Source organism: Brassica napus, chromosome C9, assembly GCF_020379485.1.
Source record: "Brassica napus cultivar Da-Ae chromosome C9, Da-Ae, whole genome shotgun sequence".
Taxonomy (NCBI): domain Eukaryota; kingdom Viridiplantae; phylum Streptophyta; class Magnoliopsida; order Brassicales; family Brassicaceae; genus Brassica; species Brassica napus.
Genome location: NC_063452.1, coordinates 3,639,067 through 3,711,155, shown reverse-complemented (window position 1 = coordinate 3,711,155; position 72,089 = coordinate 3,639,067). Strand labels below are relative to the sequence as shown.

At 35.9% G+C, this 72,089-nt stretch overlaps 6 protein-coding genes, 1 long non-coding RNA gene and 1 other non-coding gene across 9 annotated transcripts; 2 read left to right on the top strand and 6 right to left on the bottom strand.

The window, feature by feature from the left end:
• Positions 1–4,323: 4,323 nt before the first annotated feature.
• On the bottom strand, positions 4,324–4,430 carry LOC125593555. The gene has a single exon (XR_007329458.1). It is a non-coding gene; the product is annotated as a small nucleolar RNA R71 (small nucleolar RNA).
• A 6,828-nt stretch (positions 4,431–11,258) lies between these two features.
• LOC106444461 (ethylene-responsive transcription factor TINY) lies at positions 11,259–12,402 on the bottom strand. The gene has a single exon (XM_013885931.3). It carries the CDS (start codon positions 12,166–12,168, stop codon positions 11,512–11,514), a length of 657 nt encoding a protein of 218 aa, XP_013741385.1. The 5' UTR covers positions 12,169–12,402; the 3' UTR covers positions 11,259–11,511.
• Positions 12,403–31,356: 18,954 nt separating this feature from the next.
• Positions 31,357–34,991, bottom strand: LOC106440368 (probable glycosyltransferase At5g03795). The gene is made up of 5 exons (XM_013882013.2): positions 34,728–34,991; positions 33,544–34,228; positions 33,336–33,466; positions 32,670–33,018; positions 31,357–32,117 (listed from the first exon to the last, which is right to left on the bottom strand). Exons 2-5 carry the CDS (start codon positions 34,222–34,224, stop codon positions 31,449–31,451), a joined length of 1,830 nt encoding a protein of 609 aa, XP_013737467.2. The 5' UTR covers positions 34,225–34,228; positions 34,728–34,991; the 3' UTR covers positions 31,357–31,448.
• Positions 34,992–39,804: 4,813 nt separating this feature from the next.
• On the top strand, positions 39,805–41,990 carry LOC106440367. Its single transcript, XR_001287667.3, has 2 exons — positions 39,805–40,104; positions 40,222–41,990. It is a non-coding gene; the product is annotated as an uncharacterized LOC106440367 (long non-coding RNA).
• Positions 41,991–42,586: 596 nt separating this feature from the next.
• LOC106444459 (GATA transcription factor 12) lies at positions 42,587–44,303 on the bottom strand. The gene is made up of 2 exons (XM_013885929.3): positions 43,687–44,303; positions 42,587–43,441 (listed from the first exon to the last, which is right to left on the bottom strand). Exons 1-2 carry the CDS (start codon positions 43,927–43,929, stop codon positions 42,722–42,724), a joined length of 963 nt encoding a protein of 320 aa, XP_013741383.1. The 5' UTR covers positions 43,930–44,303; the 3' UTR covers positions 42,587–42,721.
• A 6,206-nt stretch (positions 44,304–50,509) lies between these two features.
• BNAC09G03890D lies at positions 50,510–51,226 on the bottom strand. The gene has a single exon (XM_013885928.3). The coding sequence runs from the start codon at positions 51,120–51,122 to the stop codon at positions 50,592–50,594; it is 531 nt and encodes a 176-aa protein (XP_013741382.1). The 5' UTR covers positions 51,123–51,226; the 3' UTR covers positions 50,510–50,591.
• Positions 51,227–62,144: 10,918 nt separating this feature from the next.
• LOC106442584 lies at positions 62,145–62,825 on the bottom strand. The gene has a single exon (XM_013884251.1). The coding sequence runs from the start codon at positions 62,823–62,825 to the stop codon at positions 62,145–62,147; it is 681 nt and encodes a 226-aa protein (XP_013739705.1).
• Positions 62,826–68,064: 5,239 nt separating this feature from the next.
• On the top strand, positions 68,065–69,605 carry LOC106444457 (auxin-responsive protein IAA28). 2 transcript variants are annotated; one of them, XM_048769735.1, is made up of 4 exons: positions 68,065–68,420; positions 68,642–68,953; positions 69,199–69,263; positions 69,378–69,605. In XM_048769735.1, exons 1-4 carry the CDS (start codon positions 68,293–68,295, stop codon positions 69,434–69,436), a joined length of 564 nt encoding a protein of 187 aa, XP_048625692.1. In that variant the 5' UTR covers positions 68,065–68,292; the 3' UTR covers positions 69,437–69,605. The 2 variants fall into 2 exon arrangements, with proteins under 2 accessions (XP_048625692.1, XP_013741381.1); XM_013885927.3 differs by having other exon boundaries at positions 69,374–69,605.
• The last annotated feature ends 2,484 nt before the right edge of the window (positions 69,606–72,089 follow it).

The window sequence follows — 72,089 nt, the reverse complement described above, 5'->3', positions numbered from 1 at the left end:
AAAAAAGGAGGAAACATGTATCAAGGTACAAGTGGGGAAGATATAACTTGTATTTTTCCTAGTGAACTGACACTTGCCTATAGTCTCATTTGTACATTTCGTATGTGTCAATGAAATGGTGTTCGAGGTGATGATTCTTCATTTTTTTATGTCTTGTTTCTATCACTACAAGTGTTAAATGAATAATGATGTCGACGTAAGCACGTAAACATGACGAAACATTAGAAAGCGTAAGTCGCATTTACTTTTAACTTTTGTACTTAATTCACTAAGACAGACGATCTTAGTGACGAGTTTAGTGGCTCCACTTATTGGTTTTACTTATCCAGTTAACTTTTTTTTTTCAAAAGACTATAATTTTGGCTTTTGACTTTTTGAAACCGTTTTATCATGTTAAAAGTGTTATAAGAAGCCGTTGGTTTTGTATTACTTGTTTTTTTTTTTCGCCCGGTTGTTCTATTGCTCAACTTTGAGGTGGTCTAGAAAACCAGACCAGAACAAAACAACCAATTAATGTAGTACAAGTTCCTATAGAAGGTTCTCGTTATCTTAGGTAAAGAATCAGATGATACATTTTTTGAACGAGGAACAAAAACAATCAAGAACTCCGTGTATCTGGTTTTCAGCTTCGTAAACTCCTCCAGCTCAGTAGAGAAGTTCGGCCATGCTCTGGTGTTTTTGATCATCGAGATTAGATCCTTACAGTCCGTTCCAAAGGATTGAATGTCGATATCTCAAGCATACACTCCATTACCTAGGATAGAGCCTCCAGTTCTGAATGTAATGGTGAGATTCGTCTGCGTTGGATCCTTGCTCCCAATAGTTACGTCACTCCTCTAGAATTTATTCATGTTCATCCATAACCACTAAAAAATGCGTCATGTGTCCATGATCCATCTATCATGCAGTTTTCAGAAATTGGAGTCCGTTCTAAATTTTGTGCTCCCCCCTCTTCCTCCAGTCTTTGATTTGCTTCAAACCAGGCATGACATTCTGATTCAGCGTGTCTGACAGTTTCCAAAGGGTTCATGTCTATTCCCCTGAATAGTTTATCGTTTCTCGCTTTCCAAATATACCACATGATCCAAGGATATGAGTTTTTATCCAGCTCTAAGTATTCAATATCATTCTTGCACCAGAAAAGGTAATCTATATTTGTGAAATGGCTTCCACTTGGAAATAATATTGGTGGTGTTGGGGTTGCCGCGTGTGCTCAAGTCTGTATAGCTGGAGGACATTCAAAGATGGGGTGATTTATAGTTTCATCCTCTGCACCACAACGAGGGCAATGGTTGTCGCATCTCACATGAAGATGATTCAGATTACTTGTCACTGCTAACTGTCCAGATATCATCTGCCAAGTGAAATGTCTGATTTTGGGAGGAGCCTTTATTTTCCAAGCAAAGACATGGAGCTTCGTTATGCTGGGTTCTTGCGCCTCCAATTCCTCCTCCTTAAACAAGTTAGTTGCCACCCAGTAACCTAATTTTACTGTGCACATCTCATTCTTCGTATAACTCCAACAATATCCATCCCAATGGTAATCTTGGCTCATGGCCAGCGATTGAATCATTGGGATGTCATCGTGGTGGACATAGTTTTCTAGCATCTCAGTATTTCATCTCTTCGGGTTCCCAATCATCAGATCACTTACATGCATCATTGGATGAAGTACCGGTGCAATCGGCCTAGCTGGTGGTCTTGCTGGTATTACTTGTTTTAGAATGCTATAAACACAATGATGTATTATTGTTGAAAATGTGTATAATCATGTGTATATATACAGGAGCATGCATAAAAATTAAAGACAGAAGTAAATTCATTTTTTCGAAGAATATAAATGATATTTTTTTTTGCCAATGGATATAGAAAAATTAATCAACGATGTGTTGACACAATAGAAGTAAGCCTAAATTGATCAATTTCATTTTTCACAGATTCATCATGAAAATATAATAATAATATATTTTATGTATGTATATTCTATTATAATGATGCTACAGTGCCATTATATCAATCAACCACCGTTGCAATGTCATTTCGAAAATAAAATATTCTAATTAAATGTAATAAATTTTAGTTTGCTGATATCTTGCATATTTCCATTGTTTTATCCATTCACCCATGTGCATTTTGATCATATAGACTAGGATTTAGCCATGTTTAGGTTTCATTTTGCATACATAAGTCTTTATCAGGTATTGGAGTACCACATGAAGTTCTCGGAGACATTTGGGTGTGTTTGGAGCTCGAAAGAGGTGTAAAGATGATCATTGGATGAGCAGAGCGTTGTGAGCGACTTCTCGGAGCGACACCAGCAAGTCGCTCTGACCTGCCTTATCAGAGCGACCTTACCAGAGCGATGCGGAGAAGTCGCTCGCCATTTCATCCCGGTGGAAGTCGAAAACTGACCCGGAGCGACCTATCAGAGAGACCACTCCAGGTCGCTCCCGAAGCCCAGAGCGACTTGGCCAGAGTGACACCCCGAGGTCGCTCGTGTTTCTATCGCGTGACGATAACACAATGGAGCCGGAGCGACCTCTCAGAGCGACCCACTGAGGTCGCTCCCGAAACCTGGAGCGACCTTACCAAAGCAACGCGGAGAAGTCGCTCGCGTTTTCATCGCTCGGAGACACGAAAATGGGCCCGGAGCGACGTCTCGCAGCGACCCCTCCAGGTCGCTCCCGAAGCCTGGAGCGACCTCTCGGAGCGACTATTGGAGGTCGCTGTGCGCCTATTGTTTGCTCGAATTCAGTTTACTCAAGGGCCTTTTGGTCATTTCATTATGCACGTTTTTACTTTTCAAAACCTATGTTTTAAGTACCTTTTGTAGTACCAGAGGCCAAATCTCTTTTTCTAGAGAACAACTAGTAAAACTTCTTTTGATTGAGATTTCGATTGCTTTCATCTTGTGTTCTTGTTGATTTCTTGTCTATTTCTCTACATGATTAATTTGAAATCCAATATGGGTTTAAGAGGAATCATGGAGATTAGTGAGTAATCACTTTTTGAATTCATGGGTTAGGGAGATTAAGGGTGATTAGGTTAGTTCTAGGATGTTTTAGTGTATATCATTCTTGTTCCTTGCTATTAGAGTATTCATAATGCATCTTCTGAGTTGGCCACTCAAAAGTTGATCAATAGGCATTTCCCACCCAAAAGTTGTTTCATGAAATGCCTGAGACAACTCTCCTAAGCTTTTAACATACTATACCAAAGACATTTGTTGTTAAAGGTGTTAAGATAGCCAATAGACTTTTTAGTAATGATTGCTTTCATATTATTCAACCAAAGACATTTAATGTTTGAAATATGTTAGTAAATGAGCATTCATCTAGACATAGAGTTTGTTTAAGATTGTGTCTAAGCTTAAGGTTGATAGTTTGATTGATCCTTTGCCATCCTTAGTTTGATACTTGATCACCCAAGGTCTAATCCCTATGCCCATGAGTTCTCTTTTCCCTTAGTCAAGAAAGTATCATTCTGTAATTGCTTTCTAGTATTAGTAGTAGTTTAAAACCCCTTTAAATCATCGGTTGCACTTAGATTAAGTAAGTACTTGCATTCTCGGTGCTTTGATATCCCTCAGAACTGGTTCGACAATCACTTATACTACAACATTTGTCTTAGGAGACTTAAAACTCCTAATATCAAATTGGCGCCGTTGCCAAATTCTGAGTAGATTGAAACATTGAGATTTAGTCACTTGCTTGAGACTAAATCATTTTAAATTTTGTTTTGTTACTGATTCTTCTTCTTCACCTACCTTTAGCTTTCAGGTATATGAACTTGAGGAGCAGGGGTCAATCGAAACTAGTTCCAATAGTAGCAGACATCAGAGCTTTAGAGAGAGAGAGTGCTAGAGCTAGAAGAGAAGAAGAGCAACAAGCCCACTTGCAGGAATTGGACGTTGATATGGCAGATCCACAACAAGGGGCAGAACACCAACCGCGGGCAGCTCGACCCATTGGTACTTATGACCGGCCCAACATTCATGGTCATAGACTGGGAATCCGAGCACCGGCTGTGGCAGCCAACAACTTTGAGGTCAAGTCAGGACTTCTCAACGTGATCGAGAACAACAAGTATCATGGCTTGGCTCTAGAGGACCCATATGATCACTTGGACAGGTTCGACAACTACTGTGGGTTGTCAAAAACCAATGGTGTGTCAGAGGATGCCTTAAAGCTGAAGTTATTCCCTTTCTCTTTGGGAGATAAGGCGCGTCAGTGGGAGAAGCCCCTACCCAGCGACTCTATCATCACTTGGGATGACTGCAAGAAAGCATTCTTGGAGAAGTTCTTCTCTACTTCAAGAACTGCTAAGCTGAGAAATGAGATCTCCAGCTTTCAACAGAAGGGCTTGGAAGGATTCAGTGAAGCCTGGGAGAGATTCAAGGGCTACCAAGCTCAATGCCCTCACCATGGTTTCTCAAAAGAAAGCTTGCTGAGCACATTATACCGTGGTGCTCTTCCTAAGTACAGAGCCAGACTGGATACAGCTAGCAATGGGTTCTTCTTGGGGAGAACTGAGGAAGATATAGAAGAGCTGGTTCACAACATGGTAAAGAGTGATGCAGTCTACAGTGGAGACCACGACAGAGGCAGTAGAACAGATGAAAAGCAGATGAGGAAGGAGTTGAAGGCTCTACAGGATAAGATAGACATCCTCATTGCGGATAAAACCACCCAAGGGCAGCTGCACTTTGTTGGTAACCCAAACCAAGAAGCAACACCTGTTGTCCATGAAGTTGAGGGTTTGGAAGGGCAAGAAGAGTTGTGTTTCATCAACAACAATGGTAGCTGGTACAAAAAAAGAGCCCAACTTTCAGTACAACAACTACCAACAGAAATCATATTCTAACAACCAGCAGAGTGGTTATCAGCCTAGGAACAACCAGCAAGGCAACTATCAGCCTCAGCAAAACCCTCCTCCTTGTTTCTCCAACAAAGAGAACTAGTCTTCTCAACAACAAGCTAATCCTTCTACCTCTATTCCTCAGGATAGCAGCATTGATGTTCTACTGAAACAGATCTTGGAGTCTCAGACTAGAAGTGAGAAGCAGGTTGGATATGAGTTGAAGAACCTTCACTCCAAGATTGATGGAAGTTACAATGAGCTCAACAACAAGTTCAGGGCTTTGGAAAACCAGTTTGTATCCATGACCACTCACCAGAATCGCCAGCAAGGGTCTCTACCTGGAAAATCTGACCAAAAACCCAAGGAGTATTGCAATGTTGTCCTCTCTACCACTTCTTCAAGGATTGAATTGAGTAACCACAGGAAAGAGGTAGATGAAATTGAAAGATTGGTGTTTGGAACTGAGATTGAACAGGTTGAGCATCTTATTGTAGCAACAACTAAAGCAAAGATTGTGGAGGAAGCTGACAAAATGGTTGAAGCAAAGATTTTGAAGGGAGATGAACCCAGGGCTGAGAAACCAGTTGCAAAGAGAGCTGACCAGAAGCTAAAAGAGGTCAATCTAGAGGACACCACTGAGGTTGAGCAGTCACCCTATGACACAAAGGATTCTCACCAAAGCTCAAAAGAAGGTGATTTCCAAGTTCAAAAAAGACCTTAGTGATATTGGAGTTAAGCTTCCAGAGATTTCGGGTATGCGTGAGGCTCATGACCAAATGATGCTCATCAAGGACATTGTAGACCACCAAGCAGAAGTAGCAGAGCTTCTCAACATTTCAACTTTGAAACTTGATCCAGCCATCACACCAAAGTCTCTCCCTAAACTAAAATCCCAAGGGAAGTTCACCTTGTCTTGCTCCCTTGGTAAGCTCACCTTTGATGATGCTTTTTTTGATTCTGGTGCAAGTGTGAATGTGATCTCAATGGAGATGGTGAAGAGTCTTGAGATTGAACACATGGAGCCAGATACTTCCTCTCTCACGTTTGGGGATTCTTCTTCTACTGCTCCTATTGGTCTCATCAAGGATTTCCCTTTGAAGATTGGATCTTGCACCATCCCTATAGACCTCACTGTCTTGAAGATGGCAACTGAGAAGAGAGTTCCATTGATCCTGGGCACACCATTCCTTACTACTGTGGGTGCTTGCATCGATTTCGCCAACAAGAAGGTCACACTCCTCAATATCAACAAAGTTGTCTCTTACCCAATTCAGTCTCCACTGGATGTTGAGTATTGTGGAACCATCACTTGTGGAGACCCCTACATTGAGAAGGATCCTCCTTCTCCACTTTCCACTTGAGGTACTTCTCTACTTTTCCTTGTATATACCATTTCATTTTTGCATATTAGCTTTCTCTTTTGGGTATCTCTCTACTTGACAACACAGAGACTGTGTCATTTAAGTTTGGGGGAGGTACCAAGTATTTGATCATGTTTGCTTTGATGATTTTTCATTGAGTCTTGCATACATACCTTTTAGCATAAAAAAAAAACAAATCATATAGATTGCATCACTTGCATTTTTAGGAGAGTCTAGAGCATATAGGTTGCATTCACTTACATTGGGAGCAATGATTTAAAATGCCTTGTAAAGAACACTATTTCACACTCGAGTAGCTATTGCATCTCTCAAAAAAACCTTGTACGTTTCGAGCCTTGAAAACTCTTTCTGAATCTCATTAGTTGCTGAAACTCAATCTTTGAAGCCAACTACAACCTTGTTTGAACTGAACAAACTTAATGCTTCTTGATTATGGTCCTTTGTGTACTGAGTCATGGATATACACACTTGAGTTGTCACATCCTTTACGCCAATCTTTTTGACAAACTCGAGTGGTACACCATTCCGAAAACCCTTCCCTCCTTTTGAGCTTTCATTATTTGATGAGTGAGGCCTTTTTCGGAAAGCCTTACATGTGCATAATGTCGAGAGTATCGGGAACGACAATGCTTGATCTTCATTCCTGCTAGATTAGGCACTCTATTGTCTAGCTATAGGTGGGGGTGAGTGTTGTGACTATGATTTGGAAGCATGAAAAATTCGAAGGAAAAGAATAGACTCTTTGTGTTTAAATGGATAATCTTATTGGAATTAGTAGATAAGTGTCTAGCTCGAGTTTATGAAAAGTCTTGGCCCCCGAAAAAAAAAGGAATATAAAAGAGAAAAAAAAAAAAAAAAAAGAGGGCTACCAAAGTTGTTTAGAGCTAAGATTTGTTTTGAAGTTGAGAAAATCCTTTATAGATTTCAAAGAAAAAGAGTTTTATGTGCAAAGTGTTCTTGGGATCTTTTGGTGAGAGATGGGAGTTGAGTTTGACATTATGAAGTGATTGTGTAACTTGTATGTTTGGGAAAAGGGTAGAACAATGGAGATTGAGCATTGTATGCATGAGTTGGTCCCTTTCTTAGATATATTATGTGCAATGTCAAGGCTACTTGTCTTGAGAGTAAACCACCTTTAAAGATCATTTGTTTTGAACCTCTTGACTCACTTGAATAAAAGTCTTCCCTTTACTCAACCAAATGATTTGGACCAATTGACCATTTGCAAGAATTCACTTGATGTTTTATGCTTAATGAATGTGAGAATTGGTTGATTTGAATGTGTGGATGCTTGATGATGAGTATAAGGGCAAAAGGAGTTGAGATAGGCCTAGAGAAGCTAGAGTGTGATAAGAGAGTGTGCTCATGTTGGATTAGATGTTGAATTGAGTGCTAGTTGTGTTTATTTTGGCTATGAGCTCCCACCTTCAAACCTCTCTCCCTTTGAGTTCTAGAAAGTTCACTTGTGGACAAGTAAAAGAACAAGTTTGGAGGAGTTGATATCTTGCATATTTCCATTGTTTTATCCATTCACCCATGTGCATTTTGATCATATAGACTAGGATTTAGCCATGTATAGGTTGCATTTTGCATACATAAGTCTTTATCAGGTATTGGAGTACCACATGAAGTTCTCGGAGACATTTGGGTGTGTTTTGAGCTCGAAAGAGGTGTAAAGATGATCATTGGACGAGCAGAGTGTTGGGAGCGACTTCCCGGAGTGACACCAGCAAGTCGCTCTGACCTGCCTTATCAGAGCGACCTTACCAGAGCGATGCGGAGAAGTCGCTCGCCATTTCATCCCAGTGGAAGTTGAAAACTGACCCGGAGTGACCTATCAGAGCGACCACTCCAGGTCGCTCCCGAAGCCCAGAGCGACTTGGCCAGAGTGACACCCCGAGGTCGCTCGCGTTTCTATCTCGTGACGACAACACAATGGAGCCGGAGCGACCTCTCAGAGCGACCCACTGAGGTCGCTCTCGAAGCCTGGAGCGACCTTACCAGAGCGACGCGGAGAAGTCGCTCGCATTTTCATCGCTCGGAGACACGAAAACGGGCCCGGAGCGACGTCTCGCAGCGACCCCTCCAGGTCGCTCCCGAAGCCTGGAGCGACCTCTCGGAGCGACTATTAGAGGTTGCTGCGCGCCTATTGTTTTAGTGTAGATCATTCTTGTTCCTTGCTAGTAGAGTATTCATAATGCATCTTTTGAGTTGGCCACTCAAAAGTTGATCAATAGGCATTTTCCACCTAAAAGGTGTTTGATGAAATGTCTGAGACAACTCTCCTAAGCTTTTAACATACTTTGCCAAAGATATTTGTTGTTAAAGGTGTTAAGATAGCCAATAGACTTGTTAGTAATGATTGCTTTCATATTATTCAACCAAAGACATTTGATGTTTGAAATATGTTAGTAAATGAGCATTCATCTAGACATAGAGTTTGTTTAAGATTGTGTCTAAGCTTAAGGTTGATAGTTTGATTGATCATTTGTCATCCTTAGTTTGATACTTGATCACCCAAGGTCTAATCCCTATGCCCATGAGTTATATTTTCCCTTAGTCAAGAAAGTATCATTCTGTAATTGCTTTCTAGTATTAGTAGTAGTTTAAAACTCCTTTAAATCATTGGTTGCACTTAGATTAAATAAGTACTTGCATTCTCAGTGCTTTGATATCCCTCAGAACTGGTTCGACAATCACTTATACTACAACATTTGTCTTAGGAGACTTGAAACTCCTAATATCATTTGCCACTTTGCAATAATAGATGCACGAATTATTCATGGTTGACATAAAAAAGATGCATGAAATGTTTCTTGATATTGAGTATTGAACAACTTTATTTTCCAAACTGCCATTGACCATTTCTATTCCTCGTTATAGTATTTCTTAAAATGATCCTCTCCTTGGAGTTAAGAGTGGACCGTTAAATTTTAAATCATCCCAATAATCCATAATTTATCTCGATTTATTTTTCTCTTAAATCATATGGGATTTTGCATGTATGCATCTTCTTTGAAAGTTTTAGGGTCTACCTGAGATCGATGACCGGTATGTTAAACCAAATTAATGATAATTGATTGGAAAACATGGCTTAACATCTTAGATTTTACGTTAGATAATAGTAAGAGATGTTAGAATGCATAACGGACTAGAACCCTGCTAAGTGGGATCACCATATTTCCAATGCAAGCATAAAAGACTATACGTATGATCTTTATAGATGCCAAACCTGATACATGATGGCAAAGCTTTCAGAACTGCTCAAGATACAGCACAATCGAATATGAGTCATAGGAGATTCCTCTAATACACATTTTACGTTCAATATAATATTGAGTACGTATATATATATATATATATTGACACTGAACGATTTATATAAAATTATACAAGAAATCATATCTAATTATAAATGTATTGATGAATTTTTTTTATAAATGTATTAAAAGATGGCTGGAATACCTGATAAATCATAGTTTTCTTTTTAAACAAAAGAAAAACTAAAGCACCAATACAAATAAACGGCTTTGAAGGTTGCATTATGCTAAAGTAGTTATTCTTTTAATCAATTATTATTACCTGGACGTTGATTACAAAATCTCCAAACAATCAAAATGTCAGCTTTTTATAACTTATTTGGTAAAGCTAACAATTAAATATTGTATTGTCGGGACTAAGCATACTATTAAATTATGGTTTTCACATAGTATATACTTTTCCTTACTATATCGGCCTCCACTATCCAATATCTTTCACAAAGACAATTATTGAGAGAATCCTTGAAATGGCAAGCAAGAAAAAAGGTTAAGTTAATTTTTAATTAAAAGTTTGTCCAAAAAGTTCATTCTGTTTTTCAAAGGTTATTACTCAATTACATTATAGTTTTCATTGTTCGCATAGTTTGTTTCTGTAGTGTTTGCATGACTATGATAGGAGAAAAATAGCATAGTTTCAAACATACTACTACTTTGTAAAAAAGAACTCAAAATATTCACAAAAGTCAGATTTATCAACAAATGTTTTTTTCAATATATGTAGATTTTAGTTCGGTTGTGATACAATAACACTATAACAGACCATTACGCAAACATTTTACGGCTGTCTATATACAAGTTTTAGTTCTAAACATACCAACTTTTAATAAAAATTCCAAAAAAGGTTACAAGATTTAGGTTTATGGAGCATGAACATATATATTGCAATTATTAGTTACGTTAAACTTAATTATAGGGAAGTCACTTCAATAGATTTTTCTTTCGAATTATGTCTACTCAAGAAAATTAGTGGACAGTGACGGACTCTAATTACAGTGTGATCATTAAAGTCTGTAGCCTTTTTTCAACAGCAAAACGAAAAAGACGTAGGTAGTGACGAAAAAAGAAGAACAAAGAAAATGGAATCCATTTCGAACCATTCATTACAGTTGTTATTACACAAATATTCCAATCAAGCTAGCTACTTGTATTACAATATTACACTTGGAGCATCCTTATCCCAGCAGCCCACTAGGTGTGTTTTTTTTTTATCCGATTAAAAAAAAATTAAAACAAAAACAATCGCGGATCGCCACGTGTTGATAGGGCCCGCGAATAGTAGAAGCAACAAACAAAATGCGGTGCTTATTTTGCAGCTAAAAGCATCGTTGCTTGCCATTTTTGTGGGGTCCATAGGACTAAGCACCCTATTTTTTTTGTGCAATAATGCTGCTCTTAGTGCTAGAAGAAGAGATTCTTTTGTATTGAGTCGCAAAAGAAATGCAATGAGTTAAAGTCCTATTGATTAATACAATAACACTCGAACCATTCAAGTGTTGGTTATCTTAATTAATATATATATATATCAAAATTTATATCCAACAAGTACTGATAGTGGAGAAAAGGCAACAACAACGATTGGTCATATTAATTTTTGGTTAACCGGGCGAAAGTCTTAATTTGCACTATAAAAAAGGAATATTGGTTATCTCAAATCAACAACTAACATTCAACATCATTCAACATATGGTACGTGGCCTTACATTGGCTACTAGTCCAATATTATTTATTTTCAGAAATTTCCACACTGATTTTAGAAAGAAAAAAAGCGAGAACTATTTACAAGTATTGATATATGGAGCTCACACACACACACAAACACACATTGAGAAAAGATGACCAGAGACAAATAACCCTAACTCAACCCACCAAAAAATTAAGGGTTCACTAAAACAAAGTTAAAACATCATTACTAGTAGCCATATATAGAGTATTTTTTATATGATTATAACTTAATAATTAAACAGTCCTGGAAGATCCCAATCTTGTGATAATGACCCAGGAATCATCTCATAATCACGTTCTGACAACTGATGTGGTGGATAAACCCAAAAGTCTGCCGAGTCAAAGAAAATGAACTCGTTACTAAGCTGAGTCGTACCATCATAGTTAGACCCTAAACTCGGCAGCTCAACAATCTCCTCTAGCTCCTCCGAGCCAGTCGCAGAGGAAGACACACGAGACTCCAGCGAAGAAGAAGACGTTAAAGACGAAGAAAAAGAAGACTGTGAGGTCGTCATAATGATCTCCATGTGTGCAGCTTTGAGAGCTGCGGCTTGGATGTCTCGAGGGCTTAGAGAGCTTGGCCGTGGGAAAGAGCCCACGAGTTCAGGAAAGTTGAGTGTCGCGGAGGTTCCTTTGATGCTCAAAGCAGCTACGTCGTGTGCACGCGCCGCCATCTCCGGTGAAGGAAACGTTCCAAGCCATATACGAGATTTCTTCCTCGGCTCTCTTATCTCCGACACCCATTTTCCCCAGCTCCTCTTTCGCACACCCCTGTAAACCGGATGCTTACCGGAATCTCTAACCGGTTTGGTCTTCTCTCCCTTGCTCTCTTGACTAACTGAGTTAGTCGCAGAGTTCTTGGACGTACTCTCTAAACCTATCATTGGTGATCTTTCTTGTAAGAAGAGCTTTATAACAAAGACACCAATGACACATTAACCATTGTTTTTTTTCGAATTTGGAGGTTTTGGGTGGTAAAAAGGAATGATGATAAAAATGTGTTGTTTTGGGGACTGAGTTAATGAAGGAAACTGAGAGGCAGAGTTTAATGGGCATTTGTCTACATTTCTCGATCACTCCCTTATTTATACAAGAATTGTTTTGGAGGTGTGGTATTGGGTATAGGGGAGATATGGGACAAATATTTCACTAATAGCGAGTAAAAGCAAAAAAGGACCCACATGCCAAATTTGATTTCTGATATGCTTGCTCTTAAAAGACCCGTACATATTTTATTAATCATGACAAAAACATAAATCCATATATGCCTTTACCCCAAAAAATATTATTTTAACAGAAAATAAGTCCATATTTTTGCTTGTTTTTTCTTCCATGAGTCATGTTTTCTTGGGGTTTCTTTTTGTTTACTATTGAGCAAAATAAAGATGCGTGTTCTAAGGATGATAGGATATTTTTTTTTTATAAATGATAATATTTTTACATCTTCATGCTGCTACTTTAGTCATTATTTATATGTTATTTGAAAGTAAATTTGAATGCTAACTTGTAGTATTATTTATAGTATTCTCGAGTAGGTTTAAACTTTAAAAGGGTTCTCAGACTGAAAACAAATGTTATTAAATAATAGTAAAAATCAAGGTCATTTTTTGTCATGTGCAAGTGGAACTGTTAAAGAACATTCTGATTTTAAAAGAAAAAAAACTTAATTTTTTTAAATAGATATGTACAGTGGAATGTACATTTTTAATTATACTTTTAAATTTAAAGTATATAATTATAAAATAATTAAACATATAGATATTAATTTTCAAAATTATATAGTTACTCATTTAAATATATTGTTAATATTTTTTAAGCATGGTTTAAAAATAATTTAAACCAGCATTGTTGAGAATCATGAAATAATGAGGAGATTGTTCTCTTAATAATTATCTGAGTATCTGACGTTTAAGTTAGAATAAGTTATAAGTATATAAGACTAAACGAAAGATTAACGTGATAGACGAAGTTTAGAGTGAATGGAGTGGTTTCAGACGATTTAATCTTGAATGTGAGTTTACTGGCTGATAACAAATGAAATTTAGAGATCGACCTCTGTTTCTCCAAGTTCTTTTTTTCCTTTTGTCAAATGTTTAAAGAGTACTATATTCATATGCTTACTTGTTAGCCGAGTTGAATTTTTCTGATTGTCGTGAATTGGTTCGTCATGTTTTTTTTTTTTTTTTTTTAATATATGTGGGGATCCCAAACGGTAAGCTCAGACTAATCTCCACGAAGCCTTCCATCTAGGCACACACGGTCATAGGCGGGAAGGTGACCAAAGTGACTCGAACCTAGGACGGATATTCTAATTGGAGTTCCATTACCGTTAGACTAAGAGCTATTATCCATTCCATTCTGATTATCCATAAAATCTATTATCCATCACACGTTAATAAGTTATCATCAGATTTGACATAATAGTTATAATCTGTTGGTTCTGGCCATCATTAATGATATGATGTTATATATGTAGGTTCGATGCATTAAATACCTTCTACTTTACTACAACAGGTTTTAATCCATCTTTAGACCTTGGAAAATCATGGTCCAATATTTGTCTGCGACTTACGTACTGACTTAAAAAAAAAAAAAAACTAACTTACGTACCCGACTTTAGAAAATCAACAAACTTTGGAAAACAAATGAACCATTTTAAGTTTTTTTTTTTAAATCCAAGTTTTAAAAGATTTCTAATAATTAAATCTCTACATTAAACCCAAACTGAATTATTGATTGGATCGCTGGATTTATCAATCTGACTGCAGGTCTGGGTCAAATCTAAAACACACAGTAGAATAGTCGAACAATTTGGTTATCAAATAACAAAAATACTTTATTTAATAAAATATCCTCAAATTTATAATATAAAAATAAAAATAGCTTTAGTAAATTGATGACATTTATTTCTAATTATAGTTCTGAAATGACAATATTAGCAAAATCAATCTTCAGCACTTGAAAATTGGATAAATGTTGCAAATAGTGTTTAATATTTTATGATTATTCATTTATAAATCATGTTTATTAGTTAATGCGGTAATGATGTTATAATGCTATTTACTCTATCCATTTCAGAATGATCCATGTTTTAGAAATTTTTTTTTTAAAAGATTCATATTTTAAATTTTCAATGTATGTAATAATAACAAATTGTAAATTTCAAATACATTAATTATATTTACTGAACTTTAATTGGTTAAAAAAGCATACGAAATAGCTAAACACGAAAACAATGTATTTATTGTCAAAATTTTACGTGTTTCTTAATAAGTGTGAAAACTCTAGAATGTACATTATTTTGAAATGGATGGAGTATTACTTTCTGATTCTCTTCAGAGAAATATATATATATATATATAAATAAAATTTTCTTTTAAAATCCAAGACAAACGATATAAGATCATTTCCAATGTATTGTGTCATATGTTTTTTGTAAAATAAAATATTTCTATAATAGAGATGAATTTTGTTCCATCATAAAGAAATATAATAGCAATTTTTTTAAACATGAAGTAAAAAAAATGTCCGGAATAGGTAGTCCAAGTAGCAGGACGGACCTATGGTGGCAATCACTATCCGGGTTCGATTCCCTCCCCATGCTGAAACTACCCTGCCTCTTCTGGACACCAAAGCGGTACTGTGTTCGATCCAGCCCAGGTATAGCCCTTCCGGGTGAAGTGGACCGCTGCTTGACCGGGCCCAGGGGAATGACTCGCGAAGCGGGGAACCCCTAGATTATCAAAAAAAAAAAAAAAAAAAAAAGATAGTAACCTCTAAAAAATAAATAACAATGAAATTGAGTGAAATTAATTCTAAATGCTATTAAAAAGATAAAAATAACAATAGGTAAGAGATGCTCTAACGAGATAAAGTTATTTTGTAGTGCCCAGTGCCGACTGAATAAATCTTTTATTATGTAATACATGATCGTGATTTTTCATCAGGTTTTTATGAATTTTCTTCTTCACGTTGAAAATGGTGTGTCAACTGTTTTTAATTATTTTAAGTTTTCAACTCAAATGCACTGTACAATTATCCTGGTCGTTATCTCAATCATCATCATGTTTGTCACTACAGAAACATTATCTACTTATTAAATAAAATAAATTTATTTTGTATGTTTAACTTTTTATACGTAATTATGTATATAAGTTTCTTCTAATATCAATAAAGAAGATTCATATGAGTTTAAGCTGACAAATTAGATTCTAGATTGTTAAGCTGCAAAGTCTTAAAAGATTCTCTGGATGCACATTTTTATTCAAGATCCTTGCCTCTTTTATTCATTTAGCCGAACTACTTAAAGAGACAAAATATATTAAGCTTTATCAGTCTTAAAAACGTAATGCATTGGAATATTGTAAGTGTGTTAAACATAAAAAATGGTAAATAATAGTTAGTATATTGTAGTAAATTGGTTGACTATGTTATTTTATGATTTTGACGGTTCGATTGTGGTGTCTAGCATTAGCCTCCATGTAAAATTAAATTACAAATAATATTGAATTATAGAATCTCCGCTCACCAAAACCTTGTTATGCTAATTGGTGTCTTAAAAGGAGGGTGAGAGCCCAAAAAGAAATGGTTCAAGATAAACCGGTTTTCACACATGTGAAATCGAACAACTAAAATTTGTTGGTGGGTCGTAGCAGGGGTGCATTAGCTTTGAGAATGATTCACATATGACAACTTTATTCGATTTTTCAATAACACTTGTTTATAGTATATATATATATTTTATATTTTATTCTATATAACGTTTATATGTTTTGGAACTAGTCTAACATAAACATCCAAGTTAAAGACATATTCTAGAGAAAAAAAGAAGAAGTTGGTTACAATTTTGAATATAACATATATACTAATTCAAGTCGCAACAATGAACGACGTTTTGCGTTTCTTAACCGCATGTTCAGTATGCATACATGCATTATAAAATTAGTAATTCTATTTAAAACTAAAGATTTATATGGCTGTGGCAACCGGCAATCAGAGGTTCATTTGGTGGAAGATAGCGATTATATAGGATCTTAAATCAGAATGTTTTTGCGATAGTTATTAGAGATCGATAACACAAAAATAATTACCAAACACTAAAGTTGGTCAGCGTATATAATAAGGTAAACCATAACGGTAGGTGGGTGTGAGAGGAAAGGACCAAAACAGGGAATATGAATTTTCAGATAATTAACAGACAACAAAACTTAGGTTCACTTTTTTTATTACCAAACAAAATGCCACGTAGATTAATAATAAAATATATTATTTTAAAAAAAAATTAAAAAAATTAAAAAAAAATAATGACGCTCATTTTAATGACGCTAACGCTGTTAACTAAACTCTAAATCTTAAATTCTAAACCCTAAACCTTAAATCTAAACCCTAAACCCTAAATTCTAAACCCAAACTCTAAACCCAAACTCTATATCTTAAACCTAAATCCTAAACCCAAACTGTAAACTCTAAACCCAAACTATAGATTTTAAACTCAAACCCTAGATCATAAACCCAAACCTAGACTCTAAACCCAAACCTTAAACCCTAAAGAAACAACATCAACATTAACCCAAACTTTTAGGATATAAGATTTGGGTTTAGGGTTTACGATTTAATTTTAGGGTCTAGGGATTAGGTTTGGGTATATGGTTTGAGTTTAGAGTCTAAGATTTGCGTTTAGGATATAGGTTTTGGGTTTAGGGTTTACGGTTTGGATTTAGGGTTTAGGATATAGGACTTGGGTTTAGGGTTTACGGTTTGGGTTTAGGGTTTAGGGTTTAGAGTTTTAGTTTAGAATTTAGGGTTTAGGTTTAGATTTAAGGTTTAGTTAGTGGCGTTAGCATCATTAAAATCAGCGTTATTTTTTTTCAATTATTTCAGATTTTTTTTAAAATAAAATAAATATATTTTATTATTAATCTAGGTAGCATTTTGATTGGTAACAAGAGGAGAAGTGAATTTAACAGTTAATTCTTGTTCCTTAACAAAACATGTCTAAAATCATGATTTTTCAACACCATGAAACCAAATAAAAAGAAATTTAAACTCTTATTAACCATAATAACCAAATCTAGACTCATTCGATAGCTCATTACACTCATTTACGTGCGCTAGGTACTCAAGAAACTAAACTAAAAAATACAAGTTCATAATGTATCAACCCAAGTTTCAAGTCGAATAAAAAAATCATATCGAATCATTCTAACTCGTAATTATCATTAGTGATTAGAAAATAGACAAGCATTGTTGTGGATTAATTTGTAGGTTCTGGATAAGACAAATCACATATCGATATAAGGACGCGTCAAACCGGGGCGTCTAGCTCTGGTGGTAAAGGACTCACAGCTGTGAGCACCGCCACCTGGGTTCGATTCTCGGCCACTGCGGATTTAACATTCGGGCGACACAGATTAGTCTCTTAGGCCTGGGAAGCCGTTGAGAAAACTGTGTTTAATCAAAAAAAAAAAGGACGCGTCATCATCAAAAGGATTATCGAATAACCTACAGCGTAGCCATCTCTCCAGCATGCAACGCTTCCTATACACGGGAATCGAGCTTTCTAAACTCTCAAATTTTAACCATTGACTCGAGCATGCATGTTCATTAAAATGTAAATCCGACAAAACGTCGATTGCAAACATACCGAATCTAAGTACCTTACACGGTTTTGGTTCAAAAAAATGTCTAAAATTTGCAAAATAAAGTTGTGTATCTCATTGCTAAAAATTGCATATAATTGTTGTTTGGTTCTTTAAAGTCATGATGTGTCTTTTTATCATTGTCACATTAAGTATACTAGGGATCGTTATCCGCGCCAAGGTGCAAAGTTTTTGCATTTTAATTTCTTTTTGTCTCTTGCTTACTAATCTAGCATTCAGTTTTTCAATGTATTTTATCTTCACCCTCTCATCTTGTCCTGTTTACATTTGTTTTCACGTTCTGTCGTTTAATTTGTCTTAGTTTTGGCTTGTGTAATAACTTAACCCTGCCCATTCCTCTTTCATTCTTTATTGATTGATATTTTTATCTCACTTACCTCTGTGTTGCCACAAATTTACTCGAATCATTCTGCTTCGTATTCTTTTCATATTTATTAACTATTGTCTCCAATCTCTTTAAATCCTAAAAATCCTACATGTTCTTTTGTTTATTAGATCACATATTAAACACTACAGGAAAATCAGTAATTTCTGACCGTCATATCCGTTGGAAAACGGTCGGAAATGGCCTGCTCTGACGGATTTCCGACGGATCTGACCGTCAGATCTATATGGTCAGAATTTTTTTAGCGGTCAGAAACGGTCAGATATGTCTGACCGAAAACCGACGAATTATTACGGTCGGAAATTTCCGACGGAATGTCCGTCAGAAATATCGGTCAGAAACTTCTGACCGTAGTAGCGGTCGGAAACTTTTGACGGGTGTTTCGGTCAGAAAAAATTGACGGAAATTGCGGTCGGAAAGTTTTGACAGAATTTACGGTCAGAAATATTTGACGGAAAGTACGGTCAGAAAGTTTTGACGGGTAGTTCGGTCGGATATTTCTGACAGGTTCATCGGTGAGAAACGCTTATTTCGGCTCAAAATATAAAATATTGAAATGGTAGTTCGATTGTGAATTTTAAAAGTCGAATTTTTATAAATAAATTTGCAAAGTTAAACTAACATACATCGATAAAGTAATTAATTTACATGGTCATAGATTGTACAAACATACCAAAATGATTAATCACACCAAAACAAGTAAAAAAAAACATACCAAAACGGTTGGCAAAGTTCCAGCAAGTAAAAAAAAAAAAACCAAAGTTCCTTACTAGAAACATCGATCGTCGGGGCTTTGGGTTGGAGAGTCCGGCTGGGTTTGAGTTGCAGAGAACTGCTCGGGGCAAAGGTTGGAAATGAAAACGGTCACGCGACGAAGCTCTTCCTCAATAGCTTGACGTTTTGTCCGCTCTTCATCAAGCTCCGTCTTCATCCGCTCCATGTACTGAACAATACTCGAGGAAGAAACAGAGAGATGAGATGATGAGGTTGAGATAGCTTCGGAGGTACGACCGATACCATACCGACGACCCTTCTTAATAGGAACATTCTACAAAAGAAGAGTAGAAAGATTTTAAAATTTTATAAGAACAATAAATATAACATGTTAAGCAGAATAAACTGGCTCGGTTTCTGTTTTTCTATATACAAAGTCACACAACCCTTAACTGAATTCAAACTGACAGTTCTACCGAAGTGAAACCAAACCTATATTAGAAGCTTGAGAAAGAATCCTAAAATTCTAAGTTATTGGCTGGAGAAAAAAAATAACAACTGATCACATAAAGTAGACATACCTCGAGAACCAGTTGGTTGATCTCTTTGCGGGACAGCATGTTAGAAGCTGTAGATCCATCATTCGCAGACAACTGAGACTGCTGAAGTTGTGCTTCTTTGTCCTCCTTCAGCTTACTCAGAGTTGCCAACAGCTCTCTCGCAACAGGATCTTGCACCTCACCGGTTTGTTTATTGGTGTGCATATCCCTCATCAATTCTAACCAATCTGGTGGCACACCACCCCTTTCAGCAGTCTTCCAATACACACACAAATGATATAAGAGTATCAGTTCAATGTATATGATGAAATTAATAAAATTGAAAAAAATAAGATACCGCTTACCATTTCTATCTCATGTTCCTCTCGTGTCTTAGCACCACCATTGTGTACTGCTTCACCTTTTCCACCACGCTTGCTTCTTCTATTACCAGAATTGGTAGCTGCAATATGTGCAGTAGCATCGAGTTGCCAATAGGCTTTAAACCCATCCCACACATCTTGATTCAGACATATGGGTTTATCCTTCTTTAGCCTCCACTTTTTCTTCCACTCAGTCACGTTGCTCGTGCACTGCTTTCTAGCCTGCAAATTAAAGGCTGTCCGCACAGCATTGGTGTAAGCAGGGTCCCAGTTCCAATCTTTCTGCAATGAACATGCAAACACAACAAACATATGCATAAGTCGAAATTAATCTGTAACCAAGCGGACATTTACATTACAAAAAGACATTACCGCAAATGAACGGAGCCACATCTTCTGAATTTCTAATGGAACATGTGCATACGTCGGATAAGGCAACTCAAGGAGACTGTGAAAGCACTTCAAAATCGACTTGCAAATTGCATTGCGATTGCTTCGCCTAAACCTATAACAATGAATACATAAGCACATAGCAAAATAGAAATGATTAGATGAAGAATTAAAAATTTACCAGCTAGTATTTGGTTCTCCATTTGGGCTCAGCTTAGGAAGCAACTCTCGTCCTGGTGCCACCAACAACTCGTTCAGTAACCTATCCTCGATGATTGATGCTGGCTGTGGCTGAGGGACACATGTTCCTTGTGTAGCTGGGGAACCCAGACCAGCAGATGAGGAAGATGGAAAAGAACCGGCGAAAAAATCCGCATAAGACCTCGAGTAAAAAAAAAATTAACACTTAGAACAAGAATTGAAATGTTTTTGACAGAGAGTTAACAACATAACCGATCAATATCTATGTACTTTTACAGTTTTAATTCCCACAACCTATAAGAAGCTATCAACATCATACATGGAAAATCATTTGACAAAATCAAAATCGATGATTCATTCGCACGAAGCAGACCAAGAATCTATCAAAATCATAGACTGGAATTTTTGCCATAATCAAAACCGATAATCAAGCATTCAGACGAAGCAGGACAAGAAGCTATCTATCATCATCATAACGAGAAATCATTTGCCCTAAAACCTAAACTAAACAAACGAAAGTCATAAAACTTACATCGACTGAGATTTTCGAGAGAGAGAGAGAGGGAGAGAGATCGGAATGCAGGGACGGCGAGATCGACAGAGAACGGATGGGGAGAGCGACGCAGAACGAGGTGGGGAGATCGACGGAGATGGGGATGAAACAAGGAGGCGATTTCGTCTAGAGGGGGAGGATACGGATTAGGGTTAATGCGTTTCTGGATATATAAAACCCTTCCGACCGCAATAATGGTTGGAAACCGGTCAGAAAATTCCGACCGAAACCGGTCAGAAATCCGTCGGAAATTGAATATTTTTTTTTAAAACAAAATTCCGCTTTGAAACATTCATTAAAATACAATAAAACATATGAAAAATATTTTATTTAAAAGTAGTCAGACTTACTAAAAAAGATTTTCTCTTAAACATTACAAAATATATAATATCTTTCTAACTTATAAAATTTTTTAAAAAATATTGAATATTTTTTTTAAAAAAAATTTCGCTTTGACACATTCATTAAAATAAAATAAAACATATGACAAAATATTTTATTTAAAAGTACTCAGACTTACTAAAAAATATTTTCTCTTAAACATTACAAAATATATAATATCTTTCTGACTTATAAAAGTTTTAATTAATCCGAATTAGACGAATATTTTGACGAAACCGAGTCTTCGTTGAATTCTCCGTTCTCCGACTCCGAATCTGAGAATACTTCGTTGTCACCTACACCAGTAAAATCAACAACAAGATCGATTTCGGAGCCATCAACATGAAGATCACCTATGGCATTGCTCGAGGATTGTTGCATCGCAGCCGTATCCAAAACTCCTTGCAATTTCCCCCGTGGAGTTATATGGGACACGGTGACCCAAGGGTCTTGTTTATTCCTCACACGAGGATACCGAATATAAGTTACTTGATCAGCTTGTGAAGCCAGAATGAACGGATCATAGTTTGCAAGACTTCTTCTGGAATGAACTGATGTTACTCCGAACTCGTCAATTCGTACACCATATCCAACGATCGGGTTGTACCAATCAGCAAAGAAGGCAACACACCTCAAATTAAGGATACCCGGATAGTGAATCTCCAATATCTCACGCAAAATACCATAGTAGATTACTTCGCCAGATCTAGCAGATATACCATGATTTATAGTTGGCTGCGTAGTGTTTTCGCTGAAAATCTTAAAAGCATATCCACGCGTGCAATACATCGGGTACGACACAACAACAAATTTGGGACCAAGGGCCAACTCCTCTAACCATGGCTGAATAGGATCTCCTCTGGACAAGAGAAACCTTACCTGCATAATAGTCACAAATTTAAGTAATGCACCATGTACAAAAAATCAAAAATTCAGAAGTAATAGAGAATAGATTTCAAAAAACTTACATAGAATTTTAGCCAATTTACGAACTCGTTTTCCTTTAGTGCAGAAAGCTGATCTTCAGTGTAATTAGGATACGCACCCCTTATTTGCTCCATGTAAATCCTGCCATTGAAATCATAATTAGTTACAAATTTATTTACAAAATAGGATTCTTAATATATCATACTAAAACAGAACTACCTTTCGTATGTCATTACTTATTCGCAGTTTGCTAAAATGTACTTATGTAAGTGCATGTGCTCTTGTTCGGTGAGTCTTCTACTTTTTCCTTTTCCACTTAATCGACCAATTTGGGAAAATATGGTAGGCACCTCGACAGGATAAACTGTTCTCTGCCCTCCATCATCATGTCTTGATGGTTTTCGACTTTTAGTTTGTACTTCAGGGGCAAAATAGTAAGCAGCAAACTGGGATGTTTCCTCATTGATGCTTTGTGAAACAATAGAACCCTCAACTCGGCTTAAATTTTTTACTTTCTGCTTGAAATGATACATAGAACGCTCAACCAGGTACATCCATCGATATGAACCGGGCCCCCAAGTTCTGCTTCTCGATCGAGATGGATTGGAAGATGCTCCATAACATCAAAAAAGGAAGGTGGAAAAAATCTTCTCGAGATTGCATTAGATTATCGGAATCTTTTCTTTCAAGTTTCTGATTCCATCTGCTGTTAATGATCTCGAGCACAAATCTCGAAAGAAAGCTGCTATTCCTGTAACAAAGAAAAAATTATGTTAGATATGAAAAGATACTATGTAACAGGTGAAGAAGTTATTGAATACTAAATTTACCTGCTATTGCTTCATGTATATGTTTTGGAAGAAGACCAGCGAAGCAAAATGGGAGAAGATGCTGCATCATGACATGACAATCATGACTTTTCAAACCAGAAAACTTTCCTTCTTCGCGATTAACACAGTTCCTTAGATTAGACGCATATCCATCTGGGAATTTGACGCTATCTATAATCCAATCGAGGAACTCTTGCTTTGCAGATTAGACGCATATCCATCTGGGAATTTGACGCTATCTATAATCCAATCGAGGAACTCTTGCTTTGCAGCTGCATCTAACCGATAAATAGGCATTGGAAGTTTTCCTCTCCCATCCACGTGGAGAGATTCCCGGGCACATATATCTGGCAAGTCTAATCTGGACTTCAGGTTGTCTTTCGTCTTTCCCTTGACATTGAGAATGGTATTCATGATGTTGTCAAAGATATTCTTCTCTATATGCATCACATCTAAATTATGCCTAAGTAGATGGTTCTCCCAATACGGCAACTTCCAAAAAATACTTTTCTTGTGTCAGTTGTGATTTTTGCCATATCCATAAACTGGATCATGCCCATTTCCCCCACATTTAGCTGTCGATTCCACACCAAAATCTCTGAGTTGAGTCAGGATAGATTTTCCATCTATTTCTAGTGGCAGACCATCAAACACCTTTTTGTTCTTAGTAAACAAAGTGGTGCTTTTTCGATACGGATGGTCATGGGGTAGATATCGTCTATGACAATCAAACCAACATGTCTTCCTTCCATTCTTCAGTTGAAACGCATCTGTGTTATCTTGACAGTAGGGACACACTAATCTTCCATGTGTTGTCCATCCAGATAACATTCCGTATGCGGGAAAGTCACTTATGGTCCACATAAGCACTGCACGCATTATAAAATTCTGCCTAGCAGATATATCATACACTTCAACTCCTTCGGCCCATAGCATTTTCAACTCATGAATCAATGGTTGCAAATAGACATCAAGGGATCTTTTAGGATGCGCAGGACCAGGAACTAGAATTGTGAGAAAGAGAAACTCTCGTTTCATGCACAATGATGGAGGTAAATTGTATGGTGTTACAATAACTGGCCAAAGAGAATATTGTCTCCCATGGCTTCCGAACGGGTTGAATCCATCCGTACTTAATCCAAGGTAAACATTTCTTCTCTCTGATGCAAAACTAGGATACACTGACTGAAAATGTTGCCAGGCTTTTGCGTTTGATGGATGAGCAATTTCTCTGTTGCTGTTGTGTTCACCATGCCATCTCATAACCTCGGCGGTATGTTTGAATTGGTATAACCTCTTTAGTCGGTCTGTTATTGGCAAGTACCACATTCTCTTATACGGGATTTTAGTCTTTCGACTTGTTTTTTGAAACCGTGGTTTGTGACAAAATCGACAACTAGTACGATCAACATCCCTTCTCCAGTATAGCATACAGTTGTCGATGCAAACATCTATCATTTGATAGGGCAAACCCAACCCTAAAACTAACTTTTGTATCTCATAATAGGTAGCTGGTGAAAGGTTATCTTCCGGCAATATATCTTTCACAAAACCAGCTATCGCATCAACACAATCTTCGCTTAAGTTATAATCTGTTTTAATAGACATCATCCTTGTTGCAGCTGAAAGAGGTGAAATGTCATCTCTACAACCATCATATAACGGCTGTTTTGCTGCATCTAACATATCATAAAATTTCTGCGCTTCAAAGTTTGGTTCCTCTACTCTATACCTATCTTCAACCATTTGAACAGTTCCTATATGTTCATCTAAGCCACCTTGTTGTTCTCCTAACCCCCCAATGTTATTTTCTTCACTAGCACTACCGAAATTCACCATAGAATCAGTTTCACCATGCGAATACCAAACTTTATAACCCACCATAAACCCTCTATTATATAAGTGTTTCCATACACCACTAACTGTACCAAATCTACGATTTTGACAAATTGGACAAGGACAGTACATCTTACCCGTTTCCAAAATCCTCGGCTGGTTTGAGGCAAATGACATGAATTGTTGAAGACCTTCCGCAAACTCTTCTGTCAAAAGTCCAGTAGATGGATCTTGATGATTGTGATCCATTCAAGACCTAAAATATTCATTATGATTTGAGGAAGACATTTTGTATTGTAGAGAATTGTTTTTTATAGTTGAATTTGTGAATGAGCCAGGACCGGCGTTCTGATATTTAAAGACAAATTTCTGACGGACTTTTGACCGTCTCTGACCGATTTCCAACGGCTATAAAAACGTTCGAATTTTGGTTAGAAATCCGTTGGAAATTTCTGACCGATGTCCGACGACTGTGTTTGGTCAGAAATTTCCGACAGATTTCCGACAGATTTCGGACGGATAATATTTTAAATTATTGTCGTCGGAAAACGGTCGGAAATTTCTGACCGTTTTCTGTCGACTTTGTAGCCGTCGGAAAGTTCTGACCAAATCAGATTTCTGTTGGAAATCTGTCGGAAATTTCCGACCAAAAAAATAACAGTCAAAAGTTCGGTCAGAAAAAACCTTCTTTCTTGTAGTGAAATATTGTTGAAACTGTTTATTTATTCTAATAAATCCTTACGTTTATAACTAAGATGATATGGATAAAAGATTGATTATAATTTAGTTGAAATTAAATTCTTAAGTAGAAGTTATTAAACTTGCAATCCTTCTTTTTGTCATCCAAGATAGCTTTAGTCAAATCAATTATATTGATTTAGAAAACCCATAAGCTATTTCAATCCCAAACAACCAAAAAACAGGCGCATTTGTTATTGACGCTGCGACGGATTTCCTTTACTATAAACATAATTACTTGTCACAACTGTTAATAAACTCAAATGTGTTTACTAAAGCTACCCATATAAGAGATTCATACTCATTTCTCTTTCTCTAGTCATCTCCTATGTTAGTAGCTATCATAATACAATCATCATACAAATGATATATCTCTTGGTTCCATATAGAACATGCAAAAAGACTGTTTTCTGCAGACTCCATGATCACTGAGTATTATAAATAGCAAACTCTGTCAATGGTCTATTTATATGTTGAGGAAAGACCTCGAAATGTAGCTTCCAAATAATGATTTCCAGGTCAACACATTGCATGTTAACCTCCACAATGGGATCATCGGATCTGCAGATACCGCTACATGTCGAGTCGAACGCAGCTACACATATGTCCTCTGCTTGTGCTTTTCATTCACAATCTGCAATTCTTCCGAGAACCAGAATCAATGTTAAATGAGGTAAAAGTTTTAGAGTCACAACATACTTTGTATAGCCAAGCCCAATAAAAAGCACCCAACGTAACATCCCCACTTGCCTATTTGTGCAGAAAATGACTTGATCATTATATAGTAGCATTGAGAAGTTAGATGGAGAATGAGGTACGAATGCAAAGTAGACAAAACAGTTAAAATCTTACTGATTATGGGAAATATAAGAAATCAATTCTCTTGAAATGGCGTATAACTGTCCAATTGCGTGACAGAAGTACTTGTTCATGTTCTCACCAAACTTCCAATTCTAAATGTATATATAAATCCATTAGAGTTATTGTCAGCGCTCTGTTGCGATATTTGTTAGCTAAAATAATTCATCCAACATAATAGGAAAAAGAAACCAACGAAATTGTAAAGCTAACCATCAGTTGAGATGCTTTTGATGTCCTCACACATTGCAAGCTTAGTGATTTCACTGTCAAAAGCAACAAACTCAGCAGTCATATACATCCGAGACATTTTTTTACAAACGGTTCCTAGCACAGAAAAAACATATTATTATGTTACAGATGATAAGTTTGATGCATAAATATAGTTTAGAATTTTTTTCAACTAGACATTTGTGCCTACTGAATTACCTTACAACACCCACTGCATTGTGATTTTGGCATGTTAAAGCTGAGAATCAACATTGGAGTTTGCGTTAGCATTTGGAACATGAAATATAACACCATCAATTTCAAGTGTTAATTCCATTGACAATAGCTGTGCAAAAGAACTCTGTTAGTAAGGTAATCGTGATTAGTAATTCTTTACATCTTAGTGCCGTGCAACTTCAAAATGATAGACACTTACAATCGATGGCTCTCAAAGATGGACCGTAAACCATCTAATGATATGCTTACCTCGTCGTATAAGTAATCCATGTCACTTCCCTCCCACGGGTAACGTTGCTGGTGCAGATCAATTCCCTCCACCTTTTCCTCGTCATTAGGATGCTCTACAATATACCCTCTGTAAGGTTCAAATTTATGCCGGTAGAATTATCAGAGAAAAAAATATAAAGTACCCTCCAAATCTTCCGGAGCATCGACATTTTCTTTATTCAACGATCTTCATTCAACCTAACAACCATCAAAATAAAAAGAATGTGATGCACATAATCTTCAAAATCCAAGTTTAATGAATGGAAAAAAAAAACTCAGGAAGACAGAAAATGTCAAACACCCACTGGCTTCTTCTTCTTTTACTTCTTCGCTCCCGTAAATGAACTGTCAAAGACATCATTATTTGCAGGAAAAAAGATTAAACAAAGCAACTGATGAAAAGAAACAAATATGTTTCACAACACATAAACTCTTCTTGAACAATCAGGCAACAGATAATATGTCTCCTGTGTGACTCAGCTGAGTCCTCGATGGAATCCTGAACGACAAATGTCTTCTTCTTCTTCTTGGTTAGATCAAAGGGTTCAAGTTAAGGATGACCAAAAAAAATTAAAACCACACAATCATGATTTATCAGGCAAAATAAAAGAACCGATGATGAATTTATTAAAGATGGGGAGATGTAGATTCATGGAACTCAAAGAGCCAATATGTGTTTCTTATATGAGTCATGAACCGATGATTAAAAATTGAAAGCCCTAAACTTCCATTGAAGAGAACGTTTACAGACCAAAGAGGTCTATTGGACCTTTTTTTTTAACGAAGCCCATTTCAAAACGTGAGTTATAAAGTATTTATTAAATCATTGGATAAAAAAATTAAGTGTGGACCCCACAGAGAAAACCGAAGAAGCAAATGTTTCCTACTTTCATAAATATATATTAGTTTCGGCCATCAGTGTACAAAGTATCCTTTAGCTTAGTGGTATAAATGTTGGTATTTATGACTCAATAATCCGGGTTCGAGCCACATGCTTGATATTTTTTCACATTTTTTAAAAATGAGACTAACTTACCTGCTGACGTGGCGGTTCAGGAATGAGACAACTGCCTTGTTATATTATAGATTGTGTTTTTACCTTAATAACACCTAAGACTTCTTTGGTGGGGATTTTGGTTATACTTTTTTTTATTTTGAATTAATAATGGTACACTTCTGAAAATATATAATAATGAGAAAATGATTTAAGCAAAGATATGTGAAGAAAAAGAAGAATAAAGACGGGAGAAAAAGGCATTATTTGTGTCGACGGGAGGAAAAGGTTTGATGAATTGGGAAATACATTGGAAAAAGAACCCAAGTTGTATGATTAATTGGCAAAAAAGTGGTCCAAGAGACATCTGGAAATGTAGGACATGCCCTAGGTTTTTGCTTTTCTAAAGAGAGTATGTGGAGGTAGTCAACGAAACGCGCGTATGGTTGTCGTTTTGGACCTACTCAATACAATTACACGCGAATTCGTGTGTATGTATATATGCATGCCGCAGTACAAACTCTATTATTGCAATTTGTCGAATTTTTTCTACAGGAATTCACCGACCGATGATATTGTTTGTCGATTGTGTTATAAATGGAAGAACAAGAGACCATTCTAATTCAAATAATTATTTGTAGAAACTATATATTTTTCAATATTGTTAATGTGTGCCCGGGCTAATGAATTGATTTGTTGACTTTTAATTATCGTTTTAGAATATTATCCACTAAATATTTTCACACAAATTAAAATACTTAAATATATTATTATTTTAATAAATTATAAGTCCGGCTCTTGAATTTCGATTGTATTTTACATTCATATTAACTTTTATAAAAGTTACACTGAGATCATATTGTCACTTTAAAAATCTATTAGAATAAAACGACTTTTAATTTGAAAGAGATGAAATATCTTCCTCATCCCGTTATCTTAGCTAATACTGTCTAAGACATACAATAGTGATTAACTATATGACAATGGATTCTAAAGTTAGGGCCAGAACAGAAAAAAGGACTAATCGTCGACATATTATTTATTCAAGAGCAGTTTCATTTATGTTTTTATTATTCAGATCTGGACCACCGATGTCTAAATCTCGTGGTACTGAATTGCTTTTTCAAAATGTTACGTGGATATCTATGTGGATCTTTTTGTTAAATGATGATGTCCAGTCTATGGTTAATTATGGAAATAAGTGATAACGACCGAGCATCACATTTATATTAACCAATATATAGTAAAATATACATCATATCATATTTGATTATAGCGTCTAAAGTAATGTTTGAATTTCAGTCTGAAATGATGATTTGAAAACGAAAAAAAAGTGTTTCAAATGCGTAAGATTCGTAACTGTTCCTTTTCAGAATTCAGTTTACACTAGCATACAATGTTGGAATCAACCATTAAAACCATACTACTTCATTCAATTTGTCAGTGATGATAATCCGATTGGCGAGTTAAAATATAACCACTTAACAAATTGTTTTCATAATCGACCATATATACTAAGCTGATGGAAATTTTTTTAGGGCAATGTTATTGGATAACTAAAATACGATATTGAGTAATATGGAATTTGCAATGAGATTTCATTGAATCATGATTTTCTTGCAAGTACTGGCCGATGATATATACATTCCATTCTATATCCCAATTCAGTTATCTAGTTTTGATACATTATAAACGATAGAGCATTTTAATTAATTTTGTTGTTGCCAAATTAAGTCGACTAGTCTAGCAGTCTAGATATTATACTTTATCTGTTATAATGAAATGAAACCAGCCCGAACTTGTCACCTTCTTCAGTTCAGCTGATACTAGAACTAAAGCGATTATTTGATGGAAGGGATTATTTTAAACAAAGGAGTTTCATATGGTACGTAAATTATATCGAAGGCTGTAAAAATAATTTAAAACTTCAGATTATGGACGAGAGCAGCATGTGAAATAAGGAAACACAACATGAGTAGCCTATAAATTTACTTTAAACATATAATTCTTCAGTTATTTCCTAATTATAAGGTTAAGATTCCGGTTGTGAATGATGAGCAGACAAAACATGCTGCAAGACAGTTAAGTTCTACAGTTAGTACTTTATGTTATTCGTACCAAAGAAGGCTGTAATTTTTGCACAGTGTAATTTTATTAAAGTTGATTAAGTTTTTTATTGTGTTCTAATTCGTAGGGAATATTTACCGCTTGTTAACCATTCAAATATTTTTTTTAAATGATTTCAGTAAAATTGAAATGCAAATTTTTATTTTTGTATGATTAAAATTTTTTTGAGCCCGTATAATTTAATTTAAATGATGCAAGTGATAATTTTGAGTAAACCATACATCTATTTAAAATGAAACTCAATTCATTTAATTATTTTTTTGGGAATGCCCTAATACAGCCTAAATGTGCGTGAATTTTAAAATATCTATTAGGCAATCTAAAGTTTTAACCCATGTAAATTATTTAATATTTATCCTAAACTTCTTATCCTAGTTGTTCTCAAAAATATACTTCTTATCTTAGTTCCGTCGACTTCTTTGTTCCATGCTGCGTTGTGTACAGATATAAAAATACATTTCTATGTATATGTTTGGTGAAAAGTTAAAAACACTGAAAGTTGAAATGATAAGGTTTATGTAAGAGACAGACAAAACATATGACAAAGAAAAATGTCTCTAGTCACGTCAAACACCACCATCTGCATTTATTGCCCTTTTTCCCTGTATAATTTTTCCCAAAAGGGTTATAACTTATAACTTACCATTCATAAAAAGAAGATAAGCTTTAGGAAGATAACTCCAGAAAAATTACAGAGACTGAGATTGGTTTTCTGATCATGGCAGTTTCAGTTCACATGCGACTCTGCTTGGCTCGTGAATGTAATAAACAATAAAATGTATCACTAATTATTCACACCGGTTCAATCTACTCAATCACAGCCGGTCTAACCCGGATTCACATGTCAATGGATTTTTTTATTATTTAAAACCCCTATTGGATTTATCCTGTGAAAAAATGTATAAATGAATTGTTTGTTTGATAAAGAACTTCTAAACCGAAATTTGGAAAACTCGGTTAAACCAAACCGAATGAAGAATCATGTGAAACATATCATACTTCTCAGGCTTCACATGCCACAAAAAATGCTTCTGCACTCTCTTTACTCTCATCTGCAATTGCTTGTACCTACGTTCCGATATAGACATCAAAATCTTCTTCAAGTTGGGTATATCTTTCTCCAACACAAAAACCGCAAACGACTCCCAGTTCAAAGCCTCGAAAAAAGGTGGCACAAAGTTATCAGATATGATGACTGGAACACAATCATAGAAAATAGCCTCCACCACCCTAGGGCTGTTCACTTCATACCCTTTAGCGCAAATGCAGTACTTGCTCCTCTTCATGAACTGAAGATAGTTCTTGTTTCCTTTAGACCTCGGAAGCTTCCCGAATATTTTCAGGTCAGGATCTTTGTTGTTACCCCAGTAAGAGAGTAGTATTGGCCTAACGTACCCGTGATCGGGTTGACCAGCAAAGAAAGCTAGTGTTGGCCTTTTGGACGCAGACTTGCCACCGATGTTACTTAGTGGTTTCTTGGGATCTCTAACGTATGTCTCGGGTAGAGATGTGTCCTTTCCAAAGACAAAGCCTTCTTTAACATCCGAGTTACACAACGCCCTTATAGTCTTGGAAAAATGCTTCCGTGTCTCCGATGGAGCCTGAAAATGTAACAAAACGACATACATTTATTAGTAAATGATCTCAATGATCCAACCGTTATAACCTCACATAGACGAAATGTCACAAAACACCATATAATATTCTAAAAAATGATCTCAAATCTCACATATTTACAATGCCACAAAAATGTTACAAACATGCATTCGTCAGAAAAATGATCTCAATGATCCAACCTTCATAACTTCACATAGAAAAATGTCACAAAATACCATATATTAATCTGAAAAATGATCTCAAAGCTCACGTATTTACAATTCCATAGCATAATGTCACAAGACATACATTTATCAGACAATGATCTCAGTGATCCAGCCTTTATAACCTCAGATAGATAAAATGTCACAAAAGACCATATACCAATCTGTTTCTCGGTGTTCAAAACTCACATATTTACAGCTTATATAGAGTAATGTAACGAAAAAAAAACGTTACGTTTTCAGAAAATGGTCTCAAAGATTGCATCTACATAACTCAATAGATATATATCAGAAATGTCTGAAAACATTCTCATGTCAAGGAGGAGACGTTACCCAGTCATGGCAGGCGGCAAGGAAATGATCAGCTCCAGAAGTTCGGTTCCAAAAAGGATATTTTATGGAAATGAAGTCAATATAGTCTTTTAGATACTTAATGAGATTGCGGTGACTATGAGAATTCTTTACATATAGAGTCTCCTCGAGCATCTGGGAACTGAATGGTAAGTAGAAAAGATGAGCCTTTGTAGCGTCCTTTGTGACATATTTGTTGTTGGATTCAATAAGTTTCATGAACCAGCCTTCGGATGAATATATCCCTCCGAGTCTTGGAGTGTGCATTATAGGTTTATCTCCTTCTTTGTATACATAAACCTTCAACATCTCCTCCATCATCTCATAGCTCCTGTTGAATTCAATATAAGCCCAAGTCGGTATCAGTATATGAGCTTTGGTGCAACTTGGAGAATACTCCCTCCGTTTCGAATTAGATGTCGTTTTAGAGCAAAATTTTCGTTTCAAAATAAGTGTCGTTTTATGATTTCAATGCAAAATTTATTGATTGTTTATTCTAATCTATTTTTCTATTAGTTGAAATCTGGTTAGGTGTATTGATAATGATGTTTTTATCTAGTAAATAGATAAATTTAAATGTTTTATTAATCTGGGTGTCGAAGTCTAGCACGACAAGTTTCATTGAGGGAGTATAACATAACCACTCACCGTTTGAAGATGGAAACATTGTGATAAAGAGGTGCATAGAGGAGAGGATCTTTGTCATCAATTGGTGCATTCTCAATCTCATGTTTTGCTTGTAAAAGCTCTAGGTCAGGTTTAGTAACCCATTTTGGTTTCTGAAGATAAAAAAACATGTTATAATACTAATGCTACATCTTAAGTAAGAAAGTATCATAACAAGATCATGGTGTACCTTCGCAAGACGATTATGAGAAATACGGTTTCGACGCAGCTGCTTGCTCATCTCATATATGGACATCACTCCTGAATCAGTCGTTTTTGCGTTCTCCTTTATGTCAGGTACAAATCTCACAACAGGAGAAGCATCACCAACATCTTCTTTAGTTGAATTCTTGTCATGTACTTTGCTAGTTGTAGGTAGTGTAGCGTTTTGCTTTAAAGGAGACTGGTTTAAACCAGGTAAAGCAGCTGGGACCTTCGCACTAGCCACATTTACTGTTGCGTTATCCTTAACCGGAGACGGTTTTAAACCAGGTAACGCAGCTGGTGCCTCCACACTAGCGACAGGGGCGGTTGCGGTTGCGTTTTCCTTGACCGGAGACGAATTTGAAGTAGGTAATGAAGGCTGGAATGCAGCTTCTTTGTCAGAATCATCCACCAAAGTAGCATTGTTTTGGGAGAAGCTCGGTACCATTGCTGGAGTCAAGTTATCATTATGATGCTTACGGTCTCCTATAAGTGAAGTTGAGTTTCTTGAAACGGGCATCTTGGTGGAAGAGAAGAGAGAGGAGATAGAGTATGGTAGCTCGACGTATTGGAAGGTGACAATGAGTGCAAATGTGAGTCCCAATAGCCATAGAAGCCGTCTGCTTTCTACCTTCCACAGCCATGGAAATACATAACTCATCTTCATGGCCCTGTTATTTAATTTACCAGTCACACTCAAAAGTTTTAATACTTATGATAAATGAGTCATAAGAATCAATCTAATATGGTCAATGCATGAAACCGGTTTTGACTCAATTCAGTTGGAAACTTGAAGCAATTTACCTAGCAATGTCAAAGTCTTGTCACTCAAAAGTATTAATCTCTAAGAATTAATAATATGATTTTTGATTCTAATATGGTCAACGTATTGACCATTTAGCGGATGTGATTTAAGAAGAAAATAAAATAAAATTGTAAATTTCAGAGCTCAAAAGACGCAATTTACTGAGGAAAAAACTAGTAACTTTAGTGCATGTAATAATTTCCGCTGAACTATCATCCGAATCATTACATTGGCTTTCCATCTCTTTAGAAAACATCAATGCATGCAATATGATAAAGAAGATACATATTGTTATCAAATAACCTTATGCTCTGCCTCACCATGAACATATATATACATAATACACAGAGAGAGAGAGAGAGAACCTGAACAGCTGACAAAGTTGAGAAGTCGATAGGAAGTCAAAAAGAATATCAAGAGAGGCATATGGAGTTCTGATGATTGAGTTTGATCGCCTTCTGGTCACAAACGAGGACGAAAGAGATGGAAAAAGAAAGTATCACGAGAAAATTGATTCTTGTCGGATTTTCTTCCTTACGTGTCTGTGTAACTGTCCTGGTTCGCTGTTTACGAGAAACCCAATAAGATCATTTGGAATCAAGAACCCATTATTAGAGAACAAGGATTAAAAGAGGGTATTTTTGGAATTTTGTAGGAGGAATATGAACCCAATCAAACCCAAAAAAGAAAAAAAAAATCTCCTAAACAGTCGTATATAAAATTCAAGTGACACGGTATCTATGCTAGCATTCGTCCAGTAAGCCAGTAACCGATATGTGTGAAAAATTGGCCGAATTAAATCGAAGCAAACCAAACCGAACGAATTGGACCAAAGCATTGCATGTATTTTTTTTAGTTATTCTCGTATCATGTGTGATTGGTGACCAAGTGAATGAAAATGAACATTCAATTTCTTATGGTTCCCAAATAAATACACAATTCATAAGGAATTAATTTTCTTTTATATTGCTTATCATTCTTGTTTTGTAGAGAACAACAAAGCAAAATTATGGAAGCACCGTATCCTAGTGGTTAAGGTTTAAAGGCTAATACATCCAGGTCTCGGGTGTAAATCCCAGACTATGCAATTTCTTGCACATTGCGCATTATAGGAGATCCAGGTTTCAATTCCCGGAGAAAGCGATTTATTAAACAATTATGAAGACTATAGAAGAAAGGCTTACAATGGATCTTCAACATGGTGCAAGTAAAATTCGGTCAGACGTAGATCTTCGTAGGACGGCTCAGGTGATGCAGTTAAGCGTAGATCCTCATAAGACATGTAGTATTGTCGGTTGTCGAATCTTCTATGTAATCTTTCTCATAATTGTAATATATCATAATAAATCAGCGTTAAAAAAAACAAAGCAAAATTATTTCTCATTATTTATGAGGAGGAACAATCATTCCCACTCATTTTTTAGTTTTATTTCTCTTCATTTTTTTTTATTTGTTCATAATGTTCGTCGAATGGTCACCGGTCACACCAGAGTGTAGGCCTGGGCATTCGGGTCGTCGGATCAGGTTCAGATCAGGTCCTTTCGGGTCCGGCTCTTTCGGGTCTAAGAGTTTGGGACCCGATAGGGTAATTTCAAATTCTCGGTTCCGGGTCGGTTCGGATCGTGCCGGGTCCGGGTCGGGTCGGGTCTTCGATAGTTAGACCCATTCGGGTAACTAGAATTTATCGGTTCAGATTCGGTTCAGTTTCAGGTCGAGTTCGGTTCGGGTTCGATTTAAAAAAGACCTAAAAATACAAAAAAATATCTGAAAATATTTATATATCCGAAAATATTCGAAATTTTATTCAAAATTTGTGTTTTTATTATATTAAAATGTGTATATATACTTATTAAACTATGCGAGATACAACAACAATTTGTTGTCTCCTAGTGGTTGACCCCCATGTTCTCTATACGAATAACCCGTCTTCGATTCCTCCTTGATGCATTTTATTTAATTTACATTATTAATTCGGGTACCCATCGAATTTCGGGTTTGGGTCGGGTCGGGTCCAAGACCCGCGGGTCTTCTGCAACAAGATCCGTTAGGGTAATTTGATCTGGTCGGGTCTTCGAGTCCGGTAAAATGTCGAGGCCTACCAGAGTGATATAAAAGTTTCCTTAACGTCACCGTACTATTATCGAGAGCGAATGAGCGAGACACATGCATTGAAATCGTTGACATATTAATAACCTTTGCAGGGACAATGTGACACCACTTAGGTTGCTTGCATGTCGCGGCAGCAATTAAATATTTGACATTCAACTATTTTATCGAGATATGGAAATCGTAAACTTATTGTTTCGTAACTGAAAACAATAAATTTTTTTTTTTTTGGTAAACTGAAAACAATAAATTTTGCAAAACCAATTAATAATGTTACTCTAAAATAGAGTAGAGTTTCTCTCCAATAGATTACTCTATATTTGATTCTAAAAAAAATATTCTTAAATATATATATATATTTTAAAAAATTTATAACTAATATCTTTTACTTACAAAATTTACAAATTGTTTCTTTATATTTTATTTTTCACAAAATTTTCATAAATTATATATTTATATCAGACATTCATTATATTAAAACTTACATTACATCTGATCTATTAAAACTGAAGTACATTTTGTACTTAGTCCTAAGTTTTCTACAAAAATTATCTTTTCATACCACTTTAATTAAAACTATGTGGTCTTAAATACATTCGATTATATAAGTTTTTAATCATGTTCCAAATCGAGTCAGTTTCGAAACCCATATTTCGGGTGTTTGGTTAGAAATAGAAGTTTGTTTGGGCTTTTAAATAAGAGTCTATTATGGTTTAATCCAAATGGTTTAGGGATTTTATCGTTTAGCCGATTTTGGATATCAATATATTTAATGTGAGTACAAAACCAAATCAATCAAATTTATTTCCTTCCTAAAACTCGACATCAATCAAAAACCATTCATAATTCTACGCAAAACAATTAACTGTTTTTGAATATTATAACTAAATATTATTTTTATAAAAATCAAAACAACATTCCTAATTTAATGTGACTACAAAATCGAACCAATCACACTTATTTCCTTCCTAAAACTCGACATCAATAAAAAAAATCTTAGAATTGATATTGCTCTACACGAATAAATTATTTCATTTCATAATTATACGCACACTCCTTTTAAACAGAGAAGAGGTTGAAGACAACAGAGATAAGCTCTATTCATAATGAAATGAAAACCTTTTTTTTTTGTTGACAAAAAGTTTGTTTGTTTCCTGGAAAAAGAAAACAAAATTTAATGGGCTAATGACGAAAACATTAATAATACCATGACCCAAATTAAAATTTGTTTTTCTCATGAATTACTATGGCCCAACTTACAATGGCTACTTAATTCAAAGTTTTTGAATGATTGTAATTAATTTTTCTGTGATTTTTAGTAAGTTTTTTTTTGCTAAATGATTTTTATTAAGTTGTTGTACGAATATATATGTACATGTTAATTATTTATATTCCAAATTTTTATAAAGTACAAATAAATTCATATACACAACCAAGGAACTGAATAATCTAAACAATAAATTATAACATATAAACAATAAGAATCTTGTTGTCAAAAAAAAATAAAAATAAGAATGTTTATGTGTAAACATGCCAAATTTAAACAAATATGTAATATGTAATTCTTATATATCTATAAAATTTAAATGTTTAAAAATACTTCTTTTATAAAATAAAAAGACACATATAAATATAACTCCAATTATTTATAGATGTGGGATTTTATATATGATATCACTGTCCGTCGTAAAACTGATTGTTATTACAATTTTTTTTAGAATAAAATCGTATGGAATTACTTATTTCTATATATTTCAATTTTTTTTTAATTATCAAATACTTGTGCGGTTGCGCGAGACAACCTCAAATTGGGTTTGGTAAATAAAATTACCAAAAATCTGTACTTATTTTTGAATGTTTTTGTTACTTTTTCAGTTATTTTTTTTGTTACGGTCTAAATAATGTATTTGTTAAAAAAACTATAAATTATAACTTTACATCTAATTTGAAACACAATATTTATCGTATAATTTAATAAAACACATACAGTTATACTTAATACTCTAATATTTTACACTTTAGAGTATTAATTTACCAAGTCAAATCAATAAAAGAAGAATACAACTGCATAGTTTATAAATGGAATCAGTAACATGAATGTTTATACAAGTGAAAAACATATACTTACGAAAAACAAACATTCGCGCGGGTGCGCGGACCAAAAGCTAGTTTTACTAATAACATAATTCGTTTTAACTTAAACATATCCATTAGTATATCTTTCCCACAAGTGATCAATTAACGAATTTCAGAGTGTGAAATGAATTTTTTTATCTTTAATTTTTTTTAAATCGACCAAAAAAATTCTTCAAATCGAATATTATCATTCTTTCATGTCTGAATATGTGGAGGTGGAACTTCTCTTCCCACTTTAGTTGGTGCGCTAAAATCACATTCATCCTCGTATCATGTTGCATATAATTATACATGTAGTCCATATGCATTGGTCACCAATACATTTTTATATATTTTCGTTACATACATGCATAAAAAAATATTTAGTTTGTGACTTAAATTCTGCGTAAGATCCAGATGTTCGTGAATATTTGAAAAAGAATTTTACAAACAAAAAAAGACGTGGTCAACAACATAAACAAGAAGCTACTCCTTCATTTACCTCATTTGGACAATATTTTAACAATCTTTCTCGATCTAGAAGCAATTTACCAAAAAATTAAGTCATTATTATTTATGGTTTTAATTTTATTTTGAGTTACTTATTTTTAATTTTTAGTATTTGTTTTTTTTTGCTAATCTTAAAAAAACATTTAATTTTAGTGATTTTTTTCTTTGGATAATAATAATAAATTTTAAATGTTTATATATATTGTGCTATACATAATTATGTGTTGTTTGCATAATTAAGTTAAATAAATAGTTACAAAATAAAAAAAAATTGAAAAACAAAAGGAATAAAGTATAAATAAAAAAGTTTCACTCTATAATAGAATAAGAAATATAGTTACTCCAAATATAGAGTAAAAATAGAGTTGGACTATTTTAGAGTGGGATATAGAGTGAAGTTGGAGAATGTTTTACTCTATAATAGAGTTTAGTATAGAAAATAGAGCGCGGTTGGAGATACCCTAGATGAACTTTGCATATGAGAATGGCAGACATAGTTCCCCGAACAATATTGAGCACATATCTATTAATAATATTGAAATTGTATACTATTTTACTATTTTAGTAAAGACAAAGATAAAGCTTAAGTCATGACTAAGAGCATGTTTATTGGGTACCTTAAGTATGGTTCTTAGGATAATTATGAATTAAAAAAAAAAGCTAATTATCTAAGGGACGGCTCCTAATTAAGGCATGGAAGAAACGTCTCTTTTTAAACACGTGTAGCTAGGGTATTGGTTTTGTGATAATGAGAGGAGAAGAAAAATCGAAGTCGACGAACGGTGAAGGATGAAATCACGCAATCGATGTATGCTTTTGGGGAGCAAGACGTAGAAGAACGGAAGACCGACGAGTCCGGTCAGGGAAAGAGATGTCTCCAGTGAAGCCATGGCCGCCGCCGTCAAACGATGCGATGAGGAGGAAATCGAGGAGGATTTCATGGCGGTTGTGGGTCACCGACAACCTCACCGGCCTAAGAAACGGCCAAGGACCGTTCAGAAGAAACTCCATGTAAAGTCTTGGACTTTTGCAAATTTTGATGAAAGCGTTTGATTCGGTTTCTCGATTGATCTGATCTGATTGAAATTTTGTTTCTTTGTTTGTTTGCTTGTTTTCCGGTGGCTACAGAGCTTGCATCCTGCGTTTTCTCGTCTTCATAGAGCACATGTTCAAGGTGCAGAGTTCTAAAAAATTTCAGAAAAACTGGAGAAGGGACCTCTAGAGCAATGGAACCACACTTACCACGAAGTTTCAAGGTTTCTAGAGCAATGGAGCCACACTTACCACGCCTACTACCTTGTTTCCATTGTGGTTGATAGAGAGATAGCTCTGGAGCAGAGGGTTGTACGGAGACGACCTAGAAAAGAGTCTGCGACAAAAGCAGAAAGGAGCGGAAGCAACGACGCCGTTACATACCTAAGATCACGATTCACAATATTCTGCACAAACCCACAAACCAAAACTTCTAATTTTATGATTCTCTGTAAAACTCACAAACCATGGCTTGATGATTATAAGGTGGAAGAAACCAAGGTATGATTATCATGATCCTCACCATCATCAAGGATTTGTTGTTATGCTTTGAAAGAGTTCTGAAGATCTTTGCTAAATTTTTCTTCACTGGCTGTTCAGTAGGTTAGGTGCAGTGCTTGTAGTCTTGTTGTTATGTTGTGTACGACGGGATATATTTATGATGAAGTGTAGAGTCACATGCTTGTAGTCTTGTTGTGAACATGTTGTGTTGTATCACGGGATGTATTTGTGATGAAGTGTTAAGTCACAAAATCTTTATAAATAATGTGTTCAAAACATTGTTTTCAATCACAAACCACAATCTGAAACATTTCTTTCATCACAAACTCTTGTTCTCTTTCATGTTCTTCCCTTTATTTATCAATCACAATCAACAATCTTAAATATTTCTTTCATAACATTTTTTTCAAGAACCCTTACCTTAAGAAACTACCATTGGATGACTAAAATTAGTTGTTTCTTAACATAATCTCTTAACTTAATTTTAATATTTAAATATTGACTAAGAACCCATTTAAAGATTACCCCCAATAAACATACTGTAAGTCCAAAAAGAATAGCTAAAACGAACATTCTCTCTGGTTGCTTCCGTCGCTTCTCCGTTTAGCCGACTCCGGCTGCTCACTTAGAGCCGGAGTCGGAATCTGTCTCTCTTTGTCTTCCATGCTCTCTTTTTTGGATCTTATTCTCTCAACGGATTTGACTTCCTTCTAGATTTCAATCTAGCGTTTTGTCATTTCCGGAGAGAATAAGAGAGTTTGCCGAGCATCTGATGCATGCATTAACTAGTCAACTTTGCTTTCACCTTCTCTTCACTCAGATCCGCTTTTGTTTCGAATCCAGTAACTGATCGAAGAACATGCATGACTGATTTCAAAGCCCTTTGGTTCATCTCAGTATCGATCTTCTTCTTTCTCGGTCCTTCGAGAGTGTTTGAATCTGGTGATGTTATGTTTCGCTCTTTGTCATTAATCAATAGATCTGATCGAGATCTTCCTCTATTCAAGCTTCTTTCTGGTTTCTCAAGTCGATTTCTTACCGTCATAGCCGTCTCCGGTTGAAGACTTCCAATCATGAAGTGATTATGTCTTACTGGTGTTTGAAGCTTTGTTCTTAAATTGTTTGGGCTATTCACTATAGGATGATTCACAAGTCGTGGGTTTGGCCAAGATTGCTTCTACGATTTGTCTTTGTTCAAAGGTGTTTTGTCGATGTCTCTTGCATGTTTGTTTCTTTGAAGTTTCTGGATTTCATTTGATCTGTTTTTAGGTTGTACTAGTTATGACAGTGACAAAAAAAAAGGTTGTACTAGTTATGGAGTTTGTTTATGTCTTTCATGTACACTCCCATCTGTGGGCTTAATTTTCCAGGGATTTTGTGTTGTCCGCTGGACGTTCTTTCTCCGGATTGTTCATCGCCGGGCTATTGTAATCTTTTACATGTTTTAATAGAACTATCAGTATTTAAAAAAAAAAAAGATAAAGCTTAAGGTTTATGATAAATAATTATGCTTGTAAAGAGAATAGACCAAGCCAATTGAATAAGAACTTTTGCAAGCTCAGGAACGGAATTTATACGAATTGGTTGGGGCATTCTTGATTGGTTTATGAAATGCTCGAAAGTTTAGAGACGTATCAAGACTCGTATTATATATGTGATTTTTCAATCAACAAAAAGTTGTCATTTTCGTAGTATCGAGAAAAGATTTGATATCAGGGTATAAATGATCATTGCTCCATTAGTTAACAGTACATGTGTGCTTTGACGATGCCATATGCTAATGTATCGTAATATGTCTTGCAGAGTTGGTCTAAAAACTCTAGAATCATGGAACAAAAAAAGGAATTAGATAGTGTCTATCTTAGTAAAGCATATATCTATAATCTTCTCTCAAAGTAAGAGCATGTGAAAAGATAATTTTACATGCTGTAGATCTAACATTGATGATTAATCCATGATATAGAGATCAAAATAAACTAAATTAATGACAGTAAAAGTAGGTTTAACTAAAATTAATTAATTCATGTCATAAGAAAGCAACAAAATATTCTAACAAATTTCAAAACATATTGGAAACAAAAATTAAAGGAATCAATCAGACAACGTTATGGTGGATCAAGTAATCATCACCGTCCGATGAAACGTCGAGAATCATGGCAGTATCATTACCATGATGGTTATGGTGGGACTTGGTCATCTCCTTCTGTCGCCGGAGCTCCATAACTTTCCGATGAGAATTGGAATGTTTTGACAGCACGAACGTCGGACTCGCCACCGGCCGGTACTCCGGTACAAGACGTCCCGATTTGTACCTCACGCCGCAAGCGTTGCACAGAGTCTTCGGACCCATTGGACCCGTCCGCCACTGCGGCGTCTTGTCGGTGGCGCAGTGGAGACACCGACGCTCATCTTCACCGGAGTCCGTCGAGGAATCTTTCTTCCGCCGGGACGCGTCGACGGCTAGCTTTTTCCAGAGTTGAGCCGTGAGCGTCGGCGAGGACGGCGGAGACAGGTAGAGGCTGGAGATAATGGTTTCTCCGGTGAACGGGTTGTCGTAAAAGGCTTCCTTGGGAAGCTCTCGTGAGGCCCAGTTGCATGCTGCGGCGCGTGAGCGTTTGCTCCTGGCTTTGGCCGGCACAGAGACGTCAGTGGTGAAAACCGGACTGCTGCTTTTCAGGTTTTTCGGGCCGGGTTCGGATTTTGAATCGGGTCGGGACTTGTAACCGGGTATTAGCTGGAGCTTTTGAACATGTTCGGTCGAGAACGAGTCCTCCACGAAGTTCGACAACCACTCTAGCTCAGCTAACTCATCACTCTGTGTTCCAACGAAATAATCAAAACATGTTTTCAAAATAATTAAATATCGACTAACGAAACAATAAAACTTTCTTTAAATTACTTCGAAACTATCTAATCACAATTACGAATCATATATTTTATTTCGTTTTTAACAACTTCATATATTTTATTTCCTAAACTTACATAATCACCAAACAAACAAATATACTTTTAATTCCCTAAATATTCAAACGTATATGAAACTGATTTTAATTAACATACCGGTACGCAGAGGTCGCCGGAGAAGCTGGTTCCGTCTTGAACGTCACCGTGGAAAGTGGGAAGACCGGTGTTGGAGAAGGAGGAGGAGTTAGAGCTGTCGGCTACGGCGGTGGTTGTGTCGGCGCCATCGGAATCAGCAATGACATCGTTCTCCTCGTCTTCATCGTTAGGGAAATCGACCAAGAGGTCATCGACGGAGAAATGGTCCGCTGTGTGAAAGAATTCATGAGCTTCTTCTTCCATGAAGTTAAAAGGTTTAAAGGGTTGTTACGGTGAGCTCTCGCCGGAGCTATTTTAGAGAGACAGAAGAGAGGAGAGAGTGGAGTGATGGGAACCGTGAGTTTTAAAAGGAGTTAAGTTAGAGAAATGGCTTTCTATGGGAAGAAAAACTTTTAATTTTTTTTGTTATATCTTTCTTAAAGTATTTCATTTTTATTGCGTTTGAAGGGGACAAAAGATACATGTAAATCGGAAGGTTTGACGAGGTATATATAGCTAATTAATCTTCACAAAAACATATACATCTAAAACAGTCCCCATACATGAAGAAAGAAATATAAGTACTTGAAACAAAAAGCATATACAACGAGTCAATGGGCACAATGGCCATCGAAAAATGTTACTTCCTCCGTTCTTTAATAATAGACTTTTTAAAAAAAAGATTGTTTCAGAAAAATATATTTTTTGTGTTTTCTATGAAAAAATGGTAAACTTCAAAAAAATTAATTGACTTTATTGGATTACTATTGGTTAAAAGTTATTGAAAATTGAAAATTACAAAAAACGATATATTTATTATGGTATTTTAATATGTTTTGTTAACGTCTGTGAAAATTCTATATTTTAGTAACAGAGGGCGCAGATGCATCGCATGCAGCAATACTCTCTCGTAGTGAGAGCCTCGTCCATAAACAGTCTGCACTCAAATTAGGTATTCTAAGGTATCTTTCTCCTAGTAAAATTAAATTAATTATATGTCGATATCATTAGTGTTAGTTAGAGATAAATTTTGCTTATTTATGTAATGAATAAACGTGTTTAAGTCTTAACTAACCGCCTCCAAAGTCACAAACCACCTTTACAAATGCTTACAATCAAAGCGTTAGTGTTTTGAGAGAAGAGAATCACTTAAGTTTCCGTAGCTTTACATGAGTGTCTGCTTACTTCAGGCACGTGTATAGAGAAGACCCTAGTCCCATGGGAACCAGCTTTTAATTTTACGCCAACTCCTACACGAGCTTCGTTCGAGACAAAGGATTGGACTAGGTTTATGTTTCTACTTTCTTCTACAGTATAGTTCTTCTTTATTTTTATTTTTGATAAAAAAATTGTTTTCGCCTCTTTGTCGGGAATCCAATCATTGTAAATAGTCCTTCTCAGCGTGAATCGGGTGACAGAAGTTACAGCCTAACCCCTTTACCACTGGGCCAATTCGACGTTGGTAACTTCTTCTGTATTTTACATCAGTGATCGCTTGAAACAGACTCTTGCATCATTCAATTATTATATAATTGATCTTATCTTCCTATATCTAGTAATATAATTGATCTTATCTTCCTATATCTAGTGAGTTATGTTTACGGATCCTGAGAAGTGATAAGTGCGTGCGAGTGGCAAAAGTAGTGACTTAGAGGGCCTTACATATCCAGGGTTGGATTTTATATTTTTGGGAACAATAAACATTTATTAAAACTCATGGTGCAACAAGATATAAAATTGTTTGGGCTGTGACGACGAACCCCATCATGGCTTATGCTTCTTTGAAAGTAAGCAAAGTTCAAAGCTTAAAGCCTAGAGAACCGCGAGCTGTTTGTAACGTGTAAAAACAACGTGGCGTCCGATTTGCTTTCAACTTTATTTTATTTTGCTAATTAAGGTGATGGTTAGACGACTTCAAGACATAGTTATATCATCTATTCACTACGAAAAAACACAAGTTTAGTGATGAAATTTAACGAGGAAAACTAATCCTCGTAAATTTACGTCGACTTTATGTGAAATTTGCAAGAAAATATAAAATCAACGTTATTTCCTCGTAAAATAACGACTAAATCATTTCGTCATAAAGTCGATGTAATGTCACGTGGCTTTTACGAGGAAATACGCTTTTCTCGTAAACTCGACGTAAATGTAAAGTGTACTTTACGAGAAAATATTTTACGTCCACTTAGCGAGGAAATTTTGAATCTACCAACTTTGTAGTCGTAACACGTTTTGAATCCACCAACTTTGTAGGTCACCACATCACAGATGTATTTCACACGAGGCTATATTTTTCACACATATGAGAATGGTAGACAGCGGACGACCAGTAACTATGGAATATGTGTGAAAGGGGGAACATATTTCTACGGGATCTTGACGGAGATTATTGAAGTCGAATTCTCAGGGATATTAAAGTTGAAATGCGTCCTCTTCAAATGTGAATGGTTCGACCCCATCGTCAACAGAGGTGTTCGGTTTAACAAATTCGGTGTAGTTGATGTCAATGGTGGACGAAGGTACAAAAATTTTTTTTTTTGCCATACATAAGCAAAATAAATTAATTTCTACGTTTTCTTTAGTTTTGCAGGTACAAAAAATTCGAGCGTTTCATCTTAGCTTCACAAGCAGACCAAGTTAGCTTCCTTCCATACCCTCGGATGAGAGAATCGGGAATAAATTGGTTAGCCGTGATCAAAGTTACACCTCGAGGACGAATCATCAGTGGAGAAGAACCACCATTGCAAGAAGAACAGATAAATGAAGTGGAGGAACCTGAACAAGAAATTGATGACATCCTTCTCATTGATCCGCATAATCATGAGTACGAAGTTCTTACCGACGATGCCACAGACGAAGCTGTTGAAGACAAGTTTAATGAAAATGATGATGTTTCTAGTGATGACGAGAATGTCGATGTATCCGATTGATGTATTTGTTTTTAATAAGATTGATTTTCAGACTTAATGCATGTGATTTGATGGATTTAATCATGAAAAACTATTTATATAATTTGATTTTGTGTAAGGTAATGGGAGTTTGAATTAGAAATAAGAGATTGAGATTATAAGTTAAGGAATTGTGGTTTTATAATTTGGGGTTTGGAATGGAAAGAATGGATTGAGGTTAAAGGGAAGATGGGTTTGGGGTTTGGAATATATGAAGTAGAAGATAAGGAAGATGGGGTTTGGGGTTTCAGATTTTAGGGATTTAAACATAATCCTCGTAATTTCCTCGTAAAATAATGAGGAAATAACGACGAAATTAAAAAATAAAGAACGCGAGAGTCGTTAATTCCACGTAAGCCGTATTCGTCGTAAAAAACTCGTAATAAGAAAACGCGGGCCTCGCTCATTCCTCGTAAATAAAAAAGCGGGCCTCTCTATTTCCTCTCTAATTTGATTAGTTTAGGGTAGATTAGGTGGTTAGTGTAGGAAATTTAGATACTGGAATCTATTTCCTCTCTTAGCGACCAATTAGGGACTACAGTTGTAATATTTGAAAAAAAAAGAAGAAAAATACTGGAATCACTGGTGGGAAGAAACAAGGCGAGACCTACGTAAGTCTAGCCTTGTCTCCGCCCGCATGTGTTCCAGTATCTTTCTTCTCCTTTTTTTTTCAAATATTTCTAATTTGAGAAGCAAACTGGTGAGTAATTATCTCTGATTTGAGAAGCAAATTGGTGTGTTTATCTTTGATTTGAGAAGCAAACTGGTGAGTATTTATAGGAAATTTCGAAAGGTTTTACGACCAATTAGCTTCGTCTCATTCCTCGTAAATAAAAAAGCGGGCCTCGCTAATTCCTCGTAAATGAACGAGGACGTTACGAGGAAACCAAACACGGACCTCGCGAGTTCTTCGTTAAAGGGAAGATGGGTTTGGGGTTTGGAATATTTGAAGTAGAAGATAAGGAAGATGGGGTTCGGGATTTCGGATTTTAGGGATTTAAACATTATCCTCGTAATTTCCTCATAAAACAACGAAGAAATAACGATGAAATTAAAAAATAAAGAACGCGGGACTCGTTAATTCCACGTAAGCAGAAATCGTCGTAAAGACCTCGTAACCGGAAAACGCGGGCCTTGCTATTTCCTCGTAAAATAAAAAAAAAACGGCCCTTGCTATTTCCTCGTAATTTAATGTGGGCTTTACGAGAAAACAAAACGCGGACCTTTGTAATTCCTTGTAAATTTACGAGAAAATTACGAGGATATCTAATTTCTTATATATACTCGCGAGCGCTCACACTTTCAATTCGTCTCAACTTCCTCTCCATTTCCTCTCTATTTCGTAGCAATGGTAACTCTCTCTAATTCCTCTCTAATTTGATTAGTTTAGGATAGATTAGGTGGTTAGTGTAGGGAATTTAGATAGGTTTACGAATTTTATGTTAATTAATGTTGATTAGGTGGTTAATGTAGGGAATTTAGCTAGATTTATAGAAATTGTTAATTATAGAATTTGTTAATACTGTTGATGTTAACTTCAAAGATTAAATTTTTTTGCAGGGCCTTCGAAAGAACATGCTTACTCCCCATTACAGAGAGTTGTTCGGTGAGCCTGGTAGTCGTTTAGGCCCGCCTTCTTTGGCTCCCGGTTATTCTTCAGCTCCCGGTTCTTCCGGTCCGGAACATGCGACAACAACATCCCATTCCAGGCGAGCCATCCGGCACACATAACGAGGCGGATGGTGCGAGGAGGAGTGAAGAATTCTATCAAGCGATGAACGACCCTTAGTTCGTTTTTTTGGTTGTTGTATTATAAATTCAAAACTTCTTTATATATAAAATATTTTCGTATTGATTTTTATTTTAAATTATAATTTTATTAATAAATTAAATAATTTTAATTATTTTTTAATTATATTTTTAAATTCTGTAAAATAAAAAACGAAGTAAAATTGTAGCTAAATTACGACTTATTTACGTGGAAAGTTTACGAGAAAATGACGAGGAAGTTTAAACGAGTATTTTACGAGGAAATATTTTCGAGGTATTTACGTGTATTTTACGAGGAAATACTTTCGAGATATTTACGTATAATTTACAAGGAACACCTTTCGAGGTATTTACGAGGAAATATAGCGACCTCCTTACGTGGAATGATTACGTGGTCTCTACGACGAAATGATGTACTTCGTCTTTACGACGAAATGTTTTCCTCGCTAAGTTAAGACGAATTGGCGAGGAAATATGCGTTACGACGAACGAGTAACGAGGAAACGTGTTTTCTAGCTAATTTCTCGTAAAGCCTCTTTTACGACAAACTCACGAGGAATACCGCCGTCGTTAATCTCATGTTTTCTTGTAGTGATTTGAATTCCAGTGGAACGGTTTCATCATTGGATCATAATTAGCTTACTTCAATTAATGTATATCTCAGCTAAATTCTAGAGCAGAAGTGTTATTTAGTTAGGCTTATGTTATCATCCAAACAATTATAGAGTTGGTCAACCAAAGCCGTGAGGAGAAATGCCTTAGGGCATTTAGTATCTATATTATTAAAAGAGAAGTATCCATTAAAAAATACTCCTAAATTTTTTAATTTATTTACACTTTCATGCCACTGAGAATTAAATTAAACTATATATTTTAATGCTTGTCTTTTCCAGTTAAATTAATGAGTTTTTTTTAATCAAATTTAAACTTAATATCATTAAATGAACCTACCTATTTTAATGCTTGTCTTTTCCAGTTAAATTAAATAGTTTTTCTTAATCAAATTTAAACTTAATATCATTAAATGAACCTAAAAATACATCATATATTTAATGTAGCTTATTACGGACGAGTACGGCGCAATAATGAACTTGAATTTTATTTTTTATGAATACTTGAATCACTTGACATATGTAATATTTAAAATATATTAACTACAATATAACAAATGCATATAACCTACCTACCAATATTCAAACCACCTATAGTTTTCGTTTTCTTTATAGGATGTATCAACCAACCAATCATCCTATTGATTTTCTAAGCTTTATAAAAAACAAATCAATAAATACAAACTCAAAATCCAATCTCTTATATTAATCAAAACAGAATATCTTCAATGTCGTATCTTTAATGTACCTATTAAATATAGAAACTATAACCATAATTACACTAATTATAAGATTAGATTTGATTCCAACCAATTGATCTACTACTTCAGTAATTGATTTGCTTGTAGAAGAGGAAACAATAAATTTAAAATTTGTAAGAATATAAAGATATAGAGATTCCAATCAATTGTCTATATTTGCGTATGATTTTCGCATAATAAGCTTCAAATTGAACATTGAAATAGATAGAGATTTATTTTAATCTTTTACCGACACAGAACTTAAACAAAACGAATAGTTAAAAGTAATTTATTTTTGTTACACTTCCCGAAAAAAACGGTTACACCATGGGCTTTCATAATATGACCTTTTAACATATTAACGTTATGGACATTTAATAATTATCTTGACGAAAAATAAAAACTATAAATAATTTATTATTAATAAAATTATGAAATTATTTACAATTTGATGACTAATTCATCGCCCTTTTTTATATGTTAAATTTTTCATAGAATTTTGAAAATCATTGTAGTTTCTTTAAACATGTACAACTAATTTATAATCTATTATGCCATACTAAGTCATAATATAATATTTCTTCATATTTCTTCATAATTTATAATCTATTATGCCATACTAAGTCATAATATAATATTTCTTCATACTAAGTCATAATATAATATTTCTTCATATTTTAAGTCATTGTAGTTTCTTTAAACATGTACAACTAATTTATAATCTATAATTTGATGACTAATTCATCGCCCTCTCTACATGTAGCTTTATATCTTTATATGAACATATTAATATATAAGTAAATGGTTTTGCAAAGAAACAAACATAAAAGAAAACGTAAATACACATTTATATACTAGTTATTAACAAATGTACGATCTTTTAGCTCCTTAGCCAAAGCAGGCATGCAGCTAGAGCTCCTAGCGAGACCACCTTTTTCAGACTTGGTGGCTCTGACCATCTTGTTAGACCTCTTCTTCAGAATTTCCTTAACCGCTTCTGCCTGGTACAACGCAGGATAACTCCGGCCTAGCCTATTAAACCGGGCACATGCGCTCATGTGTGCATGTACTGCCTCCTCTCGCCGTTTCTCCACCACTAATTCACTGCTGTTCATCTTCTCCATCTCTTGCTCCACCGCTTCTGCGCACAACCCGCAAATCAGCTTCCCTGAGAATTTTGAACGCACACCGTTTATATACTCCGGCGTGCACTCTTCAGACATGCCGCAACACTCACACTTTGCATCTTCTACTTCGGATATCGCCGATAAGGACAACAAAGTTGTAGTGGTTGCAGTTGGCGTTGGCGTTGGTTCTTTGGTTAGAGTGTTGTCTATGGATATTTGGTGTGATATATCCGAGCAAGTCCGTTTAAGGGGAGCCATGAGAAGAATTGATCTTTTGATGTTTTCTTTTCCTTTTTTTTTTGTTGTGTATAACAGTCACTTATATCTATATTTTATGTTAGTTACTCGTTATCTTAATGCGTATTTACTATTTATAGTGTTAAGAGAATGGTCTCGAGTGTTCTGTTTCCCTGTCTACTTTTGTGTGTTCGTCTGCCAATAAAAGCATGAACTTTTTTTTTGTCACAAAAGCATGAACAATTTAGCTTTTATTTAATGAGATTAAAAAGGACCAACCTCACATGTATACCTTGAACAACACGGTAAAGCCACCATAATTTTCCCCTTTTTGTCAGTGGGAAAATGAAGTTTGTTAATATTGATAAGAGAGTGGTAGTAACCTTTCTTTTGTTCATCCTCTAAAGGCTCCAACTGGAAGGTACTTGTGAATGTGATGTAACAATGGGATAAATTAAATGAGATAATGGTTTTTTTTTCCTTCAAAATACTGGTATTAGAAAATAAGATGTATATAATTAAGTACAGAAGAAAATGGTAGTTGTTCAAATATAATTTTTATTTATTAGTATTATATAGATATTACAAATGTATACAACACTGAAATAGTTTTTATTGGATTACAACAATAAATAATATATATCACTGTTATATATATATATATATTATTTTTTGGTGTAATATCACTATTATATATGTTATTAGTCAGAAGTCAGAACTCAGAACTCAAAAGTATGTATACAAAAAAAAAAAAATATTTACATTTGGATTATTTCATTTTTGTAATAAAACGAAGCAACCAGAGAAGAGCTAAAAATCATTAAATATCTCTCTCCTTTAATTGAATCAAAAAGAGAAACAAGTTGCGCAGTTCCTACGTTGCACGAAAGCTTCATCGGACGTCCGCTTCCCGCTTCGGAATCGGAATCGGAATCGGAACCTTGTGGAAGCTTGCGGAATCTCGCTTCCAAAACGTTTCTAAAATATTCTCTTTAAAAACCTGTTGGAAGCTTACGATTCCGTTTTGGAATCACCCTTCCGTTTTTGAAAAAAAATGCAATGTATATCAATAAAATAGAAAACCATAGTTTTAATCTATATAAAATAAAAAAAATAATAGTAATGAATATTGAGTTATAAATATACAAATATTAAAATAATACTATAAATTATCTTTATGCATTGAGATTTTTTTATTAAAGATATAGCACATATTGAAATATATTGTGTTAATTATTTATGAAGTATTAAAAATAATTAATATAATATTTTTTGTAAACTTAATTTATGTGTATTTTACAGTTTTAATATAAAATCATTTCAAAATTATTATAAATGAATAAATGCTTTATTTCAAATTTAAATCATATAATTTTTAGTCCTAATTTTTTTTTAAAATTATATATATATATATATATATATTTATATATTTATATATGGATATACGCTTCCAACACGTACCCGCTTCCAACACGTACCCGCTTCCAACACGTACCCGCTTCCTAATATTTTAAAAAATCTCGCTTCTGCGCTTTCTTACGCTTCCTTACGCTTCCGCTTCCACGTACCCGCTTCCGTTTCCATGTAACATAGTTGCGCACACATATTCATTGACATTTAAACGACGAGATATATTTTTTGGTAAAAACGACGAGATATATATTAGAGCATGATTATTGGGGGGTTCTTAGAATGAGGTTCTTAGCGGAATATAAGAACCCGTCTCTTAACTTTTAACTAAAAAAGTTAAGAACCGGCTCTTAAAACTCTTATTTAAGAACCGGTTCTTAGCTTTTTTAGTTAAAAGTTAGAGACGGGTTCTTATATTCTACTAAGAACTTCATCCTAAGAACTCCCAGTAATCATGGTCTTAAGGACATAGGAGTATATATGGAAAGGGTTCTAATGTAAATAATATTAACCTATATTAGCATCCTACGCTACCTATATATTGTAATGTGTTTACCTCTAATAAGAACACATTCTACATTCTGTAATATATACTTGAAGAAAGAAAATATTTGTTCTTTCCCACAACCTATTTTCAGAAAAATCCAGCTGAATGCATGCTATATTTTTCATAACGATATCACGCAGGATGATGATCCTCTTTTTTTGTTTCTTTAATTTATAATTTTTTTTTTTTTGGTAAAAATGTAAAGATATTATTACCAATTTTAAGATTTTGACAGAACTACAATGGCAACAAGAAGCAGAGTAAAGAAAAAAATTATAAACAATAACTCGATCTAATCTAGAAGGGACCGACACAACAAGCAAAACCACAATTCGGAGGCCTCAACCAATCCGCACTTACAACTTGCCGTAAATGGAAGAGCCACAATTACTACGAGAGACAGAACCCGGTAATTTTGGCCTCCCCGATGATCTGCTCTTTATGATCTGACTCGTCGAAGAACAGCTCGTTGCAGACGTCCTGAGTATCCACCAACATAAACAGATAGACTCACCAGAGGTCAAGCACACCCACATCGACCAGACTGGGCGTTATTGAAAGGAAAAAACCTACGAGGATCGCCACTCGGCAAGAATAGTACCAAAAGACAAAGAGATCAGCACCACCATGGAATGTGTACATGAGGCAGCCCAAATCAAACCTCTGAAGCAGACCTGCTCCATACGCGCCGCCACTAAGAAAGAGAGTCGTGGTTGACAAGACCAACTTCTAACCTCCTCACGCGCACCCACAACAGAGAACCCGCAGGGGATCTTTTGGGCCAGACTTGTCGTATCCCCAAAAAGAGCTATCCCTGATTATTCAACTATACACAAAGAGCCGGCTTAATCTGACAGATGTTTTCGCCGAGAGTGGAAGGTACCTGCAAGGAAAAGAAGAGGTCCCAATCTATCGAAGAAAGCATCTCGACACTGGGATGAGAGGGACCAGACGCGCTGCCACAACAGAGAACCAAAGCGTCGATGACTCCCGAAGCTTCAAGAACCCCACACACGTTCTATCCCTAAGAACTAGGGACAAATTCTCTTCGAGAACCCACAAGACTTCCGGTGCCAATCGGAGACTATTACAATGACGAACTGTACCAAACCTTACAACCAGAGAGCTCGAAACCAGTTGAAAGGGCACCACCAGCTTGAACCATTTGAGACAAAGACGAAAGAACGAAGAAACCATCAGAAGGGCCGACGCCTGAGCACCAGACATCTCCACGCGCCGGCAAACCAACTTCAAGTTTCACGCGCCGCCGAAACCCACCTTCTGACAACGCCAGAAGCTTTGCAGCCGTCGCACGTCCTTAGTAAAAACTAAAGTCCGCCTTGAGAGAAGATAGAAGCAACTCCGACACCAAGACGTTGAGGCAGACGGAGAGAAAACAACATCTACCACACCACATCACCTAGACTTGACGAGCAGATCCGAGATGAGAGAGGCCAAGACTCTCAAATGCGCCACTAGATCCGGGACTAGATAAATCAAAAGAAATAGATCTGAAAATTTTCAACTCATCTAGCCCCACCGTAAAAACCGACCACCGTTCCTTAAAAGCCACACCGTCCGCGCCTTTACACCAGAGAGAACAGCCTCGCCAAGGTACGTCGCCGGCGTCCCAGATCTGAAACCCTAACTCAACCGAAGACTCGAGGGCAACTGCAAGGCGGAGAGTGGACAGAGGAAGGAAACAATGGTAAAAAAGCAAAGGAAGAAGGGATAAGAAGCGACCGCCGGCGGCGGCACAGAGGCCAACACCACCGTCGGAGGAGAGAAGCAGCGACTTTTAGGAGGTAGAAAGAGGTTAGAGAAAAAAGATTTTAGAGCTAATTTATAATTTCTGTACATACATATATTAACACTCTAAAAAAGTTTATTACAATGGATACATTTGTTGATATGCATGGCCAGCATGTCAATTGGGTTAAGTCAGACCAAAATCTGTAAAACATTTGAAGAGTTCTTTTGAATATTAGTTGTTTTCAAATCTTTGTATAAGTCCACCTGTCGACAAAAAAAAGTCCACCTTATCTAAGATTTTGTTTTTTTTTGTTTAAAAAAAAACTGCTCATCTTTTAAAACTCTTTAAATCGATACATTTTAAAACTCTTTGAAAACAATTCCTATATTTCTCGGGCCTTGGTCTTGGTTTGATATGTCTGGTGCCCTTCGTGTTCGTGATGACGTGCTTCTATCTAGGGGTGTCAATTGGTTGGGCCACCTCTCGGGCCTTGGTCTTGGTTTGATATGTCTGGTGCCCTTCGTGTCCGTGATGACGTGCTTCTATCTAGGGGTGTCAATTGGTTGGGCCACCCATGGGTTCACCCATTCAAAACAAACATGGGTGGGTGATGGTCATACCCAAATAACTTATGGTCTAACTGGGCTAAAGACCCATTTTGCCCATGGGCTAACTGGTCCAAACCAAATGGGTGTTGGGTTGGCCCAAAACACTTAATTTCTAGGGTTTAGTCAATTTGGGGAAAAATCATTCCGCGATTCTTTTCGACTTTTCTTCTTGATCGGTCTCTGCTTTTCGATTCATCTGGCAAAATCGCGATGAGAATCGATCTCTGCCTCTCGATTTGTCTTCTCCGGCTTTGATTCTCTTAATTTCTCCATTCTCTACTTCTTCTTCTCGCGATTTCAGGTATGCTTCATGATTCGATCATCCATCTCGTTTCTGTGTTGTGGGTTTTAGGCTTTTAGCTTCGATTCATCTTGGTTTATCTCTTCTACGTTATGTGTTGTGGGTTTTGTATCTCGTGCTGTTTAGCTTCGATCTCGGTTGTGAAGAGTTTTTATATGATTGTGCAAAGTTTATTTGTACTCTTGCATTGAGATTTGATAGATTGGGTTATTCTGTGTGCAGTGACTGCTACGATCAGTTGCTCAAACACTGGCCAAACGTTTATTTGGCTCTTGAAAACAACCTCGAAATCGTTCATGTAAGTACAGGTTCACGCTTCATCTTATTGGCATTTGTATTATCTTCTTAGGTTTCTCAAGTGATGTAGTATGTGGTGACATCACTCGCATATTATTGTATCATTAAAAGAATATCTAGTCTAGTATATAATGATGGTATCATTACGATTTGGTGTGCATGCCAGAGTTTAAAGGAAACGAATTCTATTTGTTCCTGCAGGTTGTGAATAAGATTGATCTTCCAGGCGCTGAGCCAGAGCCCAAAGCAAGTTCTCAGGGAGATTGAGGAGGTTAGTGATTCTCTTATAGCCTATTTTAGAGTTTAGAGTTTTCACTAGATGGTTATGATTCTCTGTCCTTTTACAAGTGTTGTGACTTGAACTGTACCATTGTGATCAAAATAGAAAAAAACTAAGCATTAGGAACAAAAGTCAGAGAAGAATTGGTTATGCTATAGATTAAATAAGAAAGCTTTGGTGATCTTTGTCATGTTCTCTGGTAGATTTAATATGTATTTGGTTGTGTGTATTTGCTAAAGCCGAGCTTTATTTTTCTTGTCCACTAAATTAGTCAATTGTATTTAGTACATTTACTGACTTTACTGCATATTACATTTATTGACTTTTACTGCATATTGCTCTACAAATTTTCAGAAAGCTTTTGTTAATTCATTAGGCTCCTGCTCTTGTTTTCTAGTTCCACAAATGGCAAACGTTTCTAAAATTATTTAATCTAAGGTTCACTTAATTCACATATCTGAATTCCGTAATGGATATAATCTGAATAGATTATCATTATGTGAAACAGAACAACATAGAGTTTTGTTGTATACTCATGAGGTCTCTCTGAGTTTCTTTCTTATAGTCATAACTGAGTACATGTAAACTTTTATACGTTAGTTTTATTCTCTTAACTGAGTAATTTTTTAGATTGTTTGGATTCAGAAACACAGTTTGCTAATATTATTTCTCTTTTTTTGTTTGTTGTTGCAGGCTGCCAATAAGAGACAAAGTCACAAAGCTGAAACAAAGTGAATTCATAAACAATGTTGTTAAAAACTTAAGTCTTTTGAGATTGTTTTAGATTTTCAGATTTTTCAATGTTGTTTAAAGTTTCAAAATTTAACTACACAATTTTGGATATTTCTATCATATTTTGATATTGTTTAAAATTTAAAGAGAACTTAAATTGAATTTAAACAGATTTGGGCAGGTGTTCAGAAAAAAAAATCAGATTAGGACCAATACTTAAATTTCTTATAAATGGACGGGCTTGACTGTACAGTTGGGTGATGAGTGTTATTGGATATGTGTGTTGTTGGATGTGAACTAAATATGAGTGTGAGTGTTTTGAGCCCAGAAAAAAAAAACATCCAATTGGAAATATCCATTTGGACGTGGACATGCCCATTTGGGTGTGGTCCAACCCAACTGACAGGCCTACTTCCATCAGTACAATAAATTCCTTTTAAACTGTTTCTGGAAACACTTCCATCAGTACAATAAATTCCTTTTAAACTGTTTCTGGAAACTGATACATTGTCAGATATGTAACCTTCTGTCATTGCACTGGTTAGTCAATTTAACCACCATAGAGTATCCACCAGATATTAACTTCAGATCAGATTTCACCATTACTTTTTAGACGATTTGTTAAATCATTTTTGTAAAAGAAACTAAGACCAAAGGCATTATATTCTCATATAGATTGGATACAGTCAGACGGATGTGTTTCCCAGAAAAATGTCTAGTTTGATCAGAATTTAGTTAAAATGGGTGACGGACAAAAAAGTCTTTCTTGTAAACTGTATTTCGTATATGTTTTATCAGCAGAAACGCTGGCCTAGCAAATGACTGAAGATAATTTCACCTAAGGACTGATCCATCCGCCTTTTACAAACATCAAAAAATATCTCCTGACATTGTAGCCACTTTGGGAGCCAAAACTTAAGAACTCGGTTAGTTTTCATAATATATATATTAGAATGCCAAAATATTTACTTTTGCAAAAATATGATTTCATGTTGTTTTTAGTTGTTGCAAGGCTGTCATGGAACCTGCATCGTCCTAAGTACCTGGTCAAGTTGGCAGAGAGTTACAGCTCTGTCTACAGAAACTCCCGTTAAATATTTTTTGCACCATTTTGTCTCCTCACTAGTCCTCAGCTTTTCTCTTTTTCATTTTGCTTCTTCGGTTTTGCTGCTTCTATGTATGATAACTTTGTCTCCTGTTTTTACTTTATTTTTGGTTCTATTTCAACTTTAACCAATGGCATATATTTTTTTATGAATTGGTAAAATAATTCATGACTCATTTTGTTGTGTGCCTTCGGTTAGGGCAATGTTGAAATATTTGTTATGTACTAGTACTAGTACTAATCTTGCTCTTCCACAGCGTCTTGATAATTGGTAAAACTTGGCGGTTAGTCCGCTAATACAAAAGGCCAGAATCAACATGGTAAACTGTAAGAAATGGTTCATTTGCTAATGGACATTTTTTCATATTATTATTATTTTTTTTTTCTAAATTTAATTGATGTAAATTTATATTGTAATGAAATTTGATATAAAATAAAATTTTGTTCTATTCATTTTCTTATTTTTGAAAATATTTACTGTAAAATATACTTAGAAAAGGTTCTGAATAAGGTTAATACCTTTTCTAGATTGATAACATTATTTTTGGAATACCCTATCTTTTGGAATAAGGAACTAATTTTTTTTAAATATTATATAGTCATATGACAAATCTATCTTCGATAACTTGGTAAATAATCAAATATCACCATTTTTTACTGTCATAAAGCGAAAAGTAGAGATAAAAATTAACATTTGAAGTGATTTTGGGCCTGAAATTATAATCATTGCAAAGTCAATGATCCCATCCATCATATCTCAAAACTCAAAATGTCAAGAAAAGGTAAATACATGAAATCTGTTATATTAAAATAGCAGTGTGACCCATTGATAAATGTAGGGTCCAACAATTCTTTCGACCATTTATTATTGTCTTAATATAAATGTATCTAATTTTATTAAAGCACTAACCACGTTCTATTTGTCTAACAAAAACAATTTTGTTTTTCTTTCTTGAAAGCAACAGTTATGTATTTCTTTTTCTTTTTGTAACAACAAGCAACAATCACGTATTTCTTTCACAACAAAGTTCGATTTATTGATTTAAGGATTGACGAAGCATTTAGTTAAAGAACAGAAACATAGACGATGGTCAATGAAGAATCAGAATGTGATGGTGGATTCTTATATAGCCATGTGTTATCAACAATCGGTGCCCTATTCTTATTAGGTTGCTTACTGCCATGAGTTGAACTGTTCCTAAAGAGTGTGATGGCGGGTTCTAAAAAACAATGGTCAAATTTGTTTTGCGAAGAGAAGAGGAATTCTGAAACCTACAATGGTGGTGCGACGGTGATGACGTCACCTGGTTCATGACAACCAGTAACCTAATTTCAGCACGTGTTGGACTTATTATGGTTGTAAATTTGTAATGAATTATTTCAAAACCATTTTGTAAAAGCCTTTTGGGCTTAAGCAATGAATCAAACATTGACAAAAAAAACAATGAATTAAACATATGACAAAAACACATTTTCTCTAAATAGCCAAACAAATACAGATAGTATCATACTTACAAAATATTAATATAAATAATTGAAAAGCTGTTAAGTTGCATCTTAAATAATATTTATTTTTGGTTCATTATTATAAAGTAACTTTTTTGAAATTCAATTCAGTATCTATTCTATTAAATTAGGAACATGACATATATGTTACGTTTAATTATTTATTCATTCTATTAATAATAACTAACTTCATGCATTTAATTTATAACCTCCCTTTTTATTTTCTTTATTCTAAAAACCCATAACTCTAATCTATACTAACTAGAATTCAGGAATACATTATATATATGAGTGAAAAATGAAGTATAAATTAGAATTCACAAAATAATGTAGAATAATGACAGTTAATTTAAAATGGGTTAATAATTATTATCTATAATAATAATTTTATGTTAAACGGCAGTTCCACTAATAATAATAAGGTATAAATAGTATTTTAAAGATTTAACCATTTCAATACTCATTAATTATTTATTAATAATTATTATTTATATTATTTAATATTTATTAAATTAAACCACTAAAATAAAATCAAGTTGAAATAACAAATTATTAAATTATCAAAACCATAATGCAAGGCTAAATTATCTCAAATCCTTAAAAAATAGTTTCATTTAAAATGAAAAATTAATCATATAAACTAAGTTTAATAAAATTATAGAAAAAGTTTAAAACATACAAAAATAATTTTATTAATACATAGCGGGTTGAAAATATAAATTTTTTTATTTAAATTAAAATATTAAAAATAAAATCAGTGTGAAATAAGTTTAACAGTGGGTTAAATAAACAAAATCATAATACGGATCAGAATTATTTTGAGTCTTCAAAAATTAAGTCCTATTTAAAAGATCAAAAATAAGTCATATAAATAAATTTTAGATAAAGTTCAAAAAAAATCAAAATATATATTTTTTTAAAAATCATAATTTTATTACGTAAAATAATTTTTTCAACAAAAAAATTTACCCACCCTTTAAAGGGCGGATCAAAATCTAGTATATAAATTAAAATTGCAAGTGGTGGCCCTCCATTAGTGGCCTAGTTATTCATGTTAATGATGATGGCTTTGATTTTTTAGTTCGAATGGTCTATACATTCATTGAACATCTAAAGTGTATAATTGTTCTTTAGCCTTTTTGTCTGGTAATGTTCTTAAAAAAAATGATAGGCATGCCTAAATGTGTATCGACCATTGGTATCAAGACGTTCATCATTATTTCTATCTTTCCTTCTGTGTTTTTCTCCTTGGGTATTCAATGATGATATACTGACTTAGTCGACAGATAAAATGTTCAAATTAATTCGATTTAAAATGTTTATGAAGTCTAGCTGATTAATTTTATTTTCCGAGAAAAAATGAAAATCATTAGTAATTCGGGTCTATGTACCAGGATACATCATTTCTTTATGAATGTATCCAAATATATTGCTTCATGCATATGTACTTATTAATTACGTTTAAGGAATTATCACATAATTCAGGAATGGACATAGACAAAATGGGATTTATCTGATTGGCAATACAATAGCCTTCCCATTAGATCGTCTACAACGGACATACGCATATAAAAATATTTTTGAGTTACTACACAGCTAGAACTAATAAAAATATTTTTTTGAGTTATTTGATTATGCGATAGCTATTTATATATATCACTTTGTCCAAAAAAAAGAAAGCTATTTATATATATCACAAGTTTTTATCATTGCTGAGATGATTAGTCATGATATATAGTAATGATCTCATAATCAACCGAGCTAATTATTGTAACTAGATGAATACTCGTAAATCATGGCCAATGTAAAGCTGCCATAAAATGAGTGTTTGTCCATGAGTTTGTTAGTCTTAATATATGATCGTCTATGGGTAACTGTATCTGTGTCATGAACTTTTAGGTTGAGCCACAAACTTACTGGCGTTTATTTTGCCATTCAGCCTCAGTGCTTCTATATCAGAGAAGACACTTGAAATACCCTAACTAGCTCGTTTAGTTTTTTTTGGGTGTAAATGTTAAAATTAGCTCATTTTAGTTCGTATTTTTCAACCATTTAATTGCAACTTATTTGATTATGCGATAGCTATTTATTTTCTTAGATCGAGGTGAAAGATCTTTAAAACTGTCTACATATATTTCTGAAGTTACACTTTTTTTTTTGAAGTTACACTTGATTATCGTATTGCTATCATTAGCTTTAATTTAACATACTGTACTTTCTAATGGGTTGGTAATTTGCCCTTTGCCCTTCTTCCTTTTTTGTTGTTTATAATATTTTCCTAAACCAATCAATTATGTAATTCGAAAAAGGATAAGCATTATGGAGGCCAAATTGCAGCAAAGAAAAAAATAGTAGTGGAATTTGAAAAAAAAAAAGAGAGTTAACGGTGCCAGTATACATACAATTTCTTTTTTTTGATCAACTTAAAATGCATTAAATATTAAATGGGTTTTAAAGGTCTATTCTTGAAAGGTTCAGAAACAAACAACTCTTGGCTAGAGCGTCTACAAGCCATTATAGTCACGGGGAATGAAAGAAAACGAGAAAGAAAGAGAAGCTGAAGAGATGATCGAATCGACATCCGATAAAACGCCGTATAGCTCTATCGATTGGAGATTCGAGTTGATGGCTTTGATAAGCCCTTGGGAATCTGAGCGAAGCCAGATCAGGTTAAAGTCGGAAGCTGAAGCGTGGAGGAGAGCTCCTCTAATTGCCAGGGCCTCTGCCATAAGTGGTGAGGAAACCGCTGTTTGAAAGGAGGATCCTCTGGAGATTTCTGGGGAGTCTTGGTTGATGAAGATCCATGCCAAACCTACAGTTTTTTGATCGGCTCTCCACGCAGCATCAGTGAAGCAGAGGATCGAGTTTGCATGTAGACTTGGGGGCGCTAGGGTATGCGGTAAAGATCCTCTCGTTTTTGGGGAGAGTGATTGGGCCGTTTCCCATTCTTTGTACGAAGTAATGGCTTTATTAACGACTTGTTGATGCGTCAAGGTCTTGCTCTCGAAGATGAGTTGATTTCGTGCTAGCCAGAGGTTCCAGGAGATCCACGGGAATAGGTTTGTGGTGACACCTATTGGAGGTAGGGCTACTCGGAGACTCGAGGTTTGGAGCTCTTGTTTGAAGGAGGTGGTCAGATTCGGTTCCAAGGTAGGTGTCCAAGAGGACAGATTCCATACTTCCATCGTAAAGGGGTAGTGGAACAAGACACATAGGAGGTTTTCAGGTGCTCCACACCGCATATAGTTGTATTATGCGTGATGTTCCTTCTGAGTAGATTGTCTCCTGTGGGCAGTGCATTTCGAGCACATTTCCATACAAAAAGCTTCACTTTAGGGAGCAATGGGGGGGGGGGTCCAAATGTTTTTGTTCCAGTTTCAAGCCTCGCCATCCAAGATTCTTGTAGTCGACTGGATTTTGGCTTTCTAGGTGGAGTGGTATCCTGATCGAGCCGAGTAGATGCCAGAGTTGTTTTGAGTCCAGATGAACGCATCAGCTGCACCGAGAAGGCTCGGTCTAATGGAGGTGATGTGTTCAGACAATTCAGGAAGGAGATCATCTATAAGGGTTATGTTCCATTCTTTGGTTTCTCTAGATAGAAGATCATAAACTAAGAGATCTTGGTGCTGACGTAGAACGGGACCAGAGGGTTTTAAATCCGAGGAGGTGCAAATCCAGTTATCTGTCCAAACCCTTGTTGATTCTCCGTCACCTATAGCTTTACCTAGATGATCCAACAGAAGCTCTTTGCCCCCAGAGGATTCCTTTCCATCCATGTGATGAGGAGGCCGCATGTGCGACCTTAAGAAATGAGGCATTGTGGCAATATTTCCCCAATAAGATGCGAGATAAGAGGCATTCCGGTTTAAGGATCAGGCGCCAAGCAATCTTCGCGATTAGTGCCTGGTTGAAGAGCCTTATATCTCGAAAGCCTAGACCTCCAAGATGTTTCGGTAACATTAGTGTATCCCAAGCTATCCAACATATTTTGCTTTCTCCTTCTTTTGCATCCCACCAGAATCTTGTCAAAACTGATTGGAGTTGATTGCACAGGCCCACAGGGAGCTGGAAGCAAGTCATTGCGAATGTTGGGACGGGAGAGAGGACAGACTGCAGCATGGTTGCTTTCCCAGCCGTTGATAGGAATCTAGTGTTCCAACTTAAGGCTTTCTGTTTCATATGATCCACAATGGAGGCAAAGAGGTCTTTCTTCTTCCTACCAAAATGTTCAGGCAACCCAAGGTACTTACCCACACCTCCCTCTTTCTCTATACCCAATTGGATCTTGACTCTCGCTCTTACCTCAGGTGGGGTCTTCGCCGAAAAAGAAATGGAGGATTTTAGAGCATTTATCTTCTGCCCCGACGCGACCTCATAACCCTTGAGTATAACCATCAGGTTAGTGCACCTTTGTATGTCTGTTTCCTGTGCCTTTTTGCAGAGTCCCGAGAGAACTTCTCCGCAGAGGATGAAGATGTAAGGAGACAGGGGTCGCCTTGCCTGATTCCACGTTGAGGGTGAATATTTCCAGCCACCTTGTTGTTGAGAAGAAAGGAATATGTGACTGTGGAGATGCATTAGAGCATCCAGTTTATCCAGGTAGGGTGGAAACCCAATCTTTCCAGAACCTCTCTTATAAAAGACCACTCCAGTCGATCATATGCTTTACTAATATCGGTTTTTACAGCCATTGTGTAGTGTTTGGTGGCGCCAGAGATCTTGAGGTAGTGCAAAACCTCGTGGGTCAGAGATAGCCTTTGTAATAGACATTGCATAAGGCAACTGGTCTATATTCAGAGACATCCTTAGGGCTTGAGATCTTTGGTAAACTGGTACGCCTTCTGAATCCTCAATCATAGTAATTCTATTTCTAGCTCTTCTGGTCTTGGTTGAGGCGTGAAAGTAGCACGTGTTTCTGTCACCCAGGGCTAGCCATAGTTGTCGACTCCTTTGCTTCCAGAAGTCCTCCTCTGCCTTATATGCACGGAGTAGACTAAGGTTCAGAGAGGGGATGTATGTGTTATCAGCGACTTGAAGAGACATAGCTTGATCAAGCTTCTCCCTGGGGGACACAATTTCCTTTTGGCTGTTGACATAGTGTGTACGGCTCCATTTGGAAATGGCGTGTCTGCATCGCGATATTCTTTCCATAACAGATAAGCCGGCTCTTTCCTTCCATGTCTTGTTGATAATTTCCTTTTTCCTCATTATCTCGCAGCCTTCTGTCATATCAAAATAATCATTGGGGCTTTTTTCGTTTGGAATCAAAGGTGGAGATAATGGGACGGTGATCAGAGCTTTCAAACTGGAGGTACTGTGATCTTCCATTTGGAAAGAGATCGGACCACGAGCTGTTGGCTAGGGCTCTATCAAGTCTACAATGCACGAGATGAGTATGTCTTTGGCCACGCCAAGAAAGGTAATTACCCGAGTGTTTTAAATCAAATAGATCACATGAAGAGAGGAAGGATCGGAAATTAGAGAAAGAGCTCTCCGACCTCTCTGTCCCTCCTGATTTTTCAGAATTTGACACTATCTCATTAAAATCTCCTGTCAGGAACCAAGGAGAGTCTCTCGAAGCTGATATGTCTAAGACTTTATTCCATACTGCCAGACGGAGTGAAATTTCTGGTGCACCGTAAACAAATGTCCCGTTGAAAGATGTGTTTTTAAAGGAGATTAGCGTGTCTATGAAGTTGTGATTGGAGGTGAGGATCTGAACATCAATGTCAGCTTTCCAGAAAAGTGCTAGACCTCCCGCTCCTGGGTTGTGAGGTGAGACCAGGAAATGAGACTCCATGTTTAATTTTCCTAGCTCCTTCAGCACAATTTCGTCTTGATTTTTGGTTTCTTGCAGAAAAATAATGTCTGGGGAATTTTTCTTGTTCAGGTCAAGGAGCCTTTGGACTCTTGCGGGGTTACCTAAACCACATCAGTTCCAGCTCAAGACTACTAAGGAAGAGGAGGAGACTCTCCGTGAAAATCCTGTGTGGAAGCTCCTCCCTCTGCACTAGGAGGTTGTGGCCCACGATGTCTGTGTGCTGATGGTTGGGTTCGTGATAGAAGCCTTTGAATGGAGCCTGCTCCTGCAAAGATGTGAGGGCTAGGAATAATCCTTCTCCTAGCTAGAGTCCTTCTTGGAGTGACATGCTCTCTCGGTGGAGAGGCATTCTGTAGTACCGGTGGCGGCGGTAGCTGCTGCAGAGTTCTTGACGCTTGTGAGACAGCTGGTAGAGTAGGTCCAGAACCTCCAGAGTAGTCTGTAACTCTGGCAGTGGCAGCTGCAACAATATTAGCTGCCGTTGATGCCATAAGATTTGGATCTTCACTGAGAACTCTCTAACGTCGAGCTTCACTCTCAATGGGGTCTGCACACTTAGTGTATTGATAAGTGGCCTCTTGGAGCTCAGCCATCACCTATTCAGTAGTAGGGATGCGTGGTGGTGCTGGAAAATCACAAAGCGCGAGATTACGCTCCAGCGGCTGTTGTTCCAAAGCTCTGGTGGGTGATGGCCCTCTGTGCTGCTCTTTTGCTATAGCATTAGATTCTCTAGATGGGAAAGCTTCAGCGGTGCGGCGTTCTCTCCATTGCAAGATTGGGTCGCGACCTGAGGGACTGCCCCTGGAGTGTCGATAGTCTCGGGTGTGTCGCGCTGGAGATCGTGGGCGAGGCAGGGGTTGTCTGGGACGATATCCTTCATGCTCTCTGTTGTTACCTGCTTCAGATTGGATTTGAGGTGTCACCTTATTTCTCAGGGGCTGGCCTCTCGGCGGGAAGGTGGGGCTCTTTCACCAAAGGGTCTGCCGTGTCTATCTACTCTGTTACTGAAATCTGTGTGGGAGTGGTGAGAGCGTGAAGGCTCGGAATGAACCGGGTTGTGCTGAGCTTGATTACCATAAGAGGCTGAGGAGGTGTAGGGGTATCTGTTCCCCGGCATGTCTCTAGAGGGTGCTTCAGTAGCATAGTTTCTCCTGTGTAGTTAGGAGGAGCAATGCTTGGTAACGTGGTCCAGTTGGTTGCAGATAGAGCAATGGTTTTCTAGTCCCTCATATGTTAGAGTTACGGTGAGTTCCTCTCCAGAGCCAAACTCGACAATAGCTTCCTTGATGAGGGGTTTTAGTCTGTCGACAGAGACTTGCATTTTAGCTGAAGTCTTAGAGATGTGATAGTCCTCAAGAGTTCCAAGGTATTGACCAATCTTGTAAATCATCTTCTCGTGCCAGTAGTGTAGAGGCAAGCCACAGAGACGAATCCAGAAGGGGATCTGTGATGGAAACTGGGGAGACAGTGAGGGTTTCCATCTCTGGATCATGAGCATCCAGTGCGCGTAATGGTATGGTCTGTTAGCTAGCACCTTAACGAGATCTTCCTCCAATTCGAAGCGGAACTGGAAATAGTTCTAGCCCAAGTCAGACCCTAAAACTGTGCCTTTGAGGACCCATTGCCTTGGGAGAGAAGGAATGATGGCATCGATTGGTTGCTCTGTAGGGTTTGAGACTCGGCCAATGAGCGTGAGAATGTTTTCGGAGATGAGGGCGGAGGTGTCAATTTCCGGAGCCTTGATGCGCTTGCTTGGCGATTCTTGGCTTTGTCTTAGAGGGCCTTTCCCCTTTTCAGCTGCGGTGAATCTTCGTGAGAGCATCCTTGTGCTTGGAGCTGAGAAGTGGAGATCCGACAAAGAGGAGTTCTGTCGACCCTAAGTCGGTCTCTCGCCGCTAGATCTCTTTACCGGTTCACCAGCACCGTGGTAGACGGAGCAGAAGCAGCAACTTCCGGCGAAAACTTTTAGAAGAAACCGGCGGGTAAAGACAAGAACAGTAAAAATTTGAAAAGAGGAGGTAAAAGCACATGTGGTTTTAACCAAAATAGATAAGAACCATGCAGTAATTCAAAACCATGGGCTTAGGATCTGTTGGGTAAATACCAGTATCGAATAAGGTGCATGGGAGAGAAATTCTTCCAGAATTGTAAGAAAATTACATAAAATTGTAACTGTCAGTTGTGCAGATTTACATACAATTTCTTAAAAATATATTTGGTTTAGTAACAAAAAACTTTTACTAAAAAAAAGTAAACAGAAGAAGCGAGGAAGAAACGAGACCTACTACTTTCCTCCTTTTATTTGGTAGGTACTCATTTAAGCATGCCTAGGAATCTCTTTCCTCTCTTTTTTTTGTCGGCCTCCATTCTCCATACTCCTTTTTTCATACATACATAAAATACTTTAAGATGGGGTTATGGAGACGATGATGATGAAGGTCTTGATGATCACATGACAATCATATGCATGATATATGTTTTTGTCTCATGAGTCATGATATGTAAATATGGTTACACACATATATATTGGTATGAAATTAAAATCCAAAGTGTCAAAAAGTACGTATGTTATCATACACGTACAGCGGTAAAGAAAACAAACAACATCCATCAATTCGTGTCATATTCATACACGTATGTAAAATCATCTTGACATTTTGAATCCATATATGTAAGATCTCTGCTAGATGACTATTTATGCAAATAAAAATGTATTTTCTTATATTAGAAAATAAAAGGTACTTTTGTAAAGACTGAGATTGTAGTTCCTTGCCAACCAACAACCCATAATACTCTACTCCCCAACACCAAAACACAACACAAACTTAGAAATGGAAGAAGAGAAGAGATTGGAGCTTAGGCTGGCTCCTCCCTGTCAACAAGTCACATCCAACAACAACATCAATGAATCTACACAAAGAAGCCTCACCAAAGAAACAGCATTTGTTTTCAATAACAGGTTCTCTTAGTTCGTTCTTACAATCTCGTCATTAGGAACTTGTTTATCAATGGATTTAAGGTCACCTTACATCTTAAATAGTATTAGTTATTTTCCCACTTTGGATATGTTAAATAGAAAGAAAATTTATTTTCCATAGTTTTTGGATATTAGTGTGTATTTAGGCTCTGATTATGTATAAAACTTGTTTATGAACTATAATACGATTTTGGCTAAAACAGGGCTGAGACAGCTCCGGTGGTGGGATGGCCACCGGTAAGATCATCCCGGCGAAACCTTACGGTGCAGCCAAAAGAGGAGATGAAGAAGGGAGTGAACGATGAATTGAGAGAGTTGTACGTTAAGATCAATATGGAAGGAGTTCCCATTGGAAGAAAAGTCAACCTCTCCGCTCTTAACAACTACCAACAGCTTTCACATGCTGTTGACCAACTCTTCTCTAAGAAAGATTTGGCTGATGTAAACAGACAATACACTTTGGTCTACGAAGACACTGAAGGAGATACCGTTCTGGTCGGAGATGTTCCGTGGGAGTAAGTTGATGAATCGAGCAAAATTAACTCAATATTGACTATCTTTATCATCAAAAATCATTTTATATTTTTTTTTAAACTCAACAAAATAAAAGTAGATACATAATATAGATAAAACAATTAGTTTCCTAAAAAGAGTTGACTAATTTCTTTTCCCATGATACTATTTAAAAAGGTCTACAAATTTTTTTTTGGTTTTTTTCATCATTGGACAAATTGATGACATAGTTTACCATATTGCTTAGGATGTTTGTATCGACAGTGAAGAGATTGCGCGTTTTAAAGACCTCACACGCCTCCATGCTCTCACGTAAGATTACTTTTCTCGCTAAATTTTTTTCAGACTGTACAAATACAACGTAAAGCCTTATTTACATCCGAAATTAAAATTAATGTATACGTTTTGTTGTGTTTCCCCAGCTAGAAAACATGGCAAGGAATAAAGTGAGGTTACCAATATCATCAGTTCGATGTTTTGTTTAAAGTGTAATTTATGTAAACCATGTGGCTTGGCTTGATTTACTGAGATTTCTTTAATTGTTTACTTAGATTTTGTTTTTCCAACTTATGTTCAATGTTTTTTTTTTTGCTTATTGAAGACGAATATGTGTAAATATGCTGTTTGTTTAAGATGGGTGGTATTATTATGTTATCGTGAGTATAAACTATAAAGATAGTAGAAACAAAATCTCCTATATATATATTATTTGAGGATTTTTTAAAAAGTTTGTAACTTCAATTTTGTATTAATTACAGTATGAACTTGATGAAGTGTCAAGGCCTAACGTCTTCTCGTTGCTTATGTGGCAGTCTTATATTAAATTTGGACAAACATTAGGCTAACAATTAATTATGTAGAACATAACATAAATCGGCCGTGTTTGTACATTGTTATAACACTTTTTATATTAACGAGAGACCCTTAAAAAATAGTGCATACTTCTAAGTAAAAAAAATAGGGAATATAATAATTCACACTTTAACTACATAAAAACTTAAAAACCCTTTGTCAAAAAAAAAAACTACATAAAAACTATTGATAATAGAGTAGTCGATGGTTCTTCTGTCTTCTGACACAAGCAATAGTATTGTTATTGCTTTTTTTAAACTTGACGAAAGAAAACATTGGATTAAATATTAAAAACATCATTTTAGTAGAGACAATAGAGATTAGCGTTTAGACTATAACTATTTTCCATCTCCATTAGATCTGTTTAAATAGAAATGAGTTTATCAGAGATATAATCTTTAAAAGAGGTTTCATTCATCCAGGAAGAATGTTTGAGCTGATCATAATCATAAGTCCAGCAAGTTTTTAAAACGTTAATATAAAAACTTCTAGCAACAGAGAGCGTTGATATAGTTTAAGCATAGGTCCAATAGGAACTTAAACGTCTAGATCACATGTCCAAAAAGTTTTTAAATAGTATAGTTTAAAGAAATGATTAACAAATATGTGGATTGTTTGATTCTCGTATAATACCGGTATATGATATCCATCTCACGTAAAATTTAAAGTGATTATGTGTCCAGCATATACTAAAACTTGATAAGTTATTTTGAAACAGTTATATATGGTAAGTTCTATTTAGAAAAAAATTATACTTTGTCTCCAAGTCTACTATTTCGAGCATCAAAAACAACTTACCAAATATATTTGTGGTAATTATTGATAATTTCCATAAGTACAGGTTCAATGTACCAGACTACCATAAGGTTTCTAAGTAATTAATTACTCAAATTTTAATTACCCTGACAATCTGAAAACCTACCTATGATTCCCAACTCCTTAGGCCTATTATCTATCTGTTATTTTTTGGCTCATTTTTAAAAAGATATTGATCGGCTCATCAGAATGCTAATTATATAGTAACTAAAAACAACATAAGTACATAGATGTAAAAAAAAAATCAATCAAATTTAAAAATTAAAGTTCTTCAATATTATATATTTTAACTATTTATCATATAAATTAATTTCTGCGCAAGACGCATGTCTTATTCTAATATCGTTTATTTAGTAGTAAAATAACAGGCCTATCATTTTATAAACCAAATTAACGGTTTCAACAGAACAGAAACCCTCCTGTAATATTTTAAATCTATTTCTCTATACGATTTCAAAACTAAAACTGAACCGGATGAAATAGAGAAGAAATGAAATCAAAGTAGTCCTCAGGCTTATATTTTGCGTGTGAGAGTATGTAGAAAGATTATGACTAATTTTAGAGAGGTTGCTTAAACTGGGTCTCCAATGCCATACATGAGTAAAGATTATGACTGTGCATGTTAGTTCAAATATTGGCAAATATTTAGGTCTCTAATGCCATATTTAGGCCTATATATTTATTTCAGGCCCAATAAGGGAAACGTATAAAGTTTGAAACAAACAAACACGCCAATCTACTCCAATGGAAAAGTTGCAGTTACCTCTCTGTCTCGCTGATCGATTTGAGAAGTTGTAGCTGTGGAGGCGACGTCGTTATCATCTGGTGTTCTCCTCTTCTGAAGCCTGACGCTTACAGATTCCCGAGGTTAGGGTTCTCTTTTCAATTGGTTTATGTCATGTACAGGTCATGTTCTCAGAGAGAGTTTCTGTCTTTAGCTCAATGCCATTCAAAAGAAATTTATAGTCCAGACTTTGGTTTAATTGGTCCCTTGTCTGTATATATTTAGGTTATGATATTCTTCAGTGCGCATGGTGTTCCAGTTACTATGTAGAGAACTCTGGTGATCCGTACCAGAAACAGTGGAAGAGTGTATTGACTTGATAATGAATGAGCCATACACTGTTGACGTTCTTGTCGACCTTGGTAAGGACGGTGTCAAGAGTCTACTAGCCGTTCCAGCGAGGTGAGAGAACATATAATAATCCGCGTACATGGTTGGTTACTGAACATTCTGGCTTTCTTGTCTTTGAATTTCAGTTTTGTGAGTGAGCACATTGAGACTCTTGAAGAGATAGACATGGAGTATAGGGAGTTAGCTTTGGAGTCAGGGATAGAGAACTGGGGACGTGTCCCAGCACTAGGTCTCACCGCATCCTTCATCACTGACTTGGCTGATGCAGTGATAGAATCACTTCCTTCGGCAGAAGCAATGTGGAATCCAAGTGCAGAGGATAGCGAGTCATCAGA

What these genes read in the sequence shown, in the direction of transcription:
- BNAC09G03890D (XM_013885928.3), bottom strand. Translation starts at nt 51,122, where the DNA reads ATGGCTCCCCTTAAACGGACTTGCTCGGATATATCACACCAAATATCC.
- LOC106440368 (XM_013882013.2), bottom strand. Translation starts at nt 34,224, where the DNA reads ATGAAGATGAGTTATGTATTTCCATGGCTGTGGAAGGTAGAAAGCAGA. An exon ending in CTCATAATCGTCTTGCGAAG is followed by an intron (nt 33,467 to 33,543) that starts GTACACCATGAT and finishes TTTTATCTTCAG; the next exon opens with AAACCAAAATGGGTTACTAA. An exon ending in TTGCCGCCTGCCATGACTGG is followed by an intron (nt 32,118 to 32,669) that starts GTAACGTCTCCT and finishes TTACATTTTCAG; the next exon opens with GCTCCATCGGAGACACGGAA.
- LOC106444459 (XM_013885929.3), bottom strand. Translation starts at nt 43,929, where the DNA reads ATGGAAGAAGAAGCTCATGAATTCTTTCACACAGCGGACCATTTCTCC. An exon ending in CCGGCGACCTCTGCGTACCG is followed by an intron (nt 43,442 to 43,686) that starts GTATGTTAATTA and finishes GTTGGAACACAG; the next exon opens with AGTGATGAGTTAGCTGAGCT.
- LOC106444461 (XM_013885931.3), bottom strand. Translation starts at nt 12,168, where the DNA reads ATGATAGGTTTAGAGAGTACGTCCAAGAACTCTGCGACTAACTCAGTT.
- LOC106442584 (XM_013884251.1), bottom strand. Translation starts at nt 62,825, where the DNA reads ATGGAAGTATGGAATCTGTCCTCTTGGACACCTACCTTGGAACCGAAT.
- LOC106444457 (XM_048769735.1), top strand. Translation starts at nt 68,293, where the DNA reads ATGGAAGAAGAGAAGAGATTGGAGCTTAGGCTGGCTCCTCCCTGTCAA. An exon ending in GCATTTGTTTTCAATAACAG is followed by an intron (nt 68,421 to 68,641) that starts GTTCTCTTAGTT and finishes TGGCTAAAACAG; the next exon opens with GGCTGAGACAGCTCCGGTGG. An exon ending in GTCGGAGATGTTCCGTGGGA is followed by an intron (nt 68,954 to 69,198) that starts GTAAGTTGATGA and finishes CATATTGCTTAG; the next exon opens with GATGTTTGTATCGACAGTGA.